Source organism: Camellia sinensis, chromosome 7, assembly GCF_055761805.1.
Source record: "Camellia sinensis isolate YWXY chromosome 7, ASM5576180v1, whole genome shotgun sequence".
NCBI lineage: Eukaryota > Viridiplantae > Streptophyta > Magnoliopsida > Ericales > Theaceae > Camellia > Camellia sinensis.
The window spans coordinates 48,206,587-48,278,675 of NC_138967.1; the positions used below are offsets into that span (position 1 = coordinate 48,206,587).

Consider the following 72,089-nt stretch of genomic DNA (forward strand, 5'->3'; position numbering starts at 1 on the left):
CAATACTATGCAACCTAAACATGCAAATATGCAATGTATGAAGCATGCAAAATGCAATGTACCAAGTATGCAATAACGACGAAATGGAACAAGCATGCAACAGTATGCAAGGATCATGCAAAGATGGACTTAAACTGAAATGGGCAGACCTCAGCCATGCCCAAATCAGTGGCCAAAACACTAAAACTAAGGCACCAACATGCAAAACAAACATGTACACATATTAGTCCATCATGCAAAACAAACATGTACACATATTGGTCCATCACTTAGGCACAAAGAGGACAACTCTCAAAAGCACTCAAAGAGTGAAAAACATGCAAGCGTGACAACACTACATGCCCTGAAATGATGTCAAGGATGATGCCAAATCATACATACAAGTCAAGCATAACATGGAAGAAAGCTTAAGGCTTAAGGCTAGCCAAGGAGCTTGTACTAAGGCCACATAAAACAAGCTCCAAAGAGCCAAGGACAACCAAAACAGTCCTAGATCATGCTAAAGGGAGTCTAAAACATGCAAGGGCCAAAGCTAAAACAAGCCAAAATGAAAGGCCGAATGCGAGATGCAAGTAAGGCCAACAAAGGGGAATACACTACACCCATTATAACCAAACATGGCATGACTTAACCAATGAAAAACAAAGATATGGCATGTCAAAATAAGCCCCAAAACCCACTTAGATGGCATCCCACAGACCTAATCATGGAGGCATGCACAATCACCCAACCTTAAGGCATGAGACACCAACTCTTCAAAGCTTTGAAAGGATGACAAATGCAAGTATAAGGCTGCACTACATGGACTGAAATCACATATGAGATGATACCAAATCATGAAAAAGGTCCAAGTAGTGCATGCTAATGACTTGGACATTCAAAGCTAGTAAGCGAGGATGTATGGTAGCTATACAAAGCAATGCATATATGATCAAAACAACACCAAAAAGAGCTTTAGCATGCTAAAATATGACCTAAAGTTCCTTTGAGTTGAGCCCAAATATACAAGTATGATAGTCCAAATGTTAGGTGCATGTTAAGGCAATAGAGGGGATTACAAGGCAAGTATATGGTGCATGCAAGAAGCCATTAAACCAACCTAGAATAGAGGTATATCATGACCAAATGAGACCAAATACTTGCTAAAATGAAGCCAAAACATGCTAAGTAAACATGCTACCATTACAAGCCATTAACATAAGCAAATGAGACACAAGGAGAGAGGGGTGTCCCTCTCCTATACAAGACTCTAAAACCACCTTTCCATCACTGAAAATCCTTTGGATTTCAGTGGTAGAAAGGTCAAGCCAAAGCAAGAACAAAGGCCAAAAGATGTGGCTCAAAGCAAGGCCAAACAAGGCCTAAGAGGGGGTAGACAACCCCTAAACATAAAGTGACCTTAAACAATCATCTAAAGCATACAAAATCAGAACTTTTTTCAGTTTATAGTTAAGCTTAAAACAATATGCAAATAGGTCTAAAAGCTTAAGCCAAAATGGAAAAACAAAAGGTTAGTTGCTCACCCTTGAAGAACACCTTCAAGAACACAACTCTCCAGCCACTCTCTTGGATCAAAACTAGCCCAAGAACTCTGAAACCAACTTCTTAGTGGCTCAACAACCAAAGGAAGGTGTTCTACTAGGTGCTACAGTGCAAAAGTATGAACAGAATACACTTTTAAGGCACCAACACACACACAAATATATATAGAGAGAGAGCTATAGAGAGAGAGAGGGATATATGAACTCTATATCTATTTTAATGAATCTCTGGAAAGGGAGGGGAGGCTCCCCTTTTATAGGAAATCAAATTCAAAGCTTCTTAGAGAAGCTAAGCTTTGGTTCAAATCCCTCCATACACGTGTATGGAGGGGAGGGTCTGTGCCCACCAGCTGGCACAACTGGTATGCACAATGCCTGAAAAAGGCAAAGAAAAGGCCTCGACCAAAAAATATGGCCGATCGATCAAAATAAGGGCCGGCCGACCAAAAAAAGTGCCGATTGGCCAACGCTTTTGGCCGATGGCAAGAAAACAAGGCCGATGGCTTTAAGCCTTGGCCGGTGGGTTGAGGAGATGGCAAACAAGCCACCCTCTTCCCTCAGAAGCAAAACCACAAGTCCTTGGTCCACAACCAAGCACAAAACAGACAAGTTGAGAGATCCTAAGGCAAGGCGCGCAGCCGAGACCTTCGGGAACTCAAAACGAACACGAGCATGGATGATCATCGAGTGTTCAAACGATGACGTCCAAGTCTTGAGGACGGTCGAAAATGGGGTGTCTACAGTATGCAATTGTTCAAGACGCAATAGGTTCAATATAACATCTGATTAAACCTAACCCAATTTTATTACCTCTTTTTATTAGCCTTTTTAACATTTCCTTTCCATTTCTGATCTTTTCTTCATTTTTTTCCAAAAGTGTAGATTACGTCCACTAAGTCCAAAAGCGATAAAGATAGCAAGCACAACTTGACCCAAGAAATGAGCTTGTCAAGTCCTTTTCTACGAGAGAAATTACAATGGAAGAATCAAACTCATTTACAAACGATAATGAATTCTAAGTCAAACCCAAAATGAGTGATAATGACTAGTCAAACTCAAAGAGAGTGACAATGACTAATCAAACCCAAAATAAGCGATAATGACTCTAAATCCAAACTTGATAATAAGCTATAATGACACTTTCCTTTGTGATTTCCATGGGTCTAGCATAAGAGAGATGTAAGGCCCTGGTAATGAACCTCCAAAGAGATTAAATCATTTAGCATGAAAGGTCTCTTTCTTATGCTTTGAACGGTGATCTTTTGTTTGATTCAACTTTTTATTTAGAAGAAACAAAGAATGAAGGGAGGTTGCAGAGATGATTATACAAAGGTGATTATTACAAAAATGTGAGTATTTACATGAAAACTATGTAAAGAAAGCTATGAACTCAAATGGATTGGTGGCTATGGCCTAAACACCCAAATCCATAAGGACTTGCAACAACATAAGCATAGTATTCAAACCATAAACCAAATAAACACACTAAACAACCCCTAAATAGCATAAAACAGTGCTGAAAATTATTTTGAAAATGGTAGAAAAACATTATCAAAAATTAGAGGAAACAAGCATAGTAAGGAAGCCAAAGAAGGGTGGCTAGCCCCTCCACCTTTGGAACTTGAAATCACATATTTTCAGCCTTTGAAAACAGCCCAAAATAGTGTATAATCAAAGTAAAAAGAATGGAAAAGAGTAGTATAAACAAAGGAGTAGATGACCAAAGTTTATATCTCTTGAAGAAAGGATGTTCTTTGTTAAGCAAACTTGATTCAAAACATTCTTAAGTCTCTGAAAGTAGGCTCAAAATCCTAGTAGGAAGCTTCGAGTTTGAGCTCCAAAGGTGTAGAGAAGATGGCTTGTATAGCAATCTCAGTTTTGTCCCCACCTTTATTGTGTTCCGGACTTGGGTTCCATGATTGCGTTTTGTTGTCACTGTCTTGTTTCCTTCCTTTAATTTTTTGAATTTGAGTTTTGGGACTTGTTGGGAAAATTTGGAGCAGGTTAGTTGTTAGTTGGTTCAAGTGGTTGTTGCCCAGATTTTGGCCTCTTCGCTCGAGCGAGACTTCTTGTACTCAAGCGAGCCTTGTGTAATTTGTTTCTTCACTCGAGCAAGGTTTCTTGCGCTCGAGCGAGAATTGAGGGTCTTTAGGTTTCTTTCCCAGACACAGCTTTTCTGGGAAGGTGTAAGTTCTTTGCTCGAGTGAGGCTTCTTGCGTTCGAGCGAGCCTTGTGGAATTATTTCTTCGCTCGAGTGAGGTTTCTTGCACTCGAGCGTGTGTCTGCATCTATGGCAGACCTGAAGCTTTGTATTCTGCGCTCGAGTGAGGTCACTTGTTGTATCTGGTCGCTCGAGTGACAACTTCTTCGCTCGAGCGAAGGTCGCGTATATCAGTTCGCAGCAGGGGATTTTTACACCACTTTTTGATTTCATTTCTTTCCAAAACCCTAATCCGGCTGCCTCTCTCTCTAAAACTCTCACTCTCTCTCTCTCTCTCTCTCTCTCTCTCTCTATCTAAATAGCCCTAGATCTAAGGATCTCTCAACCCTAGTCCCTTTGTTAAAGTGTTAGAGCATCTTGTGGGCTTCCATTCCATCAGAGCAAAACTAATTTTGGAGTATTTTGAAGTTCTTCATCATCTTCTTTGGGCTTCTATATTTGAGGTAGGGATGCTCTACTCATTGATATGGGTTTTAACCTTGATATGTGTTATTTTGTATAAATGGTGGGATTTGGGAAGATTTGGGTGAAGTTAAGGTTAGGGTTTTAATATTTGAAAGAGGGGTTTTCCCATACTTGGTACCATGTGTGTATAAGAGGTCTTGAACATGATATTGCTTGAGTATAATTGGCAAAATTTGGTCTTGAAGGTAATATTTGTAAAAGGGGGAAGATTGCCCTAATTTGAATTAAATATTTATTTTGTTTGAACAATGAAATTGGCGAGGGAAATATGAAATTGGGAGGATGTGTAAATAAAGGGTGTAATTGGATTTCATAAATCATTCTCCTATGAAATTTTGATAAATTATCTGTTGATAGATTTATTTATCTGTTTAGATATATATGTTTTGGGCTATCAGTGGAGGATAGTTATGATTGTTGTAGAAACTGTATGAGAACTAGGAGGATTGAAACTAATCAATTGAATTGTGTCATTGAATATAACGGTGTGATTAAATCATTGAATATGTGTTTTGATTAATCATTGTATATGACAAAATATTTAAATACATTGTATATGTATTATTGTTTAGGGGATATACTTCATTGTTTGGGAGGAGATAGGGGATGGACTCCATTGATAATTAAGTTGGCCGGAATGTCCAGGGTGAAAGTCTTGAAATCTTATATATTTATGGTTGCTGGTTCCCTCGGACGTGGTTCCATAAAATGGCAAGAAATAGAAGTGTTAGATTGATGAATGTATTGAATTATGAACCATTGAGTTGTAGTCTCACATTAGTTGCTTTGATAATAATGAATTTAGTTAATTGACTTACCTGAAATGGAAGAATGGTAATGGGTTAAGATATTGGTTATCTATGTTGAATGACTTTGAAAAGAATATGTGTTAGTTAAGAATGTCGTATATTTATCAAATGCTCATATTGTAGTTAACTCTCATATATTGTTTAGCATATCTCTACTGGGATTTGGCTCACCCTACTTGGGAAACCATTTTTAAGTATAGGTGACATGCCACCTCCAAGGACATAGCTTGGGAGGCTTTGGGGCTGAAGGCTCGGTTTTGTTGTTACATTTTGTGTTTATATGCTTCTTTTTTAAGCCGAGGGCTTTAATTGTAAAGAGCTTCTAACTCTTCTTTTGTTGTAACCAAGTGATAACTTGGAAAGATGTAAGCCTGTAGGGCACTCATTTTGTTATTAGCAGTTAGAGTTAAATGTTATTGTTTTCAAGATAAATGTTTATGAAAGTGTAATGCATGTAATATCTTTTGTAATACAGATTGTATAGGGATAGCTGGTGCAAAATATGGGCATGGAGACAACTGGCAGCTATAAAATATCTGCTGCTGTTAAATATGGCCGGCAGGCTATGAGGAGGGATGGCCGGCCAATCAAATTTGGCTTGCATTTGTTTGGGTGGTCAAGCTAAATGAAAAGTGGTTTTGATCAAAAAAGGGTGTAAGGTTTAGGCTTGAAGGGTTTTTGAAGCTCAAAAGCGAATTCCTTTTGCTGAAGATTCAAACGATTGATCAATGTAACGTTTCATCATCAAGTACTCGGAACAGAGCACCCAAGTCTTACAGGCAGTCAAAATAGGGTGTCTACAGTGATGTTTGGTGATTCATGAGGCAAGTCTACCCCTTCTCTTGAGGTAATTTCATGATAGGACTGTTTATCTTTTGTTTCATTTATTGAAGTTCTTATCCTATCGTTTCTAAAGTCATCGTGCAACAAATTTGCAATGATTGATGATTTAAGAATCAAATTTGCTCCTCCCTTGATCATCTTCATGATAGGGAAGGGCGGAGAGGGTTAACATCTCTTGGAAATACTCTGTTTTGCTCTGTTTTAGCTTTGTTGCAGCAGGGTGTTTCTCAGAAGCAGTGGCCGGCCGGCCATCATTATGTACTATCGACCACTTTCTCAGACTAGCTAGCCACCTATTTTGTATAGGCAGTATCATTTTTACAGCAGAATCTGAGGCCAAAACATAATAATTTTCTGACGGCAAACAGAGCTGATCCTAGCAGAAAATAGAGAGGTTTCCAGAGGGTGTTTTCAATTGTGCGCATGCAGTTCTTCATCTCCTGTTTGAGTTCATTAGATTAGTTTCTTTAATATCCATATTCATATGTTGTAATTAATTAGTTTCTTTACTTTCATTCGAACTTGTAATAATTAGTTAATTTAGTTATTCAATTGTGTTGTAATAATTAGTTAAATTAGGACATTCATTCAGACCCTCTTGTGCGAGGGCTAACTTGTAATATTTATATGTCTTCCAACCCCCCATTTCTTTCTTCCTTTTATTTACTTGTTTATTATGGTTGCATGTAGTATCATATTTTCTTTTCATATCATTGCCATGTGTAGCTCGGCTTTTTCGCGCCCCCTTTCAGAAAATGAATTAGCCCTACAGTATCGGACTCCCGCGGTTCTGAATCTAATCTCACAAGTGCAATGTGAAACAGATAAACACCAAAGAGTCCCAATCCGACAAATCTTTTTGAAAAATCGATTTTGAATAAAAAATGTCAAAAAATGGACTGCTTTGCTAGATACAGAGTCGCCACCTAAATGTTTTTGAAAAATTTAGGAAACTCATGACTCGTGCCAAAGGCCATGCGTCCGTCATCACCAAGATTGTCTTGGCTCGAGAACTTAGGTACGAGAAGGAAAGGTCATGAATTGAGCAACCCCACTCGCCCGATCAAAAATCGGCCTCTACTAATCATGATGTGAATCTTATTTATATTATATGCTCTTGTTCCGATTTATTAGGCTAACATTACTATGTGATACGCACACAAGTATAGACTAATTTACAAAAATTGGAACATTTGATCTCATGTTTGTTTGCAAAATTGTTTCGAAATATGTACCACTTGAAAAAGTGATCGCATATAAACATTACTCAAATTATTCCAATTCAAGCAATTAGCCTTCATCCACAAGCATTCAAGCATTTATAGCATTTAAGCAATTAACCTCATGGCAAGCATGCTTTGACATGGCAACAATCACACTCATGCAATATGCTAAAGCGAGTAAAGGCTCACCTAGTACTTCAAGCCAAAAAAGATGATAAAGTTAGAAAGATGCATGATCCTAACTAGGCAATATGACTAATGCAACACATGCGATATGCAATTTACTAGGCTCGGCTACTAAACATGTCATATGAAGCAATTTGATAGCATGCAGTCTAAGCATGTATTCAAAGAAGTATTTAAATGATAGTGCAAGTTAGAATGATGAACCGAGCCTCGGTGTATGCAAGACAAATGGACGCAAACATGAAGCCTAAACTAACCATCATAAGCTAGTAAATAAAATGGAGAAAGACGTGGGGTTGGAAGACATACACGTTATTACAACATTGCGCTCTCACGAAGGAAAGTCCAAATAAACAAACTAGCTAACTAGTCAAAGCTAAGCTAATTGTTACATAACAAATGAAATTAGCTAAACTACTTAACTAATTGTTACAAACCGAATTTAATTAACTAATCTAGCTAATTAAATTATAACACTTTACCAAATTCAACTAGCTACAACTAATTAATTACAACAAATATTTAAGCTAAATATTTAAGCTAAATAGGCTTGATATGCGAGGAATGCTCATGCACATGCTCGGTTTCCACCCGAAAAGGCCATTGTTTTGCTTCCAGAAGGTCTTTATTGCACAGGAGAACACTTACACCTTTGTCCACCTCGAGAATAGCTCTACTTTGCTCAAAAAACACATTGCTGGATTTTGCATTGGTGGCCGGCCGGCTAGGAGTGAGGGCCTGCCGGTCACCAAAGGGGTCTTGCCAGTTATGGAAAGTGGCCTGCCGGCCACTGCTGCAGGGTTCATCTTGCTGCAACAGAGAACAAACAGAGCATGCACAGGGTATTCTCAAGGGTTGTCTGCACAACTCACCCCTCCTTATCATGAACAAATCAAAGGGAAGACAAAACTTGGTCCACAAACCATCAACTCAAGCAATTTCATTGTATGATGGCTTATGAACCAAAGTGTGCAAGTTCAATAAATGCAACAAAATAAGACTCTAACCTCCTCCCTTTCATGAAAGATCAAGGGAAGTAGTTGATAATGAATCTTGAACCATTTTCATCACTAATGAGTATGAAACAACTCAAGACTCAAGGGTTCAATTAACGTCCGATTGAACCCAAGTTGATTTTATCTTGCATCACTTTTAGCCTCAATTTTATTACAATATTTTAGTTTACCAACCATTCTTTAGTCAATTGAGTCCAAGAGGTGAATTTAAGTCCTCTTATGGAAAGAGGGCTCAAACCAAGAGTTACTTTGGGCATGAAAGAGACATCATATTGTTGGTAATGAACCCCCCAAAGGGATTAAACATTAAGAATGACATCTCAATCTCATGCTTAAACAAACAAGTTGTTTGAAACCACTTTCAAAGCAAAACAAAAGCCGAGAAAGGAGGGAGGTTGCAGAGGTGATTAAGAGTGGTCATAAGTATGGAAAGCCATAAATAAATGCAATCAACTCAAATAAGATGGTGTCTAAGGCCTAAAACATCAAACCCATGAGGACAATTATACTACAAGCATACAAAACAAAGCTAAAATGCAATAAACACTTAAAAACAGTGCTAAAATAGTCCTAAATAAGTCCTAAAACATGTTGAAATTAAGAAAAAAAATAGCTAGAACACTGGGCTAAAATGTAGAGTATGCTAGGCTAGTAAGCAAGACGCAAGGAGAGGAGGCTAACCCGTCCAATTTTGGACTTCAAACCATGATTTTAGCCACTGAAATAACTTTAAAAATCAGTATTTAAAAGCTCAAAAAAAGATAGTACAAAGGTGGGAAGAACAAGGGTAAAAGCCTTGAAAGCAACGTGTAAAGAAGGGTGAACCACCCCTCAACCTTTATTGGCCTTAAACCACAAGTTTCAACCCAAAAATACAAAGTTTTTACAGTCCAAAAATCAGTAGAAAAGATGAAAAACAAGTGGTGTAAAGATGGTACAAAGACAAGAGAAGTTATACCTCTTGAAAATGAATGAACCCTTAAGTCATAAACCACCAATTTCACACTCTGAAGTGCTTCAAGAGCTTAAATTCAAGCTCAAATCATCTCAGCAAAAAGCTCTCTAGGTTTGGTTTAGAGTGTTTGGGCAAAGGCTATGCAAGTTGCAAGAGAGAATCATAGAGAGAAATGATATTTTTTGCTCCCAAAATTTTTCCAACCTTGAAATATGAGAGAGAGGTTATCTATATATAGAAAAACATGTTAGTATCTTGGAAATATCAAGATAGAAACAGCTGAAGCAATGTGGGAATAGCTGGCACAAATATCTGCAAAAAAATCTACTTTTTGACACCAGTGGCCGGCCGACCACCATTACTAGCCGGCAAGCCACCATCAGTGGCCGGAAAAACACTCAAAATGGCCAAAGTTTGCACTAGTGGCCGGCCACAAAAATCTATTTTCAGGCCCAATTTCAAACGGGCATATCTTCTTCATCCGAACTCCTTTTCAGGTCATTTGTACGTCTAAATTGAAGCTCCGGAAGTCTACTTTCCAATTGAGGAAGCCTCACATCTAAATTCTAAGTGTACAAAGAGATATGCCTATTGTGAAGGATGCTCAATTTTGTCCTAACGAATTGATGCCTAACCTCTTTCTCAACTAGTTTTCTTCCCTCCCCTCATATTTTCTTCAACTCCAAACCTCTAAATAATATGTTTTAAAGATTTTTTTCAAAGATTTCACCTCTTTTCCATTTATTTCCACTTTGTCCTTGCTCGGTTTACCGAAAAGTGTAATTTTTAATGAAATGCGAGCCTCAAAATATCGTAGAAACAGTTAGGAAAAATATTTTGAAAAAGAGGGATTTGAGGTCTAAAATAATTTTGGTCAAAATGGGTATAAGGTTGGGATTTAGAAGCTCTTCTTGTTGAGGAAATCGAACATTTGCACAACATAACTTTCATCGTCGAGTGACCAATCAGTGGCGTCCAAGTCTTAAGGGTGGTCAAAAATGGGGTGTCTACACCATGACTTGCACCCATTTTTGCATACATTAGGATTTGGCTCATCATACTTGATAACATCGATTATCTCTTGCTTGAATACACGTGCCATCATATGCCTTGAATTGATTCTTGTGTCATGTTAAGAAGCCGAATCCGATAGTTGCATTTTGTATGTGTTGTATTAGTCACTTTGCATATTTAAGAACATGCATTTTTTCTAATTATTCTATTTTCTTTGGCTTGCCTCAATTGAGTACTAGGTGAGCATTTTTTGCTTTAGCATGTTGCATGAGTGTTTGTGTTGCCATATCAAGCATACCACCATGAGGCTACATGCTTATTTGAAATATCTCTTTGAATGCCTGTAGATGAAGGCTATTTCGCTTAAGTTGGGATCTCGTTGATTAGTGTACATATGAGCTCACTTTTTCAAATGGCACATATTTAAAACTCTTTTCAAACAAACATGAAATCAAAGCATTCCAAAGTGGGTGACGTAGTCTATACCTGTGTGCCTTATACAGTAAGTTAGCATAATAATCAAAACATGAGCATATACGGTACATAAAAATTACATCATGATTTAGTAGATGCCGATCTTTGATCGGGTGAGTGGGGTGCTTAATTCATGACCTTTCCCTCTAATACCTAAGTTTCCGAGCAAAGACACTTTGGTTATGATGGACAAGTGGCCTTTGGCACGAGTCACAGGTTTCCTAAATTTTTCAAAAATATTTAGGTGGCGACTCTGAAATCTGGCAATGCAGTCCATTTTTGGCATCGATGATGATAAATGGATTTTCTAAGATTTGCTTGACTTGGACTCTCATTCATTTTTATGTTTCACATTGCACTTGTGAAACTAGATTCAAAACCACGAGAGTCCAAACTGTAAGGCTATCATATCCGAGGAGACTAAACCCCTCCGAAGAGCACGAAAAACCAGCTACACTTAACAAAAGTACATGAAACATATCAAATATTAACCAAAGAATCTATTAAAAAACATAAATCCTTTAGTCACAATTTTTTTTCATATAGGATTAGTACAAGTTACAATCAAACCACCAATATTATTATGTCTTAGGGATGCTAGGTTTAGAAAATACCACACCAATATGTTAGGTATGATGGAATTTGGTCTTCATCAAGTTCCGGTTCATTTTAATTGCTTTCCTGATTTCACTTTGAGTTTTTGTGATCCCCACCTGTTAAAAGCTCTAACTTTAAATATTCAAACTTCTAGTGAATTTACTGATATGTTAGGTGGTGCCTAATCTATTTACTTTAATATATCGTATCTATTATAAATGCATAAAAATCAATCTAAATGTACATGCTTTAGTCAAAAGCCCCAAGGATAAAACATTACTTATTCAATGGCCTCGTTTGGGAAGTGGCTATTTTAGTAGGCTATTTGGCTTTTTGACTATTTTAGTAGGTTATTTTAGTTTTGTGTTTGGGAAGTTGGGTTAAATTTTTATTTGAGTTGGTGTATTAAAAAATGTGTTGAAAAGATGTTTATAATTAAAATGACCATTTTGTCCCTACAATTATATTTTTTTCAATTTCCGACTGAGGGGCAAAATGGTAATAGAGCTGTTGATGTAACATTTAAGGCTAAGTCAGCCTATATATATATATATATTTTTTTTTTTTTTGGAAAATCAAGAAAAAGTTGCTACAGTGTAGCTTTTGGGCTGATTTTCAAAATTAGGCTATAATAGCCGGGAAGTCATGTTCCCAAACAGGCCCAAAGTAATACTGCTGATGCTAATATTGAAGTACCAAAAACCATACTTTGGAAAGATATAACTCTTCCAGAAAAATGGCTTACAATCAATGAAAACTATTCTCATTAAAATCAATATGATAGCAATGATTTACATTGTATCCAACAATATGATGATAGATCAGTCCAAATAAGTTTTGATCGTTTAAGTTGTAGTCAATCTTCACAACATAGTATATGTAGTCAACCCAATGAAGAAGATGAAATTTTTAGTACACCTTTATTTACTAGAAAAGATAGAAACCTCCTAACTACTCATAATAAATTAAAAGGTATACACTTCTTATTCATCCCAAATTAATAAGCCAGTTTATTCAACACAAACTCAAATTCATGAAAATGATAATACATCTCAAGGATCATCAAGCCAAACTGGTTTTGAAGTCGTTCCTCCGGTTAATCCACAATTATTAACAATTAGTAAAGACTTTAAACTTGATTTTAATAAATTATATGATAATTTTAAATCTAAAGAAAATAAGTCAAAAAGACATGAATATAGGAATAATTATACTAAAAAACAATAGTCAACAATACTTAAAAAATGGCATGACTTTCTGAACAAAATCCGTATTGAAGTTAAATTCTTTGATTATCTTAAAAATTATTACCAAAAAGTAAATACTATTACAAAACTAAATGAAAAATATCCTCTAATGCTATAGTTTCTTCAAGTCATCCTCCTCTAGAAACAATCCTCATTGAACATAAATGGTCAACAATTAATACTTCTCCTTTTAAAATACTAGGTGATGAATATGAAATTAAAAAAAGTAATTGAACAAAACAATTATACTAATCAATATTTAAAAACTATAGGTAAACAATTAGACAAAATTGAAACCACGTTTAATGATTACTCAAATAGTCATATCTCAATTAATAAAACTCTTGAGAAACCACTTATTAACCTCCCAAGTGATAAGAATAAATTAAGTTTAGTCAGCCAAGATACCCCTACAGTTGATGCAATTGAACAGATATTTAACAAATTAACTACCAAACCTTCAAAGGATAAAGGTATAGGAGTCATAACTCAACAACCTCCTCTAATTATTAATCATGAATCAAATACTTCCACTAACAATGAAATTAGTCATCTAGAAAAACAATTCCAATCAAATAATCTTAATAGAATAGTACATCCAAAAATTAATCCTACTACTCTTACCAAAAATTGGTACTCTAAACCCACACCACATGATCTTCAATTTGAAGAAATCAATATTAATAATCAATTTTTTGTTTCTGCTAAAAAATTATATGAATGGAATATTGATGGTCTTAGTGAAAATCAAATCCTCCAAAAGTTAGATCACATTTCTATGGTAGCTAATAGCTATCTCAGTCATTATTCTGACTATACTCAACCTAAAATAGTCTCTCTTCTTACCTCTGGTTTTACTGGCATGCTTAAGTCATGGTGGGACAAATATCTCACTAATGATATGCGCGAAACCATTCAACATGCAGTACAAATTGATGAAAATGAATTTTCTATCTTTGATGAAGAGATAGGCATGAGTAAACTTGATAGAATTAATACTTTAATATTTACAATAATCAAACATTTCATAGGAACACCTACTAATGTTCATTCACGAATCCATGATCAACTTAGTAATCTAACATGTCCAACACTAAGTGATTTTAGATGGTATAAAGATGTTTTTACATCTAGAGTCATGCTTCAAGATGATTGTACCAAATCATTTTGGAAAGAAAAATTTATTAATGGCTTACCTAATCTTTTTGCTCATAAAATTAAAGATGTCCTTAGTCAATCTACATGAATCATTGACTATGACAATCTAACATATGGTGATATAATTAGTACCATTCAAAAAGAAGGATTAAAAATGTGTATTGGTAGGAAACTAGTCGAAAAATTGCTAATGATAAATACAAAGTTGTTAAAGATAAATACAAAACTAAATATGAATTAGGAAATTTCTGCGAACAATATGGTCTACCGCCAATAGCACCATCGCGTCGAAAACATAATAAGCATAGTACAACTAAACTTTCACATAAATCACATAATAAATATCACAAAAAATACTCATCTAATAAATCACCTAATAAATATTATGATAATCCCAAAAAGAAATATCATAAGAAATCCAAAAATAAGAACTTTAATAAAAAAATCAACATCCACTCAAGGTATCACTTGTTACAATTGTGGAAAAAAGGGTCATTATTCTAACAAATGTAAAGTAAAAGAAAAATTTAATCAATTACAAATTTCTGAAGAAAATCAAAGTGCAATTTTTGAAATTTTTAAGTTAAAAAATATCTAAGATCAATCCTATCAATCTAATAGCTCTTCTAGTAATAGTGATACTTCTTATTACCCTTCTCATAGTAATGATACTGATGATGATCAAGTAGAATTAGGTTGCAATTATACCTGTTGTAAACAAATTAATGTCTAATAAAACACAATATGATTCACTATTGGAATTAATTAGTAAATTAGAAGATAAAGAATTAAAAAGAAAATATACTAACAAATTAAAATCTTTATCAATCAACAGAAATAATAAACCTCATCAAGATAAACCAATTATTAGTTTAACTACTACTTTAGAAACATTTAGAAAAGATAAACATAAAGAAATAACTTTACAAGATTTACAAAAAGAAATTAACCAAATCAAACTAACTATCAAAGAATTAAAAAACAAAGATAAATCCTTAGAAAAAGAGGTTGCAATATTAAAAATTAACAAGAGTCTTAATGATTTTCAAAATAATAATGACACATCCTCTGATGAATCCAGTAATAGTCATAATCCAAACCGCGTAATCTTTAACAATAAATCTAATAGTGAAAATGATAACCAAGAAAGTAACAGATTAAATATCATTAACATAATTAAAATCCAAAAATGTCATTCAAAAGTCAAACTAATTATCAATGATTATAAAATAGAAGTAGTAACCTTAATTGATACAGGCGCAAGCCTTAATTGTATTCAAGAAGGTTTAATCTCCACTAAATATTATCATAAAACTAGTGACCAACTAAGTTATGCTAATAGAAGTAAAATGCATATTAAATACAAATTACCCAAAGTACATATTTGTCAAAACAATGTTTGATTTAAAACATCATCTGTTCTACTAAGAAACATGACAGACAAAGTTATTTTAAGAATTCCATTTATCTTTTTACTATACCCATTCACCACTAATAATTATGGTATAACAACTCAAGCTTTTGGTCAAACAGTAACTTTTCAGTTCCTAACTCCTCTTGAAATTAAAGAGTTAAATCAGTTAAAAGACTATTCCATATTTCAATCAATTAATAGATTAACCAAACAAATAAAATTCCTCAAAGAATAAGTAAAATATAAAAGAATTGAATCTCAATTAACTAATCCATTTCTTATTTCAAAAATTAAAAAATTTAAGAGTCATTTAGAACAAATAGTCTGTTCTACTCTTCCTAGTGCTTTCTGGTATAGAAAAAAAATTTAGTCACACTCCCTTATATTAAAAAATTTAATGAACAATAAATTCCTACTAAATCCAAACCTATTCAAATGAATACCAAATTAATGGAAATGTGTGGAAAAGAAATCAATGATTTGCCAAAAAATAAAATCATTAGTAAAAGTCACCTTGGTCATGTCCAACTATTTATGTTAATAACAATGCTAAACTTGAACGTCGTGTTCCACGATTAGTCATAAATTATAAACCATTAAATAAGGTTTTAGAATGGATACGGTATCCAATTCCTAATAAGAAAGATTTAATTAAAAAACTTAGTCAAGCAGTCATATTTAGTAAATTCAATCTTAAAAGTAGATTTTGGCAAATTCAAATTCATCTTAATCATCATTACAAAACTGCATTCATTACACCGTTTGATCATTATGAATGGAATGTCATGCCATTTGGTTTAAAAAATGCACCTAGTGAATTTCAAAATATAAAGAATGAAATATTCAATCCCCGTCGTTATTTTTCTAGTGTACATAAATGATATTCTCATTTTTTCTAAGTCAGTTAAAGAACATTGGAAGCATCTCCAATCATTCATCCGAACCATCCAATATAATGGTCTAGTTATCTCTACTCCCAAGATTAAATTATTCCAAACTAAAGTTAGATTTTTAGGTTATGAAATTTACCAAAGTACTATTCTTCCTATAAATCGATCTATTGAGTTTGCTTCTAAGTTTCCCAATGAAATCTTATTTAGGATCCCTTAATTGCATTGTTGAATTCTATAAAGACCTTAGAAAAACTTGTCAACCTCTTTTTGATCGATTGAAAGATGATCCTTTTCCTTGGTCTCCCAATCATACTACTATTGTTCAACAAGTCAAAAAATATGTTAAGACTTGACCTTGTCTTAGTATTCCTATTGAAGATTCCTTCAAATTATTCAAACTGATGCCTCTGACATTGGTTATGGTGGCATTATCTTTCAAAAATCCATCTCAAGTCATCTGAACAAATTTTTTGGTTTCACTCTAATATCTGGAACAAAGCATAGAAAAATTAAAAAAGAAATTTTATCTATTGTATTATATATTAGTAAATTTCAAGATGATATTTTAAATCAAAGATTTCTAGTACGAGTTGATTGTAAAAGCGCATAATATGTTTTACAAAAAGATGTTCAAAACATTGCTAGTAAGCACATTTTTGCCCGTTGGCAATTTGTTTTAAGTACATTTGATTTTGATATTGAATATATTCCTGCTAGTCAAAACTCTATCCCTGATTTTCTTACCCGTGAATTTTTACAGGGTGGATAGAGAGAGTCATACAGACATTTCAACTTTATAGTAAAAATGCCTACTCCATATTATTCTACCCACAAATTACAAGTCACTCGCTATCGCAAAATTATTTACCATTGTGCCTTTAAAATAGCCTACTTAAAGTCAATTAACCAAGATCCCTACCTCCAATTCCACCAAATTGCTAGCCAACGTAATTTAATTGCCCATTACACAAATCGTCTCAATTTCCATATTCATAGGTTAGATGTCCTCAGTGGGTGCTTATCTATTTTTTGTTTCATAATTACAGATGTCAAGTCAAAAGCCTTTCTTTATGCCACTTGCTATCATTCCAACCAGTCAACCCACTGTTGCACCCCCAATTGATCTAATCAACATATACCAAATTATTGGTACTATTCCCAAACCTTGTTACTCCTCTGCTCCTACTACTGACCCCTTTGCTTGTTAGTCAATTACACCCATGCCTCCTAATTATCCATGACGGTCAACTTCGAGAATAGATTATGTTCTTAAACCTCAATCATCCAAACTTTTTCTACAAAGAACCAGTCCACAAAAACAATCATAATGTCATTGATTTAATCAAAACCTATTTACCTCATAATTGGCATTTCACTCCGTCTCATCCAAACAAGTCAATTACCTTTTACAAAGATATCCTCTTCCATCATAAGTCCATAGTCATTAAACCCATTTATGACAGAGTCAATACCAGTAAAATCCTCTACCATTCTTTGTATGAACACAATAGTGTATCCCTTTGATAAATGGGGTCTCCCTTTCTTGCTAAGAGATCTTCCTAAGCATACGATACAATGCAGTTATTATGATTGTATTGATGCATAGTTCAAACTCCTCTTGCATCAAAATAATACATACAGTCACTCTTGGTTGTTCTCCTTAGATCATCAATTCAAGTCAGAATTTCCTTCATGGTTTCTAAGATGGTGGTCTCAACATGGTGTCATCCTAGAAATCATCCATTCTAACCTCATAGATCAAGTCACTTATTTCTCATCACTTTACAAATTGAGTCAACATAAGAGCTAGTTTCCTTTATTGCTCCATTTCATGTCCAAATATAAAGTTCCTTGCATATTCAAATGACAATATAATATTGAAGATAACATAGTCATTGGACAACATTTTGTCAAACGGTGGGATGCATTTAAAGCCCATCGCATTATTGATCGAGTCTAACAAGAATTTTTAGTCAATATTTATGCTTCTACTCCAACAATGGTCAAGTCTTCTCAGCAGAACCCAACGGCTTCAGTTGCTCAAGGAAGCCCACTTCCTCTCACAACAATCAGACTTGAAAGCTCAACAGCTAGCTATGAGCCTTTCAAATCCAAGTCATCCAAGTCAAAGCCCAAAGTAAAGCCCAAGTCAAAAACAAGCAATGAAGAACTCATTTAAATTGCGAAGTTACCACTGGCCCAAGCCAAGTTACAGGATGAAGACAATGCTTCAGATGGATCAGCCTCTTCTGAAGCCTCTATTAGTCATGATCCATATGGCTTCCAATACCAAATGCTCAGGACCTATATGCTTAACTAGATTCCATATCATCAACATTGGATTCCATATATATTCAAAAACTTCAATCAATACTCTTCTTTTGAGAAAAGCTGCTTCTGGATATATTTTGATTCGCAATCAATCCCTATGCATTCACACCTCAACAACATTTCCACCAAAAGCAATGAATAGTGAAAAAAGTCAATTTTACTGTTCACTTGAATAGTAAAAGTCAAATTTACTATTCACTATTCATCAGTCATTCAGTCAAACACTATGCAATCAGGCATCTTCAACTATCACGATCCAAACTCGCCCCTGTGGGTTTTGTGTCGTAATCGGTCAGTAATTCTTGGATTACCAAAGGCCTCTGAATAGAATAACTTATAATTAGGGGCTTCGGAAGCAAATAAACAAACATACATGGTCCATTGAGTTGTGGAGATATATATGGGACAAAAATTTTAAACTTTATACCCATGTACGTGACATCTTAAAGCAATCTTACGTCACATTCATTACTTATAGCCAAAAGGGACTTAGCCAAAATACAGATAACAAAAAACTTGATCTATACCCAAAGGAAAACAAGGTCTTAAACATAAGCCATTTAAACTTGACTCACTCACAAAAGGGAACCTCCTCGGAGGCGTAGCGGCTAGCTGACAAAACTGAAATGCCAGGTCCTCAGTTCTGAGCCTGGTCACGCGCCTGATCACCTACATACATAATATAAATAGTGAGCGAAAGCCAGTGAATAATAACAGAGTAAAGAGTTTAAATGAATAATGTTCATCACAAAGATAACTTTCAATTCTCATATTTAACAGAAGCATAAACATGTTCGTATAAAAAATAGAGTCATAACATATTCATATCATGAGTGGTGTATCCATTAGCATTAAATGTATCTCTTTGGTCAAGCATATTAAGTTCCATATTGGAACCTCCGGTACCGGATAACATATCTCATATCTAGGCCACGATATTGTGTCCCCCCGGCGAGGGCTTGGGCCACGGTATTATTTCCCTCGGGCGAGGGCCTTATGACCATAAGCCACAGTATTATGTCCTTTGGGCGAGGGCCTCTGCTAAGAATACCACAATTATATTTCAAAGAAGTGGATCATCATTCATGTATTCATAACGCATTCTTTTCTATCATTCAAAAATAGTTCATATCATATCATGTCATAATATTCAGATAGTACTTCATAAAGAACATAGCCTTACTAAGTTATTACTCACAGATAGCTTCATAGATAACTTGATGGCAAACCAATGGATCAATCGCTCACGGCGCGTAACCTATACCAACATAACAAATACATACTGAAACATACGCTTGGATTGAACATAACTTATTTCATTCATTCTTAGTGTGTTTCTAGCCTTTACTCTCATTATTGTATCTTATTCTTGGCCTAGGAGTACCTAGGATGCAATGAGGATGCCAAAAATGCATTTGGAAACACTTAACAAAACTTGCTGAAAACAGAGGTCTCGCTCGAGCGTAACTTCTTTCGCTCGAGAGGACATGCAAACATGTGAGGGGTCGCTCGAGCGGTTTGCAAACTTTGAAAAAGTACTGGTTGTGTGATTTTCACGCTCGACGGTCGCTCGAGCGTGGGACTCAGGTCCTCGCTCGAGCGTAACTCCTATTGCTCGAGCGGTCTACAAAAACATGAAACTTCTAGGAGCTCGCATTTCACGCTCGAGCGAACTTAAGGTCACTCGAGCAGAAGTGCATGATCACAGAGTGGTCGCTAGAGCGCAGAATTTGTCACTCAAGTGGAGGGGTTGAATTCTGGAATTTCCAGATTTACCTCTAAGCTGCAAAACTCGAATTCAACATATCAAAACTCATCATTTTGGGCCAAAAACTTAAGGAAAAACTTGTAAACTTGTTAAACATGAAGAATTGAGGATCTTTTCATAAAATTAAGGCCCAAAAGTATGATAATTGCTCAAAACTCAAACTTGGAATTGGGAAATCATGTCATTACATACCATGCATGCAAAGGTACAAGCTCAAGCTTTCAAAACATGATCAAATGAGACAAATTGGTGGAAAACAAGATGGATTCGCAAAACTAAAATAAATTTGACACATGCAAGTGGAAATTCTTTGGAATCAAACTCAAAAGCAAGTGAATTCCTTCAAAACCAAACTTGATCAATATGTATACATGCCATGCATGTGTTGCCAAGAACTCAAACCTTTCAAAACATGTACAAATGGATTGTTAAAGTGCAAAATCACAAGAGCTTCCATAATTGAACAAAAATAGGTCCTTGTATGCAAAATTGGTTGAAATCAACACTCACAATTCATGAAATGCACATGCATGTATGAAATGTTCATTTTCTCTACATTGCTAGCTCAATTCTTGCATAACTCTACTCAATCCTCAAGAATTCATGTCCTAGATATCTTAATTATACAATTTAAGTGTTGAATCCTTACTTCAACTTCTCAATGAAGCTCTAGACGGTGAATTCACAAAGATGTCAAGCCAAAACCCTTGAGTTTTGTTTTTGGTTAGCAATTCATCCCTCCATTCTTCTTGAATTCATTCTCTCCCTAAGCTCTCACTCTCCTCATGTTTTGTTTGTTGAGAGGCTCAAAGAGGTGGAAAAAAGAAGAAGTCTTGAAGCTCATACTAGCTTTATATAGACTAATTAAGAAATTTAGTTAATAACTAATCAATTGACATTATTTAATCTAATTATTTCGTTCTGAATCGAATTTCAATTGAACCTACCATAATGTTCTAAAAATTCCAACTAACTCATATATTAAGTCAATTTCGTGATCGAATGCCGATAAGGCCTTCAATTCGCGGGATAAGACGAAAACACAAACAGATCTTTCTACGATAGACAGATAAAAACACAAATAATGCAACATATATGAAATTAATTCAGAATTTCATCGTAATAACTTATTAGGCATAATTAATTATGGTTAATCAACTAATCACAAGTCGGGGTTGTTATATCAACTTTTCTGAAAGCAACAAACAAAACCCATATACCTTCACCTGCTAATCTTCAGTCCATAGCAGCTCCCCAGAGCACCATAGTCATTTAACTTCTCTATAAAAGACCTTATCAGTTATGAAGAAAATCATCCGAAATTTTAGAAATTTCTCAAACTCTCTCTCTCTATAATTTCTATTTTGTAATCTATATTTTGAAGTTATGATTTCCAGCTTCGAGTAAACAATTGTAAGGTACTTTTGATTTCAGTCTATGAATAGTGTTCTGTTTTAAAATAAATATTGCTAGTTCTACTTTCCTTAAAATCACAAAATATTATATTTCTTAAGTATATCTAGATTAGGTGTATCTAAAAAATAAAAAATTGCTTAAAATATTAAAAAAATTAGTAAAAATAAAAAACACGAAAAATAAAAAAATTTAATTTTTTATGTGAGTTAAACTAAAGAAGTTGATTGTTTTTCTTTTGAAATGACATGAACAAATTATCAATATTATTTTATTATTTTATATGTATAGAAGACTAAGGAGCAAATATGTCATTTTAATCTAATAGAGGGTAAGCATAATTTTTCAAATGTAAGAAAAGATTTATATTAAGGCCAAGTTTGGGATCCCTCAAAAAATCTAAAAAGTCAAAAAGTCACTATTCTATTTAAGTCACATCATCTTATTTAAGTCACATCACCTCTCTAACACATCACTTCAAACCCAACCCAAATCCAACCCATATTTCATAAAAAGTCAAAAAGTATACTTATTTATAGAAACCTTAGAAAGTGTTAGTGTAGTTTACCTTTATTCAAAATATCTGTACAGTTTAAATAAGTTAAAATAAAATAAAATATTAATTACAAATTTTATGTCAGTGAATTGGTAAGAATCTTTGTTTATGGGACCTATGGTTCTACCCCTTGTTGCCCTTTGTTTTATATGATAGTATAGTATAGATAACACGACACGATACACGTGGAATTGACAAAATTCATTTTGAAAGTTGATTTTATAGTAAAAAAAATTATTATAAATTGTCATATTATTATTATTTATTTTATTTTATCTTCTATAATTTGGATTATATACGATTTATTTTCCTAACGTTTAAAAATGACTATATAATTCTTATGTGATTTGTGGATTAAATTTAAACATCGTTAAATATTTTGTTCAACTTAATAATAAGTGTGAAATACGTGACAAATATAAGAGGAATTATATGTTCATTTTTTAATTTTAAGAGAGTAAAACATGAAATAAGATACAGAGGGTTAAAGTGCATTGCTTTCCAAACAAATGAAGAAAATATAAGTCTTTTAGTTTTTTTTTTTAATTAAATCATTAACCGTCCTAATGGTACATTTTAATTTACAGGCCACAAAAAAATTATATAGTCATTTTTAAATGTTAGGAGAGTAAATCGTATTGTCCAAATCACAAAGATAAAATGAAGTTTGAACTAATTTTTTTTTTATTAAAAAAAGTCAACTAAAATAGCTAATTAGCAAAGGAGGCAAATCTTTGGACGCAAGGGACAGGTATCTACATGGTATCCCGTGGCAGAGCCAGAAAATTAAATTAGGATGGGTACTTATTAATTACAATATTAAAAAATTGTACAAAAATATTTCACGTAAGGTTTTACAATTGATTTCGAGAAACATAAAAAAAAATAATGTTGTTTATAACTGGTGCACCATGGACAATATAAAAAAAATATGGATATAAGTCTTAAAATAAATTATATAATGATAAATTATTTTTTTTATACAAAATTTGATTAAAAATTCAATATAATGGTAATATCACGTCATTATTAGTATGCGATATTACCAACTAATAGTAAATAAACACATAGAGAGTGAACATCACATGTCAAATGTAACTGATAGTCCAATAAATTTCATATCTTTATAGTGAGATTATTTATATTTATATGTCAATAATAATGATATCACCGTTACATTTAAAATTTTCATAAATAATATAGTTTATAGTAATCTCTTCATTTTCAATCAAAATAACCATTATTATTTTCATAATTTTTAAAATGTCATTGACATTTTACTCTAATAATATTTTTGTAATACTTTTTATTTAAAATATTTTCTTTATATTTGTATAAAAAAAAAATCAAAAAATCCAGGGGGTACATGACTCCCCTGGCCCTTACGTGGCTCCGCCATTAATGGTATCTACGTGGAAAATACAAAAGCGCACGTACTTCCATGTAAGGCTGCAAACAAGTCGAGCCGAGCCAACCTTTTGAATGTTGAAGCTCGTTTATTAAGAATTAGTTGAGCTCGAGCTCGAGTTGAGCTCTAGTTAAGCTTTAAAAATCGAGCTCAAACTTGACTCGTCAAATATTTGTTGAACTCGAACTCGGCTCGAGCTCGTTCAATTACAAAAATGAGTTAAGTTTGAGCTTAAGCTTAAAAAAAAATTAAATTTAAATTAACTAACTTATTGAGATTAAAAAAAATACAAAATAATGAGTAAAATATATAATAATAGTTATCCCAATAATAAATCTCATCAATCAAATATGTAAATTTACACAAATATCAAAATAAATAAAAAATGAAATAAATTATTAAAAATTTATTTAATATATTATTAATTGAACTGAGATAAAGGTCACTCAAAGTCAACTCGATTGATAAACGTTCGAACTCGTTCATTCAAACGCGTTTTAAACAAGTGCCTTACTTCCATTGTGAGCAAACCAACAACATCAACCCTCGTCCGTGTCTTTGCTTTTCTCTTTTGTTATGGTCTTCGACCCATTTTCATACTCACTATTATTGAACGTTAGGGTTTTGAAAAATCACGACAAACAAACAAACAATCAACAAGAAAAGGAAGCTTCTCACTGTGTATCTCATCCCCCGTCCTTTTCTTTCTTCTTGGTAACTCTCTCTCTCTCTCTCTCTCTCTCTCTCTCTCTCTCATCTTTTATTATCTTCCTTATTGGCCAACAAGGTTCAGGAGAAGAAAAGAAAAGTCAAGTTGTGTATTGATTTTTTATTTTTTCCCCTCAGTTTTCTCTGGAAACAAACAAGGGTATATGATTGTAGTGTGCTCGTTTTGAACCTTAATTAAGAAATAACAAGAGATTTTTCAGAACCCAAATGGCATGCCAGGCCATTCATTCATGGACATTTAGTAGGTTAGTGGGTGCTTTTCTTGATCTTGCTATTGCTTATCTCTTACTCTCTGCATCCACTCTTGCATTTTTCGCTTCCAAATTTCTGGGTTTTTTGGGGCTTTGCTTACCATGTCCTTGTAATGGCCTATTGGGCACCTCCAATAGCAATTACTGCTTGAAGAGGCTGTTAATTGATTGCCCAATTGAGACAGTCTCTTCTGTTCAACTGTCTGTGAACACAAAGTTTCCCTTTGATTCAATTTGCGCGAAAAACTGAGATTGCCAAATGAATTTGAAGTTAATTAGAGATCAAAACAATTGTGTTGATGGATTTGTTGAAATGGAAGGCGAAGCGTCTTGTAGCTCAATACCGGGTGCTAGGAAGTTGCAAAATGTGGTTGAGAGGGACTTGATTTTGAAGAATGAATCGGTTAGGGTGTTTGATGTAGTGAATTCATCAGTTCATGTCAAGAACGGAAGGTTTGAGCTGAAGGGTAAGGGGATTGCAAATCAGAGGCCAAGGTATGGTCTTAGGCGACGTTGAAAAGGTCTTGCTGATTATGAAAAAGTTTCGCCTGTGCCGTTTGACCCTTCATATGCAAATGATCGGTCACGTTCTTGCATCAATCGTAAAGGGAATAATGAGATTGAATGCAGTTCAATGCCTGTCAACTCTGGAGCTGATGCTAATCACTTTAATTGTGAGTGTTGATTTTGATCTTGGTTTGTATTCTATCCGTTTTCTTTATTTCATCTGAAACTTTGCACCTTAACTGAAAAGAAAAAGAAAAAAGAAGAAGAGAGGCATTAGTGTTTCATTTTGTGGACTCATGTATCTGTGTATGCATTTTCACATTTTTAAAATCAACAGAAGTTGTGCTATAATCTTACAGCTGAATAAAGAAATTGAAGAAGATTAGTGTTATATGTGCACTAACTTACAAAAATTGTTCCCTGTATATGCCATACATGAAAAGTCACAATCTCCACTGACAATGCATATATCCTGTACCTGAGTGAAGAGTGAAATTATGTCTTATAGATTTTTTGAAAAATCTTGGCCGTTCTTGGCGAAGGGATGGGAAGGGATTTTAAACCATTAAGGGATGCGAAATTCCTTGGTTTTGAAATTCTTTGGTTAGTTTAAAAAAAAGGATTTGTAAATTTTCCTGACTTGGAGGTTCCATATACACATATTAAAAGCTAAAGTAGTTATATTTTAAAATCCTTAAAGCAAAGAACAGGAAAACTGGAAAAGTACAGAGCCCTTCAGATGATCAAAATTATTCTTCTATGTGAGTGTGTTTGTGTAAGATGGCTTGTAAGGGAATTATTTTAATTTTTTATATTGGTTAGACTCACCCCTTAGGAGCCATTCAGGTGATCAAAATGCATTTAAAAAAATGAAAAAGAAAAAGAAAAAAAGAAATGAAGAGGTTGTTCTGGTTTTAAACAAATGGACTACCATACCACCAATACATATATGGCAAGTACAATTTTTATGTCTCTTTTTCAATTAACACTTTAATCTGTTAGCTTGAATGTTTAAACCTCAATGATTATTCCTTGTGCCCTCAGGGCATGAGCTTTGCACCCATTTTTAAACAATGACTTGGCATGTGTTGCCGTGACTTCTTGCTTGGTGTGCCAGGTTTTACATGGAATCTTACACAACATAAATGGAAGCATTCATAGATCCATGCTTAGGTCATTACTAATATGATGCATGACAATGCTATTGTGTGTGGTATGTGATTTAGATGATGAGGACGCTCCAGTTGTTATGAATTTTGGGGATAGAACTTCACATGGCTTGTAGTTGAATGAAACTCTTCATGAAAAGAAACTCACTGAGAAAAGTGAATCATCCTATGGAGAGACAGAGTAATGTGCAGAAGGAACTGGGTTATGAAGGTAATGAGAAAAATGCAATCAGAATCTTGGAACAGGCACTTGAAGAAGAGCATGGTGCTCTTTACCTTGAGCTTGAGAAGGAGAGAAGTGCTGCTGCTACAGCTGCAGATGAGGCCATGGCAATGATACTGCGTCTACAAGACGAGAAGGCATCCATAGAAATGGAGGCTTGGCAATACCAGAGGATAATAGAAGAGAAATCTGCTTATGATGCTGAAGAAATGAACATCCTTAAAGAAATTCTTGTGAGGAGACAGAAAGAGAAGCATTTCTTGGAAAGGGTAGTTGAAGCTTATAGGCAGATGATTCATATTGGAAATTAACAGTTACAAGATGACATTCAGTATATGGTGAAAACACAGAGGGAACAGGCTGATGCTCCAACAGCTTAGTGAATCCATTGACAAGAAGGAAATTGTAAAGGATAAAAGTTCAGTTAATGAGGTATTGTCTATTGATAAGCAAAACTGTACACCCTTGCTCTTGGAGAGGAATTATGAATTTCCGGATGGGATGAAGAAGCTGATTTTCAAGCAAGGAGATGTAGAGAAATCCATAATAGTTTCTGATCTGCAGAAAAATTTGATGTCGGCAGTTAACAATGAAAGATTGAAAATTGACATGAAAGTTGAGTGACTTGGAGAGAGGTTAAGTATTGTGCAGGAACAAAGACAGAAGCTCAACTTCTCTGTGGACTATCGGGAAAGGGAAAATTTTCAACTGCAACTTGCAGAAGATATAGCATAACAACTTCGAGAGATTTGACAGCTAACAGAACCTAGAAAGGTCTTGTGTGAAGCTTCTTTGCCCCTGCCATCCTCTAAGGTTTGATGTTAGATTTCTCTTTCATCATTATCTTCATCGATATCAAACACAGTAAGGCTGCGTTTGGATTATGCATTTGGGTAGGGATTTGGAAAGAGAAAGGAAAAGGAGAAAAAAATTATCTTATATTTCATGCAAATTTCATTCACCTTTTCCTTTCCAAAGACCTATCCAAATCCATTGTCCAAACACAACCTAACCTAAGTGCACAAAGTTACAATGCTTAATCTTTTGAAGACCAAAACTGCACCCTCCTCCCCGCTCCTACCACCATACTAATATTCACTACAAACTTATTCCCACTCCTTTCTAATACCTTTCCAAATATGCCATGAGAAATAGATACCTCTAGAGAGGTCCAATCTCCTAAATCACACCCATACTTCAGAGCTACTACCATTCTTCATCATATATCCCTCTCACCCACAAAACTTTTCATCCGCTTCCCCAATAAAGCTTGATTAGGCATTTCTGACTTCTTGATACCAAGTCCCTATCCTATAATAGGAGTACAAATTGAGTCCTAGTCTACCAAATGGTTACTCGAATTCCTCTTCCATTCTACCCTACAAAAAATTGCTCCATTGCTTTTCTAATCTCTCGCTCTATTTGGTTCATTAGAAAGAGATGGAATGAGACGGAATGGTCATTCTTTAAGCTCCCCTATGGAATGATCATTTTCTTACAATGGTGATTGATGATTTCAGTTGCAATGCATATTTCATTATGTTTTTTAGTCAACCAAATATGTGAATGGATATTTTGATGGAATGATTATTGTGTTCGACCTCATTCTAGTGAACCAAACACTATCTTAGCTGCAGTGATAATAATAGCACACAAGGACATAAAATGTGTAGGAAAACTTGATAAAGTAATGTTGATTGGATTACTTAGTAAAACTCTACAACCAAGTATAGCGGCTAGCGAGTCAATGTTAGATACCTCCTCTTTGTGCATGAAGGCTCTCTTTATATCTCCACCTACTAGTTCTTCCCTTCAGTTTTTGTTCCTAAAGGTTCTTCTGGCACTCTTTATGTTTCCTGATTAACTGTTGTTGGCTACCAGAAGTTCTGTTATTAGCATAGTTTTAAAATGCCTCCACAACCGTTACTGCCACCTGTTATGGCCGCTATGGCAGTGTGACAAAATTCACATCCGTAATGGCCGCCACTGTTGTGTAAAGGTCGTAATGGCCATTACGGTGCCGTTACAATTTCGTTGCTGCCATTACAATCCTTACGCTTCTATTTTTATTTTATTTTATTTTATTTAATATAGATTTTGTATATAAGGCCATTTTTCTCATTTCTCTTTTTTCTAGTTAAAATCGCACAAAAAGAATATAGAACTTATGTGAAAATCTTAGATCTACAAACTCTGAATGTCCAATCTTCAAGTTCTACAAGACTTGAGTTGATATTGAAGTTAAATGAGCTTACTTCTCTCTCTCTCTCCAAAGTTCATTACCTTTTTATTGAAAAGCTTTCCTTAATCTCATTTGATTCTTTGAATATTAACTTATATTATATCTATATTTGCTCTTTGGTCAAATTTATTCATTTGACCTTTGCCGCCATTACGATCATATGCTTCTTTTTTTTATTTTTTTTATATAGATTTTGTATATAAGGCCATTTTTCTCTAGTTGTTAAAATCGCACAAAAAGGATATAGAACTTATGCGAAAATCTTATAGTTACACGTTTTGAATGTCCAATATTCAAGTTTTACAAGATTTGAGTTGCTATCAAAGTTAAATGAGCTTACTTCTCTCTCTCTCGCTCTCTCTCTCTCTCCAAACTTTCATTAATTTCTCATTTGATTCTTTGAATATTAATATATTATATCTGTATTTGCTCTTGGGTCAAATTTATTGAACAAAATTTGTATATCATGTTAAGTATTTTTACATTAGTATGTTGATATTTTGTATTATGTATGAACTTATGTTTGTGAGATTATCATTTTTAATATTAAACATGTTTCGTTTTTTTTTCTTCTTAACAAGTGGGAAGTTATCTACCAGTATAATTAGTAAAGTAAAGAAAATTAAATACATCCAACAATAGGAAAAATCCCTATAGTGACTTAAACGTAACATAAAAATTAGTGCACATATTGGATCATATTTAAAAACTAAACAAAACACACGAAAAAATCATTATAAACCTCACTAAATGTGATTTTGAAATGAAAACATGTTTGTTAGCATGTTTTCCTGAAGTTGTGCGAAGAATCAAAAACTTTATGGCTCCGGTCGATTGCCACCACTATTGTGCTACGGCCGTTACTTTCCACAGCCACATCAACGCTATCGTTACCCTTATGGTAGCTGCCACCTTTACTTAAAACCTTGGTTATTAGGTAATGTCAAAGAAAAGGTGCTGTCAAAGTGTACCTTTAGGAGTTCACAAACACTCATAAAGTATGGATTTGGTTGCTTCATGGATACATATATGCTCTTTTTGGTTCCCCGGAACAGTGAGGTAAAATGAAAAAGAAGGGAAAGGAAATGAAGAGGGAAAAAGAGGAAGAAAAAGTAAAAACATAAAGAATCCATTTGTTAGAAATGTGATTTTGATTTGATTGTAGGTTTCCTGTGTCCTCCTCCTTTGGTGGTTAGTCATGTTTCCCCATTTTCCTTACTGTTGTATAATGAAAACTGGGTTACTTCAAAACAAGAAAATTCCCTCAAAAGATTGTCCTGCACAATTTTCCAATATAGCCAAACAAAGAAAAAGTAAAATTCCATTTGATTTCTTTTTCCTCATAATTTGCAAGTCTCAAAAAGTATTTGAATACTTGAATATTTTCATCTGCTTTGGAAATTATTATTTTAGATTAAAAAGTTGGGGTTAATTACCTTGTATTTGTTACTCCTTTAGGGTTAGTCATCTGGGCTCAACGCATTGGTTGTCTTCAGACATTCGCGTCATCCATAGATCTGCTGCATTCATTTGAACAGGAATGTAGGATCTCTCTAACAAAAGACATCACCTTCGAAGTCCTCTGAAGTATGCAGTTCGCTGGATCATATTCTTGGGAGCCTAGAATTGCTGCAACAAGTAGATAAGAGATATGTAGTTCTAGTTTTCTCTCATTAGTGTTGTAAATCCCTTCTACACAGTACCAATGTAGGGGTACCAATTGACAAATAGGTCTTCATGGATGGCACCGGTTCAATTTTTTGTATGAAGTTCGTGAAAAGGCAGTGTGTTATGACCAGATAGTATCTATTATTTATTCATTATAATTTCTTAAATTTCATTACACACACATTGAATAAAATCATATCAATATTATCAGAAATGTTATACAACAGCAGATTATGTTTCAATCATTTGGTACTTTCGTTATTAGTTCTAGGTCTGTCTGTAATCACATATGTGGCATGATAATTTAGAATCATGAAAGTAAAAGATTGCTTTGATTTTTGCATTTGGGTGTTGGTTGTATGTTCTTGAGTATGTAAAAACATTATGCATTTTTGGTGTAGCAATGCAAATAAAATCCAACATTTGATGGTTGATATACATGGTTAAAATTAGAATCACTCCAGGAAAAATTGTCAATAATTAAAAGAAAGAAAGACTCCAATAATAACGATTACTCTTTTTCTTTTCCTCTCAACACCAAATGTATTTGCAGTTATGCTTGATAATTTTGGATAAACAGATGCATTTGTCAGCAGAATTAGGTAAACATAGTGGTGTAAAAATGGCCTTGGCCCGCTTGGCTCTTGCAAAAAAATTGGACCGGGTTGGGGCGGCCTAATTTCAAAAAATATAGGCCCAGACCGGTAATCGGGTTTTGGACCTCATGATTGACTTTTTTTTTATTATTTTTTATTTTTTCTTCTCACCAAAATAGCTTGCAAGTGATGTTGGGCATCGGGGTGGGTCTAGACCAGGCTCATCGAACTGGGCCTCAGCCAGGCTTCAAGCTGGCAGGCCATGCTTATACTCCTAGGTAAACCTAGGTGAATAGTTATAAGCCCTCTCGTCTAAGTCCTGTAGTATTGAATTTTTTAAGTGGATTTTTGTTGGGTGTTGAGACCGTAATTTTTACCCTTTTGGGTTTTCCACATAAAATCTTGGTGTTTTTATATGATTCCTTATTTGTGTGTTTAATCATTTAAAGGCTAAAAATTGAGTATTTAATAAGAATTTTTATTAATTGGCTTATTCACCCTCTCTAGCCTCTAGGTAAGTTCATATTTCAAAGAACATATTGGGAATAGATGTCTGGGATAAGTCCAATATTTATACTAGGCATAAAAATAAAAATATTTTTGTGAAGACTTTATAAATAATGAGGGTTCAATCCAACTTATCCAAGTCTAAATTTGAACTTAAGGGCCCAAAATTGTAAATATTTGAAAGTAATAGACTGCTGTTTTACAAATTTATGAATTATTTCTAGAATATTATTGATTATATTAATTATAATTGTTTTCTGAAAATTTTTATTTTCGAAGTTGAGTTGATCACACTCCACGAAACAACCTTGGCTGGTGGCTGGAGACTTTAATGACTACGCTAATCAAAGAGAAAGGAGGAGTTTCTCAGCTAGCCAAAATATCAGTAGAACTCAAAAATTTCTTGATCGGGTGAATAGTTGTAATCTAATTGACTTGGGCAGTTCCGGACCTCGCCTGACATGGACGAACAATAGACAAGGTATAGCTAACACCATGGAAAGACTTGACCGAGCTCTGTGTAATGCGGAATGAAGGACCATGTTTCCCGAAGCCACAGTGAGAGTTCTTCCTAGAACTTATTCTGACCACTTCCCTCTTGTCGTCTACACTCAAGGTATGCACATTTTAAACCCCCGTAATAGGCCCTTCCGTTTTGAGGTTGCTTGGATGTCTCATCCCGACCTTATTAATGTTATTAAATCCTCTTGGCACTGTATGAACAATCAACTCCTTGACTCTACTGCTGACTTTACTAATAGAGTTACTGAATGGAATGAGAAGGTATTTGGTAACATTTTTAAACGCAAACGGAGACTACTCGCTCGAATTGAGGGTATTCAGAAAGCTCTTGCTGAAACATTCACACACAGTCTTCAAAATCTTGAAAACATGCTTATTAAAGACTATAATGAGACTTTGCTCCAGGAGGAAATGCTTTGGTTCCAGAAATCTAGATCCAAACATATCACCCTTGGAGATAAAAATACCAAATATTTTCATATCTCCACTCTGAATAAAAGACGCAAGCTTAAAATTAATGCCCTTAAGAACGATGATGGTAATTGGGTTAGTGACACAGAGGGGATTAAAAATCTCATCCTTAACTATTTTAAGAACCTCTTTACTAAAAGAAGGAGGATAATGATGGCTTTTTGAAGCCTTTGTCCAACCTGGAAATTCTTCAAGCAGTGAGAAATATTGGTGCTTTTAAAGCCCCTGGTACTGATGGTATCCAGGCTATCTTCTATCATAACTACTGGAGTATTGTTGGCAAGTCTGTGAGTGAGTTTGTTAAGGCTTGCTTCCATAGCAAGTCCGTTCCTGACTCTGCTAATGAAACTCTCATTGTTCTTATCCCTAAGATCGACAACCCTGCCACTATCAAACAGTTTCGTCCCATTAGCCTCTGTAATGTTACCTATAAGATCATCTCAAAAATTGTTGTGAATAGAGTTAGGCCTCTCATTGACAGCTTGGTGAGCCCCAACCAAAGTAGCTTTATTCCGAGTAGAAATACGGTTGATAACATCATTGTTACCCAGGAGATTCTTCACACATTGAGGCATAAAAAAGGAAAGGAGGGAGGTATGATTTTTAAGATAGATTTGGAAAAAGCCTATGATAGATTGTCTTGGGAGTTTATTAGAGACACTCTTGTGGAGTTTAATATGAACGACGAATGGATCAATCTCATCATGAGTTGTGTCTCTAACAGCAAATCCGCTATTCTATGGAATGGAGAGGTTCTGGAAGGAATTAAGAATGAGAGAGGCTTGAGACAGGGTGATCCACTCTCCCCTTACCTCTTTGTCCTTTGTATGGAAAGACTCTCTAACATGATTAGTTCCAAGGTGGAAGGCGGCCAGTGGAAAGGGATTAAGGCAGCTCGCTCTAGCCCACCCATCTCTCACCTATTCTTTGCAGATGACCTTATTTTATTTGCCAAAGCTGATCTCTCCAACTGTGATACTATCATGTCAGTTCTCTCTGAATTCTGTGCAATTTCTGGGCAACAAATCAACCACTCCAAGTCCAAACTGTTTGTCTCCCCCAATTTAGCTCGTAACAAAGCCCTATCCCTTAGTTTCCATAGTGGCATCCCTTTAACCCAAAACCTTGGTAAATATTTGGGTTCTCCTATGCTTCATGGTAGAGTCAACAAAAACATGTTTAGGGACACCTTAGAGAAACTTCAATCTAGGTTGTCAGGTTGGAAGGCTAGAACACTCTCCTTGGCTGGTAGAACAACTCTTATCCAATCTGTCACCTCTGCTATACCCAGTTACAACATGCAGACCATGGAAATTCCTAGAAGGGTCTGTGATGAAATGGATAGACTGAACCGTAATTTCCTATGGGGTGACACTGATTCTAGGAAAAAAGCTCACCTAGTTAACTGGGAGAGTGTTTGTACTAGCAAAGACAAAGGAGGTCTAGGTATTAGAAAAGCAAGAGATCAGAATGCTGCTTTATTGACCAAACTTGGATGGAAGATGCTATGCGACAAGGAGAAATTATGGTGTAAGGTGTTGCAGTCCAAGTATCTGGGGAAGCACTCCTTTTTTAGCTGGCCCATCAACAGAAGTTCTTCACATATCTGGAAAAGCATATGCAAAAATAGAGATCATTTGAAGAGGGGAGTTAAATGGAATGTGGGAAATGGTGAGCACATATCTTTGTGGGGTGACTAGTGGTGCGGGAAACAAGCTTTATTTAATTCTTACCCCTTCCAAACGAACAATACCCTCCAGAAAGTCAGTTCCATCATGAGGGTTATTGGGACATAGGTGCTTTGGAAAACATCCTCCAATCCCATGATATTCAAGAAACTCTTAAAATTCACAGGCCTCGATTTGTTACATACACAGATTCACCTGTTTGGATTGGATCAACCTGTGGCAATTTCACTACAGCATCAGCCTATCAAATCATTACAGCACAAGATAGTGATGGGAGGGCTTGGACTTGGCTTTGGAAATTAAAGATTCCCCAAAAACTGAAATGCTTCCTGTGGCTTATTCTAAAACAGAGGCTGCTAACAAACCAGCTGAGACTTGTGAGGAACATGGCCACATCTGACATTTGTCCTAGATGTGGGTTGACAAGTGAAGATTTGAATCACTTATTCAGAACCTGCACCACCTCTCAAAACCTTTGGATTGCAATTAAAGATACGAGTTAGTGGGAGGAAGGATGTAATAGGCCTATTCTTGAATGGATTACCTCTAATGTGAAAATTAAAAGTGACTATTTTCATAAAAAATGGCAACTGGTTTTCAAAATTACTTTTTGGCAAATTTGGAATGATCGCAACAGATTAGTGTTTGATAATCTCAATCCTTCCATTCAATTCAGTCTCAAGAGCATAAGGAACTATGTTCATGAGATTGATGAGGCCTATCAATCTGTCCTCCACCCCAGGCCCCATCATCCTAGACTAATTCATTGGCTTTGCCCTTTTGCAGGAACTCTCAAATTGAATGTTGATGGCTGCTCCAAAGGTGATCCAGGCCAAGCTGGTTATGGGGGGCTGCTGCGGGATGATACGGGACTGTGGCTCTGGGGTTTCTATGGAAAATTGGGCCACTGTTATAGTCTCGAAGCGGAACTGTGGGCTATTTACAGAGGACTCACAATATTATTCCAAAAAGGGCACCAAGGATGTGGTTATTGAATCAGATTCAGAGCTGGCCATCAACCACTTACAGAATGGCCCGTGCCTTAATTCTCCATATAAAGCTCTCATAGAGGATGCGAAATTCTTGTTGAGAAGATGCAACTGTTCCCTGCAATATACACCGAGGGAGGGAAACAAGTGTGCTGATTGGCTTGCCAACATGGGTGTATCACAAGATGAACATGTTCTAGTCCTTGAAGAACCCCCTGAAGAAGTGAAGGCACTGCTCATTGCTGACATGACTGGAACTAGTGTTTTGAGGGATTAATTTTTTCTTCTTTCTTTTGTTTTCCTGTGTTGCTCCTGCTCGTCTGGTTGTTTTGAACTTCCTTTGAATCAAAAAAAAAAAAAAAAAAAAATATTGAATAGATTAATTATGTTAATGATATGTTAGATAATCTAGAGTATACAAATTTAATTAGTAATTTCCTTATTAAAATAATATGAACTAGTTTGGGGGAACAAAGTTATAACATGTTTGTTATGGAACTGTAGCAGTTCCAAAATTTGAAAGGACTTTTCTTAATATTAATTAAAACCTCCATTTGGAGAATCTTAGCATCCAAACTAACCCAGACTGGTCGATGAACCTTTATATCTAGGTGCTTGTAGGGTGTTTTTGGATTGATATGAATTTTTGAATTGCATATATTTGACATTAAGGACTTGTTTGGGAACTTAGCTTTTAGGCTGATTTTTTTTTTTTTTTTTTTAATTTTATTTTTAATAAAAATAAAAAAATAGGTCAAAAAACTAAAAGTTAAGACCTTACATGAAACTTAGCTTTTTAAGTACTAAACGAGCTATTGTTAAAACCACTAATAAGATTCAGTACAAAAGAAATGTGAGACTTACAATTTAGAATTCACAATTTATCCACAATGACATGGCAATGGTTGAGTTTGTGATAAATCAAAAGTTGACATGTAACATACCATATTGTTGTGGATAAATTGGGAGTATTATTCAAAAAGAAAAAATGTGTCTTAGTCACAGAACATGCACCATTATTAGTAAAGTTTTCCTCTTAACAGCCTCTTGCTATCCATTGGAGTCTGCAACACTTTCTCCACCATGGTCACCGTCGTCAACAGCTTCTTCAGCGGTGGGGGCCTGCTGCTCAACAAGGCCAGGGTGTGGGACTTCGGAGAAGAGAAGAGAGTCCTCTGCCACACCAACCTTCCTCGAAATACCTTCCCAATTGTTCGTGAGGATGGCATCTTGTGGGTTGGTCAGTTGATCCTTGTATTTCCCCTCCTCACCTTCCTCAAAGAAGCCTTCCTTACACTGGGAGGATTTGTTTCCTTCATCATTCAAGCTCTTCTTGAAACTGGTTTCCAAGCATTTCAGCTTGGTAATAGCCTGCCAGAAGTCCTCCTTAGCATCATCAGCAGCCAGCCTTTCTTTGTCCACCTTAATTTCTGGCATAATCTGTTCATAGAGAAGATACACAAATATCAGAATTAATAGTATGCCTGAAAAGAAAGGACAAGGAGCAAAGGCCTATTCACAACCACCTTGTCTTCTGGAGTCGAATTTACTGGCCGCTTTTCAGTATCATTTAAGGTGGTGGGGTGTTTTTTATCAGGCTCCTCCTCCACCATCTGTTTCTGTTTGGCCACCTTCTTCGCTGCTTCCTTTGTTTGCTTGGTCATATGAGCAGGTGGGAGAGGAGTCTTCTCCCTTGATTGTCTGGCTGTGTCTTTTAGGGACAGCTTCCCAGTCTCAATTGGATCCTCCTTGGTAATCATTGGAATGGGTATGCCTTCTTCATCTTCTGCTGCTGCTGCTACTTCTTGTACGGCAGCTAGTACAGGACGTTCTTCAGACTCAATCTGAATACCGTTGCCACTACTACATGAGGAGCTTGGGTTGGATTGCAAGTCCTCTGGTTGGATTCGTCGACTACGGCTTCGTCGTCTGTGTTTGTGTTGGCCCTTGTTCTCCAAGTGAATGTCTGCCCAGATGATCTATTGTTAGCGAGCTCAATTGGGCTTGCAAAAAAATAATACAAATCGTGTTTGTAGTTGATTTAAATGGTACTTAAGGAATCATCTTTACTATCTACACTACTGCATGAGTAGCAGAGAATGGAGGGTTATGTAAGATTGTACATCCTCTGGCTGGATTCGTCGGGAACGAGTTAGTTGTTTGTGTATGGGTAGGCCTCGTTCTCCAAGTGAATGTCTGTCCTAGATGATGATCCATTAGCGATCTCTTTTCAACGTGCATGTAGTTGATGATGCAAACAGGACTTCAGGAATTATTTATGAGCGATGCTACATTTACTTAAAATTTTATTAACAATCTTACTAAAAACATTCATGTTCAAATATCATTAGATTTTTAAATGTCATTATTTTTTTTGACAACCAATCACATTTGACCTCTTGTATTTTTAATAAAATTTTTAGTATATGTAGAATTATTAATTATCTATACGTCAGGCCTTCTCCTTATGCCACATGTCATTTTATATTTGAAAGGAAAAAAGAAAAAAATGCAAACATGCCATGTGTCTTTAGTTTTATATTTAGGGTAAATTACACTGACACCCCCTGAGATTTAGGTTTATTACAATTCCCCCCTCACCTTTTGGAAATTACATCTCCCCTGAGGTTTAAAGTTTCATTACAGATTCCCCCCTTCAGCAATTTATTTTTTTTAAATACCAATTTTGCCTTCATTAGGTAAATTACATTGACACTCCTCACATTTTAGAAATTACAATCCTCTCCCCAAGGTTTAAAGTAGCATTACCAATTGCCCCCTCAGTTAGTATTAGTTGGAAAAAAAATTCATTAAAAAAAAATTAATTGGAAAAAAAATTAATTGAAAAAAAATTTTATTAGTAAAATTTTTGTTTAAAAATCAACATAAACTCATTTTTTGAGTTTACGTTTTTTTCTCAAATTTACAAACTGAGACAACCATTTATAAAGTAAAAAAATTATTAAACAAGTTTTTATGACATTTTTTAAAATTTTTGTAAATATAAATTAAAAATTAAAAACAAAATGGTTACCACACAGGCCTCGGATGGTAAAAATGTGATAAAATTAACAAATAATTAAATAAATTACCAATGCAAGAAATGACTTATTAAAATATTCTTAGGTTACGTATGATTTGATTTTCAGAATTTTTTTTAAAAAAATTAAAATTAATTTGATTAAGAAATAAAAAATAAAAAATAATTATCATTTAAGGGTAAAAAATAATTATCATTTTAACTTTTGAGTAGATTATATACATACGTATGGCTGTTTCAATTTAATTTGTAAAAAATTATTCCACTCGAAAGATAAAAATTATATAAAAATGATAATTATTTTTTATTTTTTATTTCTTAACCAAAATAATTTTTAATTTTAATTTTTTTTTTAAAAAAATTCTAAAAATCAAACCATATATATCTTAAGAATCTTTTGATAAGTAATTTCTTACATTGGTAACTCATTTAATTATTTGTAAATTTTACGACATTTTTACCATCTGAAGCCTATTTGGTAACCATTTCGTTTTTAGTTTTCAATTTTCAATTTATATTTACAAAAATTTTAAAAAATGTCATAAAAACTTATGGAAAATGTTTGGTAGCTCAAAATTTTGTGGCTCAAATGGCTCAAATCTGTCAAAACGACGTCGTTTTACACTCAAAATCTGTCAAAACGACGTCGTTTTGAGTGATTTGAGCCATTTGAGCCACAAAATTTTGAGCTACCTAGCATTGTCGAAAACTTATTTGATAATTTTTTGGTTTATAAATGGTTGACTCAATTTATAAATTTGAGAAAAAAATGTAAATTCAAAAAATGAGCTTACGTTAGTTTTTAAACAGAAATTTAAAAATTTTACTAATAAATTTTTTTTTCAATTAATTTTTTTTTTCAATTAATTTTTTTTCCAATTAATTTTTTTTCCAACTAATACTAACCGAGGGGGCAATTGGTAATGCTACTTTAAACCTTAGGGAGGAGATTGTAATTTCTAAAATATGAAAAGTGTCAATGTAATTTACTCAATGAAGGCAAATTTAGTATTTAAAAAAAATAAATTACTGAATGAGGGAATCTGTAATGAAACTTTAAAATGTAATTTGCAAAATGTGAGGGGGGAATTGTAATAAACCTAAACCTCAGGCGGTGTCAGTGTAATTTACCCTTATATTTAAAAACAAAACAAAACAAAACAAAAAAAATATGCATAAGACTCGAAACCTTAACCTTGAATGTAAAGAAGAAAATTCTTAACACTTGAATAATACACATATTATTACACTATTTAATTTAATTTTTTTTTTTTCTTTGTCATTTATTCAAATTACTCATGCATTGTGTATGTCAACCATTAGTATATATTTTGTGGCAGGGATGTAAAAATGGTCGGCCGGCCCGAAACTCACCCGAAGCTTGCCCGTAGCCCGACCAAGCTCGAACCCTCGGGCCTAGACTTGGGCTGTGTATTTTTTGGCCCGGTTTCTCCAACCCCACTCTGAAGCCCACCTTATTTTAAAGTTATTTTGGTGAAAAAAATGAAAAAAAAAACTATCGAGCTGGGCCCAGGCCCAAATTTTCCTAGGGCTTGGGCTTGGGCCTAGGTCAAGATTTCACAAGTGGCCTAGCCTGGCCCAATTTTTTTTGGGGAGCTTGCAAGGCCCGAAAGTCGCACCGGGTTAAAATTACACCCCTATATGCGTGGAACTAGCTTCTTTTCTCCACTCCAGTTAGGCTTGTGAAACCCATCATAATAGATATTTATTTTGTAGGTCTGTGTGTGTATATACATAGGGTTAGGTTAGAAAACACATATACTAAGTTATGATATTTGTGATTTTTTCTTTTTATTATCACAAATGTCATCAATAAATCTTTTTCGGTTATAGCTAAAAAGGAGTAATGAGTCATGCCAAAACACCACATAAGAAATAATATGTTATGGTGTGCACTTCTTTATCAATCTCAAAATGCATAATCTCGTCACAAATTGACGTCACAAAAAATGTCGTAACTAAGCCACAAACTTTTGCAACATCAAACACAAAATTTTGAACATTTTGTTAAGCCAATTTGTAGTAAGGTTACGCATTTTATAATTGATGTTAGAAATTTTGTAATAAAATTATATATTTTGTGATAGGGTGCATTATAGGAGAAGCATAACAAAATAATAAATTATATACGAATATTTTGATTTAGTATAAGACAGGTTAGAAATATTTTGATTTGAGGTTCAAAAGTTGAAAATTTTGCTATGCAATAGGTTGCACAAACACTCATGCCAAAAAACTAGTAAGTCCTGATTTTGTCCATTGGAAAGAAATTCTTAGAGGAAAATCATTGAACATAAAGGGCCCTTGGAAGTAGCAGTAGCACTGTGATCAGTTTTAAACAGAATAGATATGGGAATTGGACTCACCAGAATTTCTAGCTGTGGATGATGATGCTCCATCACTCATTGGTTCTTCAACTAGGGTGTTGCTGCTGCTGCTAAGGTTGTTTAACAGCATTAAGTGCACGCCGCCCATGGTGGGTCGTTCTGTTGGAAGATGTCGTGTGCACATCACCCCAATCTTTACACACAATTGTACTTGATCAAGGACAACCGATGATATCAATTTCTGGTCTACAAACTGTAACACATTTTCTTCCTCGTAGAGTTTAATTGCCTTCGTCAACAATGAATAATCATGTCACAAAATTCAGCAACAAGCTCAGTTAGAGACACCTCCCTTGTGTGATAATGGCTAATTGCAAATTAAACTCAGTTCAAATTAAAAATGTGGATCAGGTGTGCTTACCTCATCCCGTAGACCTTGATCATTGGAAGACTGAGGATTGGAGTTCCAATACTTCTTACCGCTTATCAGCTCCAAAACCACTACCCCAAAGCTGTATATGTCCGCCTTCGGAGAGACGAGTCCATATTCCAAGTACTCGTAAGCTGAATACCCACTGATTCCACGTACAAGCATACATTAACAACAAATCAAGTTTCAAAATGTTTGGTTTGGTTTAAAAATAAAAATAAAAAAAGGTTTTTGAAAACTCAACAAAACATTGGTCGGATGGATTTGATTTTTTTTTTCTTTGAAAAAAGAGTAGGATTCAGTGACAACATATAGAGAATTTAAATTATATCCTAAATCAAATTGCTATATATATATATTTTTTTAAAAATTACTAGGAAAAATAAGAAAATTTATATGCTTAACACATACCGGGTAGCGATAACTTGACTGATCTCAACACGAATTTGAGTTTGACCTTGAGGGATGAGGCTGGCTGCGCCAAAATCAGCAATTTTGGGAACCCAATTTTTATCTAGTAGGATGTTTTCATGTTTGATGTCAAGGTGGATAATTACACTATTCGATTGTTCATGAAGGTAAAACAAGCCCTGGGCAACACCTACGATTATGTCATATGCTCGCTCCCAATTAAGCGCGTCTGCTCTGCCAGTCTCTGAATCCAGACCATCAAAAATAGTACAAAAGTTTGAGATTAGTTGCCGTGTTGAAAATGGTGACTTAATAAAGAATTGTAGTATGATATAATTTTAATTGGGTAAACTACCAATAGGTCATAATAGTTAGACTTAATTCCCATAAAGTCCTATTGAAAATAAGTCTTGGTAAAATTGTCGCTAAAAATAATTTTTTGTGACAATTTTTTACATACATCGTTAAAAATTGACAATTAGTAACTTTTTTTTGCCATGATTTTTCTAAATTATCGCTAAAACTTAGAATTAGTGACTTTTTTTATTATAAAATTTTCCCATATGACCTATTAGATAATAAATTCACTTATTAGGGCTTACACATAAGTACCCCTAATTAATTTATAATAATTTTGTGTTCACTGCGAATTAGAAGAGAACAAATATGTGAATCTATGAGTATATCCTTCCCAGAAGGTGTCTTGACCTTAGTTGCACGAAGCAGGAACGGGATCGGGATCGGGATCGGGATCGGGGAATCATAGACATTCCAAGAAGCGTTGGTAAGCGTTTGTATATATATATATATATTAAATAATATAATATATAAAAATATATTGTAAGATTATATATTTTTTTCCTCTAATGATAATGAAAATATATGTTATAATTTTTTTTAAAAAAAAGTACTATAAAAAATCATATGTTAAAATATTATAATTATATACTTTTATTAGATTTTTTTCATTTATTATAATTTATTATAAAATATTTATATTATTTTTTTATCTATTTATTTTAAAATATTTTTGTTAAAAATAAAATAAAAGAAGAGAGAGGGAGAGGAGAAGAAAAACAATCCCAAGCCCAACTCTCATATTTATGATGCAAGCAAATCATTTAGGTGCCGTACTTGTTTGGTAACGTTTACGTTTTCAGTTTATAATTATAAAAGTTTTATAAACTGATTTTTGTTTATTTTTTGAAAAACATAAACTACAAACGCGTTTGGTAATTGACAAAATGTTTAAAAAATTTTAAAAATATAAAAAAGAGTGAGAAATGACAAGTGGGGGCAAGTGGCGGCGGAAGACGGTGGTGGAAAGTAGTGACGGTGGGTGGCGGGTGGTGGTGGTGGCGGGTGGTGCTGGCAGGTTGGTGGTGGTGGGTGGGTGGTAGCGAGCGGGTGGTGATGGCGGGTGGGGGCAGATGGTGGGTGTTAGTAGGTGGTAGCGGATGGGTGATGGTGGGTGGGTGAAGGTGGCAGGTGGTGGTGGTGGTGGCAGGTGGTGGAGGGTGGGTGGGTGACGATGGCGGGTGGTAGGGAGTGGGTGGTGATGGGTGGCAGGTGATGGTGGGTAGTGGTGGCAGGTGGTGGTGGGTGGTGGCAGGTGGTGAGTGGTGGTAGCAAGTAGGTGGTGGGTGGTGGTGGCGGGCGGTGGATGGTAGTAGCGGGTGGTGGGTGGTGGCGGCAGGTGGTGGTGGCGGAAGACGGCAGCGGAAAATGGTAGCGGGTGGTGGCTAGTGTGTGTTGGTAAAAAAAAAAAAAAAAAAAAAAACTGAAAACTCAAAACGGAAACACAGTTTGTGTTTTCATTTTTTGGCTAAATTTATAAACTGAGATCACTGATTTATAAATCAAAAATTTTACCAAACAAGTTTTTATTTGGGTTTTTTAAATTTTTGTAAATATAAATAGAAAACTGAAAACGTCTATTGGTAACATTTACGTTTTCAGTTTTCTGTTTATATTTACAAAAATTTAAAAAACTCAAATAAAACTTGTTTGGTACAATTTTTGATTTATAAATCAGTGATCTCAGTTTATAAATTTGGCCAGCAAATGAAAACACAAAAAATGTGTTTCCGTTTTGAGTTTTCAGTGTTTTTTTTTTTTTTTTTTTTTTTTTATCAACCAATACTAGCCACCACCCGCCACCATTTTCCACCACCGTCTTCCGCCACCACCACCCACCCCTCGCCACCACCACCTGCCATCCACCCGCCACCCCCCACTACCATCCACCGCCCGCCACCACCAACCGCCACCTACTTGCCACCACCACTCACCATCTGCCGCCACCAGCCACCTGCCACCCACCCGCTACCATTACCCACCACCCACCACCATCACCCACCACCCACCACCACCCACTCGCTACCACTTACCACCCGCCATCGTCACCCACCCACCCACCCACCACCACCCGTCACCTACTCGCCGCCACCTACCACCACCCACCATCCGCCACCCACCTGTCACTACCACCTGCCACCACCACCACCCACTCGCTACCACCCACCACCCACCACCCGCCACCATCACCCACCTACCAACCATCACCACCCACCACCCACCCGCCATCCGCCACCTACCTGCCACCACCACCCGCCGCCACCACCACCACCACTCACTCGCTACCACCCACCACCCGCCACCGTCACCCACCCACCCACCCATCCACCCACCACCCCCCCACCATCCGCCACCCACTTGCCACCGCCACTACCCACTCGCCGCCGCCGCCGCCACCACCACCACCCACTCGCTACCACCCACCACCCGCCACCTACACGCCACCACCACCCACCCACCACCACCACCGCCACCACCTGCCACCGTCACCCACCCACCGACCGGCCGCCACCCACCACCAGCAGCTACCCACCACCCACTGTCACCACTTTCCACCACCGTCTTCCACCGCCACTTGCCACCACTTGCCATTTCTCATTCTTTTTTATATTTTTAAAATTTTTTAAACATTTTGTCAATTACCAAACACGTTTATAGTTTATGTTTTTCTAAAAATAAGCAAAAATTAGTTTATAAAATTTTTGTAAATATAAACTGAAAACGTAAACGTTACCAAACAAACAATAAATAAAACGGCTCACAAGCCCAAACAAATGTTTGTATGGGTCTAAAAAAACACAAGCCCAATAAAAATTCCCAAGCCCAACTCTTATGTTTGTAGCTAACAAGCCCATACAAATGTTTGTATGAGTCTTAAAAAAATCTCAAGCCCAACTCTTATGTTTATAATTCCCAACCCAGCAGCAGCAGCTGCTTCTTCGCAGCCTGGTCTGCTTCTTCTTCGCAGTATAACCCTAGCAGCAGCAGCTGCTTCTTCGCAGCCTAGTCTCTCTCTCTCTCTCTCTCTCTCTCCCCCTCCTTCCTTCTGTGTCGCCATCGCTCCCATCTAGTTAGATCCGTGATTCTATCTCGACGGAGATGCGATTCTATGACGAATCTTGCTACGAATCGTTGAATCGCGATTCTAGACGAGAATCGTCTCCCATTCCGACGATTCCTGCTACTAAGGTCTTGACTTTATGTGTAATTTTTATTCTTTGATCAAATGAATGATTGTTATTGTTCCTCATGTTTTGATTCCACATCTACTTACCCTTATCATTTTAAATTACAACAATTATTTATTTATTATTTTAATAACTTTAGATTATTTAAAATTGCAGTCTTCTATTTGTTCGCATTAATTGCAATCTTAGCAAGATAATAATGGTGGTCTAACATATTAATCAATCATATTGGTTATTTAATATTTTTATTAACTAATTAAATAGAATTTAGACAAAACAATAAAATAAAAAAAAAAGGGCAGATGAAAAACTTCTCAAAAAGTTATATGAGAGTTAATGTAGGAATTTGAATAGAAATTTCTCAATTACAGATGAAAATTTTCATAAAATTGAATTTAAAGTAAAACTTGCCTAGTCGTATAGTTGGGAAAATAACATTGAGAATTTGTGTGACAGTAAGGTATGTGTAATTTTAAAATAATAAATTTAGAATGAATTTTTTTGATTTTCGAAGACCTTATATGTTATAACTCAACTTACAATTAAAACACAGCAGGTGACATTACTTACTAAAAGCAAGGTCAAGGAGGCTGCCATTACTTGCAAACTCAAATACAAGCAGCTTCTCTTTACCCTCTGAACAAAATCCCAGAAGCTTAACAATATTTCGGTGGTGTGAAGACTCCAGCAGCAGTTCCATCTCCTTCGCGACAAGTTCCTCCGAGTTCTGCAATGGTTTCTTCACTGCGATCTCTGTCCCATCATTCAACTTTCCCTACAAAACATTTTCAGCCAAGGATGGACCCAAGATTCAAATTTCAGGGAACGACAAAAACATTTATAACTTCATATTTTGAAATTATTTTACTGGATAAATTACACTAACACCCCCTAAGGTTTGATTTTAATACAACTCCACATTTCAAGAATTACACTAATCCCCTTGTCAGAAATTATCTGTGAAACGGAAGTTACGGAATAAAAAATTAAAAAAAATAAAAATAAAATTATAAAGACTTTAATTTACTGTATTACCCTCTCAACCTATCCAATCATTGCAACCCCAAACACTTTCTCATCATCTCCAAACTCTCCACTCCACCATACACGATATCCACCCCCAACCCTCTGAACTCCCTATACCCTCTCCCAGTTCCACAGTCAACAATCCCTCCCTCTTTTCCATTAATTCCGGCCACCACAACCATTACTCAACAATTGGGAACATACACTGCCTCCCTCACATTCCTCCACCAAGTCCTTCATCCCAATGCCACTCCATGTTCACCGACGGTAACAATGGGGTTCATTTTTTCAGCCACCACAGCGCCACCACTCCCTCTACTATCACAACTCTTTATCTCTTTCTCACTCGCACTCACACACTCTCTCTCTACTCTTGTTTGTTGTTGGTTTGGTTTGTGTGGATTTGATTTTTAGCTGGATTGTCGAACAAAGTGGAGGGGTTAGTGGTGGTGGACATGGGTTTTGTTTTTTATGTGGGTGTGGGGCTGTAATGGTGGGTGGCTGCAATTTTTTTGGTCGGTTGTGAGTGGTTTCCATGAGGTAGCTTGAAGATTGTAGCAAATTATGCATGTAACATGCTTGGTTTATTGCTTCAAAGAATTAATTTGTCCTGATCACAGATGGGTCTGTGTTTGTCTTCAAAATTGGATCTAAGTTTGTCTTCCTCTTTTTTTTAATAATGGATGAGCATTGAATTCTAGGTTTGTGATTTGGGTTTGCCATGGTTGTGCAGTCCCTGAATGAGAATTATTGTAGATGCTTTAGATGAGTTGAAGCTGGGAGCTTGATAATCTTATATAAATATACATATATACTTCATATAATCTTTGAGGTGTTGGGAGCTTCATATAATCGATGGGGTAGTAATGGTAAAAGGTAGGAACTGTAGTTATAGTGAAGGAAGGAAGGAAGATGGAAGGAGAATGGAAGGAGGGCATGGTAGTTGCCTGGTGTCTTCCTCGGCCTCCGCTCCAAATTTTTAGATCTAGATCTCTCTCTCTCTCTCTCTCTCTCTCTCTCTCTCTCTCTCTCTCTCTCTGTCCCCGATCTATGGATTTTGATTTTGGATGTTGTGGTGGTGGAGCAGAAAATACCGAAGAAGAAGAAGAAACAGAGGGGTGGTGGAGCAGATCTGTCTAACACAGAGGAAAAAAAAAAAAAAGGTGCCAAAACGTTGATGCTTTGTTGATTTACATTGTTCATTTTTCTTTCATCAATAAAGTTTATCAAAAAAATATTTTCTTTCTTCAGTCTAATTCAAACACTCAGCTTGTGTTTGGATGATTTACCTTGAACACACAACCAAAACCGCCTTCGCCAAGCTTGTTTTTGTCATGAAAATCTTCTGTTGCAGAAGAAAGGGTCTTCAAACTAAATTCCTTCAGTCCTTTTTCTGCCGCAATCTTCTTTATATCTTCAATTACAACACAGCCACCAAACACAAGATTTGAGCACAAGATAATGAAAATAACAAAAAACACATGTTTGGTGACTCAGATATAAAGCTGATTAAAAAAAAAAATTCATTTACCTGGCTTAGATTTTCTGGGTTTGCAGCAGTTTTGAAACTTGAACATGGTTTAAGACAACAATGAATACTGGTTAAATGGAAAAGTTTAGATGGATAGAAACAGAGGCGATGTTTTGGGAAGAGGCTAAAAGGATAAAAATATCCAAAAAGTTGTACCCAAGCTGAGTTGGTTTTAGAGAAAGATGATGACAAATTTTTTATAAAAAATTTTATGATAAATTTGTGATATTTAAATTATCTTGATTAGTGTGTGATATTTTATTTTAAGTGTAATTTAAAGGTCATAAATCTTTTATGATTATTTTTATAAAAAACTTTTAATGATATCTAACATTGCTATTTGTTTTATTTTGGTTTTTTTTTTAATCAGTTTAAAAAAAAAATTTAATCAGAAGCTGATTGGACCGATTTGATAAAAGTGTATGACTGTGAGTGTATATTTGAAATTATAATTTTGCCTTTTATTTTTTCACTAACCCACCAATTTAACATTCCAATCCACGGGGACACTTTAGTCATTTCATATCCTAACATAATCATAATCATAATCATAATCCAAGTTCGGCACTAACCCACCAACTTGGCATTCCAATCCACGGGGACACTTTAGTCATTTCATATCCCAACATAATCATAATCCAAGTTCGGCACACCCTAATCACGTCATGCATGATTTTTGAGGAATAATTTAATTATTTTTTTATCTAAATATCATTTTAAATACATTTTTCAATACAATAACTTAAATAAAAATTCAACCCAACTTTCCAGACACAAAAATTAAAGTAGTCTATTAAAATAGCTAAAAAGTCGAAAAACCTCTAAAATAATCACTTCTCAAACACTCCCAAAATGTCACATCTAAATTATAATTATTTTATTTTTTCTCTAACAAAAGTCAAAAAAATTAAACAATCTATTCCAAACAAAACTTTTTAATCCCATGCTAAAATAATTAAAAAAATAAAAAATCATCTTACATGTCAGACGAACCCTACAATCTTGATAATTAGATTCGGTCTTGTAAGAATCGTACTATACATCATCGTATTTGGTTTAATTTTAATAATTAAGTAGCACCATTTTAATTTTATATGATGTGAGACTACCAGTTCCAAAAAAGCGCTTTGCTTTGCGTTGTTCCATTTGGTTTCTGTATCATACAATTTCATATAATATATATTATACAATTAATTAATCTTGATCTTATCCTATATTTATATTTTATATAAAAAGACAATATGTTAGCTATATACCCTTAAAAGGTGTACATATACAAATTATGACCACTCGGCCATCTTTCCTACAAAATTTTTCATGATTACGACCCAAAATCGAGAGAATAGCACGTTATTCATGTTATTATTGAATAGATACGACCAATTAATTTGAACTATAAACAAAGTTTTCATCTGAAAAAGATAACTTCTTCAGGGATAAAAATAATAATTTTTCTTGTAAAAAACTGAACTGTTAAAAAGAATTTATTCATATTTGCGAAGACAATGTTTGTCTTAATTATATTTTTTCAATCACCACTAATAAATAAATAAATAAATCATAATCAAACATTATTGTTTACCCCATAAATATATGCCCTAGACCGTGTTTTTACTAAAAACTATGTGAAGTGACATGGATAGGCCCATAAGGCTTACAGCCCACAGCAAACAACCCTAAGCCCATCGCTTGGGACCCATAACATAACCCGGTTGGTAAAGCCCAGGACAGTTGGAGGCCATCTGGGCATGGAGGACCAATGACATTCGGGTACATGGCAGGTGAAACACAGGCCACATCAGCAGACAAAGATCTGCAGAGTTATTGCCACAACACATCACCATTAATGCAGCCCATCACAGCATTTATTACGACAACACCTCCCCGTCGGAACAGAGCCCCCTCACCCTGAACAAGGTAAGCTACGGCACAGGCTTTCGGCGGAAGGGGGCACGTCGCAAGGGACAGTGAAATGTTACCAAAGGATATAAGCAAGAATCGAAGACAAGAGAAAGGTTAAGCTTTTCTATCTCTCTCTCTATATATATATATATATATTTCCTTCTTTTTCTACTGATTTGCTCGCTGGAGGGTTCACTGGGGGACTACCCCGTTCCCCTTTTGGACTTGCTTGCAGGTCATTTGGTGCAATCATCCGCCTGAATCGGAACTGGGAGAGCTTGGACCAGCCCGACCCATCCATCCAGGACGAACTGCTTCATCAGTTGGCGCCGTCTGTGGGAAGTTGTGGTTTATCCGTGCGCTAGTTGTGTTCACTATCGTCGGAGCCCCCATTCTCCCCATCACCTTTTCCTCTCACCCGTCCAGGTGTATGGTCACGACTAGGTCCATGGCTTCTCACCATAATACCGTCGATCATCAAACAGACCCTCCCTATCCAAACAACCAACCACAGTACATCATCGAACTTACCAACAGCATTAACCGCATGACCGAGCAAAACCAGGCCCTGATCAATGCTTTACTCCAAAGAAACCTCCCCGCTCCACCTCTAGATATTCCGTCCAACCAAGAAAGAACACCGATCCACACTGCTCCACCACCTCCCCGCTCAATTCTGACGGTTTACAACCTCCTGCTCCTCCACATATGAGCCTACCACCTCCACCCCCACGCCCGTCAGTCGTGGCACTGGCCCTTGAGGGGGAAGCCAGCAACGTCCAGCCTCCATTGACCGACCATGGCGACAATATTCCCCTCTGGGACGCCGAACTCCGAGCTATGAAGCTCCAACTACAAGGGGTCATACAGAACATCCAACACAAGCCCTCAATCACCGCCAATTCGCCTTTTATTGCCTCCATACGGGACAAACCATTGCCCGCCAAGTTCAAAATGCCCACCATTGACTCTTTCGATGGCACGACGGATCCAGTCAACCATCTGGAAACCTACCCCACCCTCATGATCCTCCATGCTTTCCCTGACGAGATCATGTGCCGAGCTTTCCCCGTGACACTGAAGGGATCAGCTCGGTTGTGGTTTAACCAGTTACCGGTGGACTCCGTCTCCACCTTTCAACACCTCAGTGACTCTTTCCTGAGCCATTTTATCGGAGCCCAGCGTCAGAGACGCCCTGCCACCCAACTCCTTAACATTCGTCAGACCGAGGGGGAGTTGCTCCGCAACTTCGTCACCCGCTTCAACACCGAAGCCCTTTAAGCGGCGGAGAATGACGACAAGGTCATCCTCACGGCTTTCATGGCCGGTCTACGGTCGTCCGATTTTCTTTTCTCTCTCTCCAAAAACCCTTCAACCACCATGGCAGCCCTACTATCCAAAGCCCAGAAGTACATGAATGTTGAAGATTCCCTGGCCGCTCGGCAGGAGCCAATCACTAAAAATCTGACCCCCAGAGACAAGAGGAAAGACTCGGAACCCAGGACCACCTAGCATAATAGCCAAACACCCCACTATAATGATCGACCCCATCGAGCCGACCAGTCGGCTCCGACCTGACCGCCCGGCCGGTTCGAGCGGTACACACCACTCAACTCACCCATGGAGCACGTCCTCAATCAGATCCAGTAGGACTACCCCCTCAAGTGGCCCCTGCCTTCACGAAACCTTTCCAATCGGAAAGATCAGTCCAAATACTGCCGTTTCCACCAAGACCATGGCCATACCACCGACGAGTCTATTAACCTCAAAGATCAGATCGAGACCTTCATACGTCAGGGCCGCCTCAGCTGATTCACAGACACTCGCCCTCAGCAGAGGCAAAGAACCGACCTTCCCAGGGACAACCGCTGGCATACACCACCCCGGAACCTAGCCCCACCTAACCCAGGCCATGATCGCCCGCCGCCACAGCCTCGACCTCCAGGCAATCCCCCTCCACCAGTCGGAGAAATCAGAGTCATTTCAGGCGGCCTTGCATGCGGGGGACCATCCCGCTCGACTCAGAAGGCAGAGCTCAGGAAAATAAGACAGGGCTCAGACAAAGCAGTGGCGATGGTGGACCGACCTTCCAAGCAGTCAAGACAGTGGATCGAACCCATCACCTTCACGGACACCGACTGTACAGAAGTCCGTTACCCACATGATGACCCCCTTGTCATTTCCGCCATCCTCTCCAACTACAAGGTCAGACGAGTTCTCATAGACAACGGCAGCTCTTCAGACATCATCTTCCTCAATTACTTCCGCCAGCTCAAGATTGGGGAAGAAAGCTTGTCTCCTCTCCAAACCCCTCTGGTCGATTTCACCGGCGACCGTGTGACCTCCATCGGCTCCATTGATCTACCTATAACTATTGGCGAACACCCGAGGCAGACCACTAAGTTGCTCACCTTTCTTGTGGTCGACTGCCTCTCTGCCTACAACATCATCCTTGGCCGCACAGCCCTAAACGCCTTCCAAGCTATCACATCCACTTATCACCTTGCCATCAAATTTCCTACCGATCTCGGCGTCGGAACTGTCAAAGGAGAACAGACCGTGGCCAGGGAGTGTTATATGGCCTCCCTCAAAGAAGTCAAACTGAAAGAGGCCATGATCATCAAAGGGCTTGACGTCCGAGACGAGGACGAGCTGGTCAGAGGAGAATCTGTGGAAGAACTTGTTGAAGTCAACATTGATCCCACCAACCCAATCAAAACTGCCAAAATTGGCAGCCAACTACCTTCCCAAGCCAAGGCCGACCTTACCGCTCTCCTAACCGAGCACAGAGATGTATTCGCCTAGACCCATTCAAACATGCCAGGCATTGACCCCTCCTTCATAACCCATCGCCTCAGCATCAAACCCCACTTTCGACCCCACCGCCAGAAGTAACGCATTTTCCATCCGGAGCGCAACACTCTTATAGCCGCAGAAGTTGACAAGCTCCTCGAGGCCCAATTCATCAAAAATGTGGACTACCCCAGATGGTTGTCCAACGTGGTCCTCGTCCGCAAACATAATGGAAAATGGCGACTCTGTGTCGATTATTCTGACCTGAACCGCGTTTGCCCCAAAGACAGCTACCCCCTTCATCGTATAGATCTGCTGGTCGACGCCACGGCCGGTCATCAAATGCTCAGCTTTATGGATGCCTTTTCTGGGTACAACCAAATCTTGATGCACACATCTGATCGGGAACACACATCATTCATTACCGACCGAGGTACCTACCACTATTGTGTAATGCCGTTTGGGTTGAAAAATGCTGGGGCCACCTATCAACGGCTGGTTAATACCCTTTTTCATCACCAAATAGGCCGGAATATGGAAGTCTACGTCGACGACATGCTAGTCAAAAGCAAATATTCCTCCGATAACCTCACTGACTTACGAGAGACCTTCGCCACCTTGCGCAAGTACCAGATGAAGCTCAACCCAGAGAAGTGCGCTTTCGGCGTAGGATCTGAAAAGTTTTTGGGTTTTATGGTCAGTCAGCGCGGCATTGAAGCTAACCCTGAGAAGATCAAGGCCTTGGTTGAGATGCAGTCACCTAGGACAGTCAAAGAAGTTCAAAGACTCACCGATCGAGCGGCGGTCCTCAACCGCTTCATTTCCCGCGCAACAGATAAGTGCCTACCATTCTTCAAAGTTCTTCGGCAGACTTTTGAATGGACAGCTGAATCCAAAGAGGCCTTCCAGCAGTTAAAGCAATGCCTGGCCAATCCTCCCCTTCTTTCACAGGCAATCACGGGCGAGCCCCTCTTCCTCTACTTAGCAGTGTCGAGCACCGCAGTCAGTGCAGCCCTTCTCAGAGAAGATGGCTCAATCCAACGGCCGGTCTATTACATCAGTCGGGCTCTCAGGAGAGCGGAGCAGAACTACCCCTTATTAGAAAAACTGTCCCTGGCCTTGGTCATTGCCTCCAGACGACTCCGCCCATACTTCCAAGCCCACTCCATAGTGGTCCTTACCGACCAACCCCTAAAAAAGGTCATGTAGTAACCAGAACTCTCAGGCAGACTAATGCAGTGGTCAATAGAACTCAGCCAGCTCGACATCTCCTACCGCCCTCGGATAGCAATAAGGGGCAAGCTGTAGCTGACTTCATCCTGGAGTTCACCAATCCAGCCTCGAACACTACCCCCCCACTCCCACTAACTCCAACAGAGCCCGAAGATCCTCATTCTTGGACTCTCAATGTCGACGGTTCGTCTCGCAAAGAAGGAAGTGGGGCCGGCCTCATCGTCACCTCCCCCGAGGGTGGCTATTTCAAATGTGTCCTTCGTTTCTTGTTTGAAGCAAGCAACAATGAGGCCGAGTATGAGGCATTGATAGCAGGACTCCGCCTTGCCAAGGACATTGGCGTCAGCCACCTTCGAGTATTCAGCAACTCACAGCTCGTCGTCGGTCAGATAACGGGAGACTTCGACGCCAAGGAAGACACAATGCGAGCTTACAGGGATATGGCACTCCCCCTTGTTCGTCTCTTCAATACCTTCCATATCAGGCACATACCTCGGGCAGAAAACTCCAAAGCAGATGAGATGGCTCAACTAGCCTCTGCTGACCATCCTAATCTCAGCCATGATGTCCGTCTCGAATACCTACACCACTCGGCCATTTCACCCGACCTGCAAGCTGTACAGTTCATCCAAAATGAACCCATCCCTTGGGCATCCGACATTCTCCTATTCTTGACCACAGGGGCACTCCCAGATGACCAACAGCAGGCGGCCAAAGTTCGATCCCGAGCATCCAATTACATCATTGTCGACGCTATATTGTACAAGCGCGGTTTTTCCCGGCCATATCTACGGTGCCTCAATCCAGCTCAAGCAACTTACGTAATGCAGGAGATCCATGAAGGAATTTGTGGTAATCATTCAGGCAGCAGATCCCTTGCCCACAAGATACTCCGTACTGGGTATTTTTGGCCAACTCTTAATCAAGATGCGACCGATTTCGTACTCAAATGCGATAAATGTCAACGTTTCACCAACATCCCCCGTGCTCCTTCTACAGAGTTAATCACACTCTGCAGCCCTTATCCATTTGCCAAATGGGGGATCGACTTGGTTGGTCCACTTCCCACCGGTCGAGGCCAGACCAAGTTTGCGATTGTCGCCATTGATTACATCACCAAGTGGGTCGAGGCCGAACCCCTTGCCACAATCACTGAGCGGAACACCACCAGGTTTATCTGGCAATCGATCGTTTGCCGATTTGGCATCCCTCAAGCCATCATCTCCGACAACGGCAAACAATTCGATAATGCGAAGTACAGAAAATTTTGTGCAGATCTCCAGATTCAACCATGCTTCTCTTCCCCTGGTCATCCCCAAGCAAATGGCCAAGTTGAGGTCACCAACCGTTCCCTTCTGAAAATCATCAAAACTAAACTCGAAGCTGCTAAAGGCCTTTGGGCTGAGGAACTCCTAAATGTACTCTGGGCTTACCGAACCACTGTTCGAACTCCAACCGGGGAAACCCCTTTTCGCTTAACATATGGCGCTGAGGCGGTTATTCCGGTAGAAGTCGGTCTGCCCACCCCCAGGGTTTTACACCCGGATCTCGCCTCAACCGAAGAGCTCCATCAAACAGACCTGGACCTCATCGAAGAGCTCAGAGAGACTGTCGCTGTTAGATTGGCTTCGTACCAGCAGAAAATGAGAACACACTACAACCGCAGAGTTCGACCACGAGAGTTCTCTATAGGCGACCTTGTCTTGAGAGAAGCGACTCTTGCCACAAAGAATCCAACCGAGGGCAAACTGGCAGCCAAATGGGAGGGACCCTACGTTGTGAGAGCCCGACCACGACCAGGCACTTACCAACTTCAAGACATGGAAGGCCGAGACCTTCCCCATCCCTAGAATGCGGAACATTTGAAGCGTTACTATCAATGAGTTCACACTTTTGTATTGTCAACATTGTTGTATTTTCCTCTTTAATACATAATGCAAATTCCAACCGAAGTTCTCAGGTTTTATAATTCAACTGTCTGTATGTCGCTCCCATGACGCTTTCACTTGCAGCACTTCAAAGCCTCGGCCAGACCGAGCACTCAAAGCCTCAGCCAGACTGAGCACTTCAAGGCCTCGGCCAGACCGAGCACTCAAAGCCTCAGCCAGACTGAGCACTTCAAAGTCTCGGCCAGACCGAGCACTTCAAAGCCTCAGCCAGACTGAGCACTTTAAAGCCTCGGCCAGACCGAGCACTCAAAGCCTCAGCCAGACTGAGCACTTCAACGCCTCGGCCAGACTGGGCACTCAAAGCCTCAGCCAGACTGAGCACTTCAACGCCTCGGCCAGACTGGGCACTCAAAGCCTCAGCCAAACCGAGCACTTCAAAGCCTCGACCAGACCGCGCACTCAAAGCCTCGGCCAGACTGAGCACTTCAAAGCCTCAGCCAGACCGAGCACTCAAAGCCTCAGCCAGACTGAGCACTCAAAGCCTCCGCCAGACTGAGCACTTCAAAGCCTCAGCCAGACTGAGCACTCAAAGCCTCCGCTAGACTGAGCACTTCAAAGCCTCAGCCAGACCGAGCACTCAAAGCCTCAGCCAGACTGAGCACTCAAAGCCTCAGCCAGACTGAGCACTTCAACGCCTCAGCCAGACTGAGCACTTCAAAGCCTCAGCCAGACTGAGCACTTCAAAGCCTCAGCCAGAACTGAGCACTCCATGCTGAGATCATCCTATCCACGAAATTTCGTAAAGCAGAACCACATTTTTAACACTTAGTCACATTTTGAAGCTTATTCACAATTCCAGGACCACGTTTTTACTTAGTTAGATTCCAAAGGTGTTTTCACATATTTCGTTTACTAATCAGATTATCTCCCACCCCACCCAGCTTGTTTCTCCAATCTCTTCTCTACAAGTTTACAATTAACCGTTTAGTTACGATTTGCAACCTACTTTTCTGTCCTCATCCATGGATTCTTCATCCCTATCATCCTTTCAATTTTCATACAAATCCAATCTCACTCTGCAGGGAGACACTTTTAACTTAACTTTGCACGAAATTTTTATTGCACAATTTTTATGACCAGTTTTTGTGGCAAGACTTCATTCATTTTAGACAATATAGGCCAACACAATCAGCTGACAACATAAACGAAATTTTATTCATTTACAATGTGTACACAAGTTCATTACAAAAAAAAAAAAAAAAAACCAACACAGAGAGGAGGCTCTTCATCCCCCTTGGTTATTCCTCATCGCTGGATACAAGCTCTTCTTCTTCAATGCCCTTGTCCAAGGGGGTCTGGGCCACATCATCTTCACCAATCGTTACACTACTCAGGTCCAAGTCTGGGAATAGCTCTTCAGCTCTGCGTTTGAACATCTTCCAACCGCTGTCCCAGAACTCAGCCATTTCGTGCTTGTAGAAGTCTGACTGCTGGAAGCTCTCAATAACTTCTGCCTCCGTCCTAACTCCAGCAGTCGTCCTTGATGGGCCCATCCCCCCAGATTCTTGCCCAGCCAGATTCCTAGCGACTGCGACATCTACCGCCATCTGAAATTCGGGAGACCCTTCGTATTGCTCCACTGCTGCGACGCACAGATCAGGGTAGGCCGCCCTCTCAGAAGCCGCCTTCGCCCTCTCTTCGTCCAGCTCTCTCTGTAGGGCCCTCATTTCAGCCGCCGTCGCCGCCCTGTCCTCTTCCATTTCCTTCCTCAAACTCTCCATCTCCGCCATCGCCTTCGCCTTCTCTGTTTCCAACTCCCTCACGAAGCTCCCCTTCTCCTCCTCTGCTTTGGCGCGCTCATCCTCCAACTCCTTCAACATATCTCTAATTCTGGCATCTGTCTTATCTTTCTGCCTGACCAGCTCTTCATTGCTGCTCATGGCCTCTTTATGCCGCTCGACCGCAACGGCGCAGGCTCTTTCAGACTCCTCCAACTTTTTCTGTTCGCCAGTCAGTTGGAACTCGAGCGACACGATCTTACGGCATGTGTCCTCCAGCTTCAACTTGACTGTTTGCAGCTCAGCATGGGCAGTCTTCCAGTCGCCACTCTCCTTCTTCAACTTGGCCAACTGGGCCTTGGCCTCTTTAGCTCTTAGCTTGGCAGCCCCTGCTTTCCTTAGAAGGGCCCCTGCCAAGGTGGTCACCTCCATTTAGGCGGAGCATAACCCCCTCAGCAGGTCAGCCTCATTGAATCCGGAGGCCAAGCGCAGGGCTGTCTCCTCCACAATCTTCACCAAGCGGTCTGCCCCCGCCCTGGCTGGCCCTTCTTCTCCCTCCAACCTTCTCGCTACCGTGCGAGCGTGGTACATTGCCGTGGCCAGACGGACCCCTCCTTCCTAAGATGCAGGGCCCTTTTGGGTCTGCTCCCTCCCGCTCGGCTCAGCCTCAGTCAACCCAACTCTTACTTGCACCGTTGGGACAATCTCTACAACCTCCAGTGTTGGGTGACCTCCACCACCTCTGGGGTATCCCTGGCCACAGGGGCCTCCACCTCAATTGGGGCCACCTTAGCCCTCTTGGCCCCAGCCTCATCTGCAGCTCCCTCTGGGGCACTCCTCTTATTTTTCTTCTTCTTCTTCAGAGCCTCCCCCTCCTTTCTGGCCTGTTCTTTTACAGGATCTACTGGGGGCGATCGTGGCTCAAAACTGCTTAGGTCCTTCCCCCCTAGCGGCCTTGGAAGCAGTCGGATCCTCTCCCGCGCGATCGGTTGAGGCGGTCGGTCTTCTCGCGTTTCCTTCAACTTCGTGGCTTTGGCAAGTATGGCCTGATCCTCTACTTCCTGAACTTCTCTTCTCGCCTCCAATTCTGCTCGGTCGAGGTCCCCACCCCTCGGCTGCGGTCCCAACCCTGCCTCAAATAATGCGGACAGTTGAACAAGCTCGTCCCATCTGGCCTTCTCTCTCTCCCTTCACTCCTTCACCCTCTTCACCCTCTCTTCTGCCGCTGCCCCCAGTCTTGACACCATCGACCTAATGGGCACCTTCCAGACGGTGCGCACTCCTAATCCCCCATTGGCAGACACATAGAACCACCGTGGCCGCCACCCCTTGATCGATGTCGGCAGCCCCGCCACCAATCCCCTCCCCATCACTGCCTGTAGGGTGACCCACGTCTCTTGCTGCCCTGAAGCCTTATAACAGGAAAAGAACTCGTCTACCGTCATGGCTTCCCCTCCATTCGCCTTGGGCCACGCGCTAGCACAGGCCAGCAGAATCTTCCATGCATTAGGCATCAATTGCCCCGGTGCTACCTCTAGATGTTCAGTACGTCAACCACCACTTAGGGCAGTGGCAACCTCAGCCCACCTTTCAGCGCCTCCTCGTAAAGGGAAAACTCCCCTAGCTTGGCATCAGACGGCCTTTCCCTTGATGTTGGCAGCGATAACTCCACCTCAGCCGGAATCTGGTATCTTTCCCTGATAGCCTCCAAATCCGCCGCAGTACTCGTGGATTTGTCAGCCTTAGTGTGCCACTGATCCGGCTCTACCTGGCTTATTGGCTTTGGGGCCAATACCAGGGCCGACGCCTGCGATTGCCCCACCGGTTCCCCCACCCCCACCATTCGTGTCTCCGCCCTATATCGCGCCGCTAGCTCCTCTGCATCATCGTCTCCCAGAGGGTCCACTCTCACATTCACCGCTTCTTCTTGTACCATTTCTAGGGTTCGCTTACGAATCACTTCTGTCGCAGGAGCAAGGAAGTTGGGAAAATGTCGCACAGGTGTGTCGTGCGCAATGCAAGAATTAACACTTGGATATTTTGATTTTTTGTAAAAAGGTAGGTGAAACGAATTATACCAAAAACCCACGGTTTACTCGTATTCCGTGGATCCACATTAATTTTCGCCCGTTTAAAAACCTTTCAAATCAACCGCCAAAACCGCCTTTTCAAAAACCCCCTTGTGACCTATCGTTTCATTTTTGCTCCAACGCTTCACTTCCCCTACGATATTGCCACGTGTATAGCCACGATGCACTGTCCCCTCCCCTTATCCTGTCCTTTCCATTTCACATCATCACGTGGCACGCCCTCTATTTTTCTAAGCCCCGCGCCGTCCTAGTCGGCACGCCTCACGGTCGGCACGCCTACCGGTCGACCCCTCCCGCTCGGCCACCCTTGTGGTCGGCACGCCTCACGGTCGACCCCTCCTACTCGGCCACCCTTGCGGTCGGCACGCCTACCGGTCGACCACTCCCGCTCGGCCACCCTTGCGGTCGGCACGCCTTCACGGTCGACACCTCCCGCTCGGCCACCCTTGCGGTCGGCACGCCTACCGGTCGACCCCTCCCGCTCGGCCACTCTTGCGGTCGGCACGCCTAACGGTCGCCCCCTCCCGCTCGGCCACCCTCGAGGCTTGACGGTTGGCCTCTCCGCTCGGTTCGCACTTCTCTTCCTTATTACTATTCCCTTCGTTGGGCTAAAACTGCACTCGAAAATGGGGGACTACTGACATGGATAGGCCCATAAGGCTTACAGCCCACAGCAAACAACCCTAAGCCCATCGCTTGGGACCCATAGCATAACCCGGTTGGCAAAGGCCAGGACAGCTGGAGGCCATCTGGGCATGGAGGACCAATGACATTCGGGCACATGGCAGGTGAAACACATGCCACATCAGCAGACAAAGATCTGCAGAGTTATTGCCACAACACATCACCATTAATGCAGCCCATCACAGCATTTATTACGACAACACCTCCCCGTCGGAACAGAGCGCCCTCACCCTGAACAAGGTAAGCTACGGCACAGGCTTTCGGCGGAAGGGGGCACGTCGCAAGGGACAGTGAAATGATTACCAATGGATATAAGCAAGAATCGAAGATAAGAGAAAGGTTAAGCTTTTCTATCTCTCTCTCTCTATATATATATATATATATATTTCCTTCTTCTTCTACTAATTTGCTCGCTGGAGGGTTCACTGGGGGACTACCCCATTCCCCTTTTGGACTTGCTTGCAGGTCATCTGGTGGAATCATCCGCCTGAATCGGAACTGGGAGAGCTTGGACCAGCCCGACCCATCCATCCAAGACGAACTGCTTCATCATGAAGTATAATAATTTTTTTTTGAATAATAATAAAAATAGTATCATAATAAATATCATGACAAGTTATAATTAAAACATCATAATAATTCATAATCAATGATCACGAAAATCATAAAATATAAAAAGAATGTGTATGATATATGAAAAACATCATAGATTACAATACATGTGTAGATATCTCATTTTGACCGGTCCTGAGACTTGAGCACTTTCTTTTGAACACTCCATCATGAAAATTGAAATATGTCATTTATGAATTTCTTAGCAGAAAAATCAGATTGAAGCTTTCATTCTAAACCTCACCCATTTTGGCCAAACTATTAATTTGTAATATTTTATAATTTTATGTATATACATATATTTTAGGTGGTGGTACATAAATTGATACATTTTAGCTATTTTATCAATAGAGAATAATAATTAAAAAAATAAAAAGAAAATAATTAAAAAATGAAAAAAAAAAAGAAGAAAAGTTATAGTGTGGCTAGGGTATTTTTGGGGAGAAGAGAAAGAAAAAATAGAGAGGCTATTATTATAACTTTCGTAGATGGTGGAAGACATGGTAGGGAGATTTTTATTGTTTTGATTGGGTGGGTGTGATAGAATTTCAAAAATTGGTTCAAAAGCTGATAGATCTGGGTGTTGAATTCGGTGGAAGTGAAGTTCAAAGTGGGTGGAGAATTTAATTATGAGAGAGAGAGAGAGAGAAAGTGTGGTTGGTGGAAGAAAAAGAGTTTCAAAACGTGTGTCTCTCTCTGGCGTAGGGGAAGAAGAGAGATTCAGGCTCTCTCTCCTGGGGCTTTCGGGGATGAGCCAAGGTTCTCTCTTTGCAGCCTGGTACTTGCGCCTGTCCTTGCAGGCCTTCGGGTCTACTTTTAGGCCCAATTTTAATAATCCGAACCGTTCATATTTTATGATTTATTCAGGGGATGGGCTCTCTCACACACTAAGGGCAAGTTTGGGAAGATCCAAAAAAGCCAAAAAGTCAAAAAGTTACTCAAAAAGCTAAAAAGTTAACACTATTCACCAAAAGTCAACAATTACGGCTGCACAACTCCCAATTCAAATTTTTCCCTACAAATCAATTTTTACAATTTTTTATTACACATTTTTCAATAAAAACTCAAAAAGTTAACCCAAACATCCATATTTTCAACCTCAATTTTTTAGTCCAAAAAGACAAAAAGTGCACTTTTTTAGTCTTTCCAAACTTGGCCTAAGACACACACACAGGACACACATACACTGATACACACACACAGCACACACGACACACACACACACCGCGCGCACACACAAATATATCTCTAACTCTCTCTCTTCGGTTAAAGCTGGGCAAAACCAAAACAAAAAAGGACTCTCTAGACTTGCTCTCTCGGCCCACAGATCTGCCACCGTTGTCTTTGATCAACCTACCGTCGCCGTCGTCGTCACAGACGGCGGCGACTCGACCAACCTGCACTCTCTCTCCCTCTCTCTCTCTCTCTCTCTCGGATAGATCACACAGATACACATGCATGAACACACAAGCTCTCTCTCGCTCTTGAGGGTAATAATCAACACATGGGCTATCTCTTTAGTTGAAAGAACAAAAGAACATCAAGTGGTCTCTCTCTCTCGGATTGGCTGCGCTCAAAGACCAAACCCACGGCTCTCTCTCTCTCAGGGGAATAATACACAGATGGACATGCATGCACTGAGGTAGGCTTCAAGGCTTGCATCTGGTTTTCACCAATCTCGCTCTCTCTTCCATTCGAGCGCCAATTCTTCATCACTCACCACCAGAATAGAATACAAGAAAAGAAGAGAGAAGCTGGAGAGAGAAGTGTAGAAGACAACCTCGCCACCATAGTTTTAAATCGCGGTATCGGGTAACGTAACGGTATCGATCGCGGAGTATCGGTATCGGTAGTATCGGCCGGTACGTATCGGGAATCGGGTGTCGCGGCCGTGAAATTTTAAAAATCATTAACAATCCTTCTGAAACTCAATTTTGTACATTTTTTTTACTCTTTTAACCTTAATTTGTCACATTTTAATCAAAATTTTGATATATAAGGACACTTTTAACTCATTTTTAACTAAATGATATATATTTATTTTAGTCTCAATTATAACTTTCAATTATCTACGATTTAAAATAAATCCACAACAGTATACCAACTAGACAGTATACCAAAGTTGCAAATTTGGCCCAAAACTCAATTTTATCATTTTTGCAAATTTGGCCCACAACAGTATACCAACTAGACAGTACACCCAGTACACCAACCCAGTGGTATTACCAACTAGACCCACGAGTTGGTTAAAAAACATATGGGCCAAGATTGCCCAAAACAACCCACCAACTATCTTGAGTAAAATATTTTGGCCCAAAACTATCACTAGACATTTATATAAAATATGAATATAAAGGTTGCTTGCTGCTGTAGCTTCAAAGCTTCAATGGCGCACAACCCAGAAAGGATTCTGAAACACGCCGGATGCCGCCGAAGAACATCACAACCTCGTCGTGAACCTTATAGTTGCACTCCCACTTTAGCGAAGACCAGCAATCCAAAACCAGAAAACAGCATCAGAGCCACAAGCAGCTCTCTGCGTTTTATTTCATCCGTATCGGCGACGACAAAGCTGTATCGGACCGTATCGCCCAATGTATCGGTTTCAGGCCGTTACGTACCGGGACTCGGACGCTACGGCCGTGAAATTCATTCTCGCCGGTATACCGGTGAGTATCCGACTCGGCCCTCCCATTTTCCGGTACGAACCGGCCGGTACGGGACGTACCGGCCGATATTTAGAACCTTGCTCGCCACCTCTGCTCCGACTACTCCGCCACCGCTATGTAGCAGTCCTCAGCTGCCGAAGCTCACTTCCAAGCCCGGCAGAACAAAACGGCGGACTCTCTCTCCCTCTCCTTGGCTCTCTCTGTAGAAACAACCCCCCTCTCTCTCAATTCGGGTGGGCTGACACACTGTCCCGCGAGTATTTGTTAATGGTAAACATTTGGGAGGTTCTGATGATCTCAAAACTGCTGTCTAGAATGATGCGAAGTTCAAATTCTATTATATGAAGTGGTCACCGCCGGTCTTGGAGGAAGTCGGTATGCGTTAAGTTCTTTCTTCCGGGGTTGGGTGTGGGTGTTTCACCGGAGTTGATGACCGGTTTCCAGGGTGGTCATGAGCTCATGGGTTACAAGACAGATCGTGGATGATAGTGTGCATGTCACACGTTTAATTTGGCAAATGTATTGGATGTTGTTACGTGCCAAAAGCTTCTGAGGATTGCTGCTGCTATGCGTGAGCTTCAGTTGATGCAGGGTTGATGTCATACGCATGTACAGGCCATTGTAACATTGTGAGAAGCACATGGGCCGACCAACCTTTTGAGTGGGCAACGTATATGCCAACGGTTTATGGACTGAGGCCTGTTGGATTGAAGACACGTGGATCTTTGCTAGTTGATGAATGGTCGGGGTTTAAAATTTTTATTTTTATTTTTATTTTTATTTTGAGTATTTGAGAGGATTTTTATTTTATTCATCTCCCGCGGAGTTGTAATATTTAGAGTCTTGTAATAATTCCCCCACTCCGTTTCTGACTACCCCATTCTTTAATCGCTTTCCCTAATTGTACATATATATCTGACATACCATGAATCTCCATGCTTTGTATCCATGTTTCATGCATCTTGATTCGGCTAAGTTTGCATTTGTGGATTTCCTCAATTCCTATGTGATTATGTGCGCCATCATATGTTTTGCAATGTTTCACATGTCATATCTTAGAAGTCGAATCTTTAGCTGCATCTCATGAGTGAATTACATTAGGAATTTGTATATAAGATCATGTATATTTTACTAACTTTGTTCTATAACTGTTTACGGGACGTCGGTAAATATGTAAGTTTTTATGTTTTAGCATTCCATTTGTACATAATTTTCTTATTACGTTTAGCATCCTACCATGAGGCTAATTGCTTAAATGATAAACTGTTTGAATGCTTGTGGATGAAGGCTTGTTGCTTGAATTGGAATGATTCAACGATTGTACGTTTTAAGCCCATTTTGTAGTGGCAAATTCACAAACTTTAAGCCCTGTAGACACCCCATTTTTGACCGCCCTTAAGACTTGGGCACTACTGATGGTTTGCTCGGCGTTGAGAGATGTGCAGGGTAAAGAATCAATTTCTTCGGAAAGGAGAGAGGCAAATCTTTCAAAACACTTTGTTTAGGGTTTTGGAGTTGAAGAAAAGAGGAAAGGAGAGGAGAAAACTAGTTTGGGAGAAGTTCGGCATGAATCCGGGTAGAAGCGAGTCGAGCAGCCCTCGCTGAATCGGGCTTATCTGTCTGTACACTTGGAGTTTAGCTATGGGGCCACCACCATCGGAAAGCTTACTTCCGAGGCTTCATTTTGCACTCAAGAATCTCCTAGAGCCAAGTCCGGGTGGGGGAGATATGATCATTTGAAGTCGGGCATCATCCCGGTTGGATCGAATCTGCGCGGCTTCACGAAAAAGGGCATAACTTTTTTCACAGGAGGAATTTTGATACAAGGTTTGCGCCATTGGAAAGCTAACTTCCGGGGCTTCAATTTGCGTACCCACCGGCCGTTTTTTGACATTGGAATCATCTATCGGCAATCTATTTTGCCGACCGGCAAAATGTTATGCCGATCGGCACTTTATTTTGGCCGACGACCAAATTTTCTGGCCGGTTTGCACCATTTGCACTCTCCAAGCCTGGTGCATCCCAGCTGTGCCAGTTGGAATGCACCAGCACACTCCCCCGTGCATATATTTTGCTATTTTGCACCTTGTGAGCCTTTGAACCCCCCTAACCTTCTAGAAGCTTGAACCCTTTGGCCAAGCTTCTCCAAGAAGCTTGGCCAGCTGTTTTAGCTTCCTCTAGAAGCCTTGCACCCCCTTAAACCCCTTTGACTCTTTCCCTTTACTTAGCTTGTAAGTTAAAAGCTTCCCTTGCCTTATATAAGCACCTCTCCTCCTCCTTTGTTAGGGTTGGATTTTTGGAACAAAAAACCAGAGATATATAGATATATCTGATATATACATACATATATCCCTTCATCTCTCACTATATCTCTTCGATTCCACCATCAAACACCATTGTTCTTGGGCCATTTCTTCATCAACTCATAGCACAAGGCATCCAACGCCCATTCCAGCAGCTTGAGGCTGTTCTCCAAAGCTTAGGAGCACCTAAACTTGGTCCAAGAGGTGCTGATTTGCTGGTCTTCAAGGGTGAGTCCTCATCTTCCCTTTTCTAACCTTTTCTTGCTTCATATCTAAGCCATAGTTGCTTACATCTTTGGGCTCCGACCCAAACTTCAAATCATCATATTTTGAGGTCTTTTTCATGTTTGATTGAGGACCTCTTGCTGTTTGAGGATAGTAGCTAGCACTTCCTTCTTTATCTCTCCTTTAGGCCCTAATCTTGCATGTTATTTTTTGCCTATGTGTAATCTGTTTTTGGGGATGTAGTAAACTGTATATAGGCTTATTTTGAGCCCTTCTTCAACATTGAAGAAGGGCTCAACACTGTTTGGGACTTCCATGTTGTACTTCCCTTTATATCCTCTTTTTGGTCCCATTTTTGTATGTCTTGGAAGCCCCTGATGTTGCTGTTTTTGGACCTTGGTCCGAACTAAAAGTGGATTTATTTTGACCTCCTGAACATGTTTTATTAAGGGCATTTTCTTGTTTGGTGAATGTTTTGTATACCTCATGTTATAGCCACTTTTGAGCTTCATTTTTGCATTGCATTTCTAATATATTTGTATACTGTTTTTGGGGCTGCCATAAACTGTAAATAGTCTTATTTTGGGCCCCTCTTCAATGTTGTTGAAGGGCCCTAACATGTTTGGGGACAGCAGCTGTGAGTTGCTTCATAATCTCATGTTTAGGGCCGTTTTTGTATGCCATTGTTGCCCTATCTTTGTTTGCTTTTTGGCCATGAGTTGTACTAGTAAAATGCTAATTTTGGGGCTGCCTTGCTACTGTCTATTCATTGCATATCCGTGTTGTGCATGTTTGATATAGCTATAGGCCATTTCGGATGCCAAAGTCCATGTTTCAGGACTATTCCATGTATCGGTTGTGTTTTCGCCTCATTTCGGGGCTTTTTTCCCCCACATTTCAGTGCTGAAATTCCATTAGCATGATTGCATGCCATTTCCATGCTATTGCATTGCGTATGCCATTGCCTCAGTTTGCGTGCCCGTGTGCACGCATTTCGAGGCACTCCATTTTCATTCATCGGCCTCTTACGTGAGTGTGGCTGAGGCTCTCTCATGTTAGTATAAGTCCATGTTGCATTCTATATGCCATTTTAGCCATTGCATTGCATATGCCATTGCCTCGGTTTGCGTGCCCGTGCGCACGCATTTCGAGGCACTTCATTTTCTTCCATTGGCCACTGTTTTGGGCCTAACTAGAGCTTCCTAATTCATGTTTAAGACCATCCTTTGCTTATTTGCATGCTCACCTTGCATGTTTGCTTGTATCGGCATGTTGCATCCTTAGCTCGTATGCCTAAGTTGCATTGCATCTTGCATGCATCACCTTGCCTCTTGAGATGAGTATGATAGAGGTTAGGCCTCCTTGTGTGTTTATTTGGCTTGCATGCATTTTGAAATTGAAGTTGCACACTTGATTCTTTGGGCCATCATGCATGGAAATGCGTGATTGGTGGTCCGAGAATCGGGGCACATCCTCCTTTGAGCCATTAACATGATAAGGAATGTGATTGGTGCATAAATTGTTTGAATTGCATTGCCATGCTTTGCTTTGCCCTCTGCTGCTGTGAGTTGCAGGTTCTGCAGGAATTCATTGTCGGCCGGCAGTATTTAGTGCCGACCGGCAGTCAATCGATGGCCGGTGGATCTATTTTGTGCCGGTGACTAAATGATACTGCCGGTGGAAATTCTGCTCAGCCGATGATATCCCCCAGTGTCCTGAGAGGCATCCCTGAGACTTTGGCAGTTTTCAGAGGAGCAGAGCAGGGAAAACAGAGGCAAACTATGCATGACAGTGCGATTCCGAGCCAATCCCGAGCATGCGTTGCATCTGGCCCTCGCCCCGAGGCGATTTACTGTTTTTATTTAGTTTAGTTAATTTGATTAATTAATTAAGCAATTTGTAATATTTAATTAGCTTGCGTAGTTAATTAATTTGTAATATTTATTTGGACCCTCCGAGCGAGGGCAAACTTGTAATAAGTGTGCGTGAGTGTGTGTATGTCTTCCAACCTCACGTCTTTCTTCCCTTTTATTTACCTGCTTATGATGGTAGATTAGGGCACGTTTAATTTAGCATACCTTATGCTATGCATGCGTGCATTCATGCATTTGTTGACATGCATTAGGCTCGGTACATCACGCTAACTGCATTTGTACTTCAATCCCAAATTGAATACGTGCATCAACTGATCGCATTTCATATGCCATGCTTAGGTTAGCCGAGCCTATCTAATTGCATCCTGTATGTGTTGCATTAGTCAAATTGACATGAACTAGGACATGCATGTTTGCTAACTAGTTTACTGTTTTGGCACGGAGTACTAGGTAAGCTTTTATGCTTTAGCATATCGCATGCGTGTGAGTGTTGCCATGACAGTATGATTACCATGAGGCTAGCTGCTTATGTGATATAACTGCTTGAATGCCTGTGGATGGAGGTTGAATTACCTAAATTGGAATAATGCATTAAAACTGTGAATTTTAAGCCCACTAGATAGTGACAAAATTATCTTTTCGAAAAGCCCACTTGAGGGTGGCAAAATTTGCATTTTAGCCTACTTGCGAGTAGCAAACCATTTTCAAAACAAACACGAAATGTTTTGTTCCAATTTGGGCGATTTGGTCTATACTTGTTTGCTGCGCGCATAACATAGTAATTCTAGGCTAATAATCGGGATAAGAACGCATAACGTTTTCAAAACAAGATATCACGGTTAGTAGAGGCCGGTCTTCGGACCGGGCGAAAGGGGGTGCTCATAGCTGACCTTCCCCGATCGTACCCAAGCTCCCGAGCCGAGACAACTCTGGTGATGACGGACATGTGGCCTTCGGCACCGAGTCAGGGTTTCCTAAATTCTCCCATAAAAAAAATATTTAGGTGGCGACTCTGTATCTGGCAAAGCAGTCCATGTTTGGCACTACTTTTTCAAAAATCTGTTTCTCAAAACGATTTGCCAGATTTGGACTCTTTGGTTCAGATTAAGAACTGTGACACAAATCGAGTCCGAACTGTAGCATGAGGCCCGCGGGCGCTGTTACACAAATCGAGTCCGAACTGTAGCATAATACTGCATAGAGTGCCTGTGTCTATTGTTTCTGACAGGGATTCGAAGTTTACATCGAGGTTTTGGCAAAGCCTACAAACTGCACTGGGTACTGAACTGAGACTGAGTAGTGCCTATCATCCTCAGACAGATGGCCAATCAGAAAGGACCATCCAAACTCTGGAGGATTTACTGAGAATGTGTGTCCTTGATTTTCAGGGAGACTGGGAAAGTCATCTGCCATTAGTTGAATTTGCCTACAACAACAGCTACCATTCGAGTATTGGAATGGCGCCTTTTGAGGCATTGTATGGCAGAAAATGTAGATCTCCAATCTGCTGGGCAGAAGTCGGAGATGGGCCTTTGCTTGGGCCCGAGATTGTGTATGAAACAACTGAAAAAGTGAAACTGATACAGCAAAGACTGAAAACTGCACAGAGTAGACAGAAAAGTTATGCAGATGTCAGAAGACGGGACAGAGAGTATGAAGTGGGTGATCACGTTTTTGTGAAAGTGACACCAATGAAAGGCCAGACTCGTTTTGGAGTCAAAGGCAAGTTAGCACCGAGATACGTCGGACCATATGAGATCATTGAGAAAATCAATCCGGTGGCGTATCAAGTTGCGCTTCCTCCTGAAATGGAGCATATGCATAACGTCTTCCACATTTCTATGTTAAGAGATTACCTCCGGGATCCCTTCCATGTGATTGAGCCTACTCGGATAGTGTTGGGTGATGACTACACTTACGAGGAACGGCCTATACAGATTGTAAACCGACGAATCAAGAAACTGAGGAACAAAGAGATCCCGTTAGTGAAAGTTGACTGGCAAAACCACGGTGGCGTGTATGCCACTTGGGAAAGGGAAGATGACATGGCCAAACGATATCCTGAACTGTTTCCACTGAATCCTGTTTTCTTCCAGAATGAAGGTAACTCGAGTTTAGAGGACTAAACTCTTTATAAGGAGGGGAGACTGTAACAACCCTCATACTGTTTACTGATTAGGGACTGATTGATTACCGATAATCACCGATTACTGCTAAACGGAACTGATGATGACTGATAACTGACTGATAATTGAACTGATTAAAGTACTGAACTGACTGATTGAAATTGGAAACTGAATTGACTGAGTATATGTTAGTTAATTGCATTCTATCTGTTTGATTGTCTGATTATCTGTTCATGTTTATATGTTTAAACTGCTAATTGAAGGCCTTATCGGCGGCCGAATTAGAAACCGATTGATGTTCCGTGACCCTCATAATTAATGTGATTTTATGGTATAATTATCTGAAAATTGATTAGGTATGATTAAATTAGATTAAATAAGCTAATTGAAGAGTTGGACTTAATTACCGTTCCGCCACTTAGTGGCCACCACATCACACCTCTTGAGCCTTTTACACTCCACGTATGTGATCAAACCAAACATTCTTCTCCTCTTCTTGCCTCAACCGACCTTAGAGAGAGAGAGACTTGAGGAGTTGGTTTTCATCTTGAATTGCTTGGAATTGTTTGAGAATTGAAGTGTGATTGCTACTTTGAGCTCCTAGACCTTGAATACAAGACTAAGGTAGGACATTCATCTTCTTGTTGTTGTTCTTGAGTTCATTCTTGCACAATTCATGCTTTAATTGTAGAGTTAAGCCATGTTTTGGTGCATACATGTTGGATTGAAGCTCATCTCTTGCATGCATGTTAGTATTATTGCATTTTGAGGTTGATTACATGGACATTGGTACATGCATGCTCATATTGTTGTTATAGACCATGTTTTCATCTGGTTTTGGAAAGAAATGAGCTCATTTGAGCAAGCTTTGGAGCTTCAATTTGGTTTAAAACTCATTCGTGCATGTTTGAATGTTGTTCTTGAAAATGGGTTTGAATATGGTTTTAATTGACTCACCTTTGGGGCTTGAATTCATAAATTGAGCTTTGAATCTTGTTATACATTGAATTTAGTGGTGTTTTCCAGAATTTGGGCCCAAGAGGTCGAGTTTGGAGTGGTAGAATGCTTGGTTTGAGCTTGGGAGGCAGATCTGGAAATTCCAGATTTGGCTTCCTCGCTCGAGCGAAGGATTCCCCGCTCGAGCGAGCACCTTTGTCCAGGGCTCCGCTCGAGCGACCATCGAGCGACCATCGCGCGTAAAATCTCAGCATCCAGTACTTTTACTGTTTTGCAGACCGCTCGAGCGAAGGATTCCTCGCTCGAGCGAAGCCTTTGATTTTGGACTTACGCTCGAGCGTAGAAAGTCTCGCTCGAGCGAAGCCCCTATTTTCAGCAAAGTTTGCAAAATGTTTTCTAAGTGTATTTTTGCATCCTCATCCCATCCTAGGCATTCTTAGGCCTAGTTTAAGACATTTAGATGAGGATATCGTTGTAGAACACACCAAGGCAAATTAGGGATTAAGTTATGATATTTCCCAACTGTGTAGCTTAGTGTGTTCAATCTGTTAACTGTGTAAGGTTGGCAACTGGGGAGACACGCTCTAGCCTACTGTAGCCCAAACTCTGTGAGTAACGATTGTGTAAAGATATGTTCACAAATGATTATTTTCTGAACAACTGAACTGTACTGTTTTCTGAACTGATTACTGTTAACTGAATGAATGTATGTCCTTTATTTCTGAACTGTACTGTGGCATCCTTAGCACATACTGTTTACTGTTACTGTTACTGTTACAGAGATCTCTGTCGGTTCCCTCGTGGAACCACTACTGTTTACTGACTGATGGCCATCATTACTGTTCGGTCTTTCAAGACCTACTGTTACTGTTATGCTAATGGATGTACCACATATGACTGTTTACTGTACTGAACGACTGAAATACTGATTGAATTGAACTGTTTTCATTACTGTAAGGACATTCATTCTAAACCCCTTTACGCTTTATGTTATTCACTGGGCTTTAGCTCACTGCTCATATATATATGTAGGTGTACAGGCACCAGACCGCAGCTAGAGGCGTCAGGGTTACTCCAGTTTTGTCAAGCCAGCCTTTGTGCCTCACTGCGAGGTTCCGAGTTGCCATGCTATGGCTTGGGGGTGTTTTTTCTGTTTTTCCCCCTTCTGTACTGTTTTACTGTTCTGTATAGGCCGAGGGTTACTGTACTGTTATCTAGGGTCGAGTCCCTAGTCTGAATGATTGTAAATATTGTGTATACTGTTCTGTACTGTTTATGTATAAATGTATGAAAAGCCTTTTTGCGTACAGACTGTCACAGCTCAATGGACACTATTTATTTATTGTATTGGCTTCCGCCAGGCCCTGTACTCTGTTTTACTGTATTACTGTTCTGCAGGCCTTCGGTAATCTCGGATTACTGGCCGGTTACGGTGCTAAACCCATAGGGCCGGGTTTGGGTCGTGATAGAGTGGTATCAGAGCGATACTATGAGTTATACCGCACACACGTGTCCAAATGAGCTATAGG

General features: G+C 38.9%; 3 protein-coding genes across 6 annotated transcripts; 2 read left to right on the forward strand and 1 right to left on the reverse strand.

Annotated features, from left to right (window-relative positions):
• The first annotated feature begins 24,010 nt into the window (after nt 1–24,010).
• On the forward strand, nt 24,011–30,563 carry LOC114301365 (myosin-binding protein 3-like). 3 transcript variants are annotated; one of them, XR_014335269.1, is made up of 3 exons: nt 24,011–25,186; nt 26,246–27,224; nt 30,112–30,563. XR_014335269.1 is itself a non-coding variant. In XM_082877841.1 (2 exons), exon 2 carries the CDS (start codon nt 26,309–26,311, stop codon nt 26,720–26,722), a length of 414 nt encoding a protein of 137 aa, XP_082733967.1. In that variant the 5' UTR covers nt 24,011–25,186; nt 26,246–26,308; the 3' UTR covers nt 26,723–30,563. The 3 variants fall into 3 exon arrangements, 1 of the variants encoding a protein (XP_082733967.1); XR_014335268.1 differs by having other exon boundaries at nt 24,060–25,186; nt 26,137–27,224; XM_082877841.1 differs by having other exon boundaries at nt 26,246–30,563.
• A 4,349-nt stretch (nt 30,564–34,912) lies between these two features.
• Nucleotides 34,913–35,371, forward strand: LOC145795779 (uncharacterized). The gene has a single exon (XM_082880682.1). It carries the CDS (start codon nt 34,913–34,915, stop codon nt 35,369–35,371), a length of 459 nt encoding a protein of 152 aa, XP_082736808.1.
• Nucleotides 35,372–35,887: 516 nt separating this feature from the next.
• On the reverse strand, nt 35,888–47,673 carry LOC114301358 (cysteine-rich receptor-like protein kinase 41). Of its 2 annotated transcripts, none has more exons than XM_028246322.2 (8): nt 47,426–47,673; nt 47,184–47,308; nt 45,439–45,643; nt 41,324–41,567; nt 40,904–41,057; nt 40,522–40,771; nt 36,618–37,060; nt 35,888–36,534 (listed from the first exon to the last, which is right to left on the reverse strand). In XM_028246322.2, exons 1-8 carry the CDS (start codon nt 47,469–47,471, stop codon nt 36,145–36,147), a joined length of 1,857 nt encoding a protein of 618 aa, XP_028102123.2. In that variant the 5' UTR covers nt 47,472–47,673; the 3' UTR covers nt 35,888–36,144. The 2 variants fall into 2 exon arrangements, with proteins under 2 accessions (XP_028102123.2, XP_028102124.2); XM_028246323.2 differs by having other exon boundaries at nt 36,621–37,060; nt 47,426–47,626.
• Nucleotides 47,674–72,089: the final 24,416 nt, after the last annotated feature.

Coding starts and splice junctions, on each gene's coding strand:
- LOC145795779 (XM_082880682.1), top strand. CDS start 34,913: ATGGCTGCTCCAAAGGTGATCCAGGCCAAGCTGGTTATGGGGGGCTGC.
- LOC114301365 (XM_082877841.1), top strand. CDS start 26,309: ATGAAACTCTTCATGAAAAGAAACTCACTGAGAAAAGTGAATCATCCT.
- LOC114301358 (XM_028246322.2), bottom strand. CDS start 47,471: ATGTTCAAGTTTCAAAACTGCTGCAAACCCAGAAAATCTAAGCCAG. Junction 41,568..45,438: donor CCTCCTTGACCTTGCTTTTA/GTAAGTAATGTC, acceptor GTCTGGATTCAG/AGACTGGCAGAGCAGACGCG. Junction 36,535..36,617: donor CGACTCCAGAAGACAAGGTG/GTTGTGAATAGG, acceptor CTCTATGAACAG/ATTATGCCAGAAATTAAGGT.